Source organism: Salmo trutta, chromosome 31 (genome assembly GCF_901001165.1).
Source record: "Salmo trutta chromosome 31, fSalTru1.1, whole genome shotgun sequence".
In the NCBI taxonomy this organism is placed as follows: domain Eukaryota; kingdom Metazoa; phylum Chordata; class Actinopteri; order Salmoniformes; family Salmonidae; genus Salmo; species Salmo trutta.
This window is the reverse complement of record NC_042987.1, coordinates 39,765,707-39,837,795: the sequence shown is the minus strand read 5'-3', so window position 1 is coordinate 39,837,795 and position 72,089 is coordinate 39,765,707. Positions and strand designations below refer to the sequence as shown.

The following is a 72,089-nucleotide window of genomic DNA, read 5'->3' as shown; positions in this document are numbered from 1 at the left end:
TCTACTACTCACCCTAACCCAGTGGAACTCCCTTCTACTACTCACCCTAACCCAGTGGAACTCCCTTCTACTACTCACCCTAACCCAGTGGAACTCCCTTCTACTCACCCTAACCCAGTGGAACTCCCTTCTACTACTCACCCTAACCCAGTGGAACTCCCTTCTACTCACCCTAACCCAGTGGAACTCCCTTCTACTACTCACCCTAACCCAGTGGAACTCCCTTCTTCTACTCACCCTAACCCAGTGGAACTCCCTTCTACTACTCACCCTAACCCAGTGGAACTCCCTTCTACTACTCACCCTAACCCAGTGGAACTCCCTTCTACTACTCACCCTAACCCAGTGGAACTCCCTTCTACTGATCACCCTAACCCAGTGGAACTCCCTTCTACTACTCACCCTAACCCAGTGGAACTCCCTTCTACTACTCACCCTAACCCAGTGGAACTCCCTTCTACTACTCACCCTAACCCAGTGGAACTCCCTTCTACTACTCACCCTAACCCAGTGGAACTCCCTTCTACTACTCACCCTAACCCAGTGGAACTCCCTTCTACTACTCACCCTAACCCAGTGGAACTCCCTTCTACTACTCACCCTAACCCAGTGGAACTCCCTTCTACTACTCACCCTAACCCAGTGGAACTCCCTTCTACTACTCACCCTAACCCAGTGGAACTCCCTTCTACTACTCACCATAACCCAGTGGAACTCCCTTCTACTACTCACCCTAACCCAGTGGAACTCCCTTCTACTCACCATAACCCAGTGGAACTCCCTTCTACTCACCCTAACCCAGTGGAACTCCCTTCTACTACTCACCATAACCCAGTGGAACTCCCTTCTACTACTCACCCTAACCCAGTGGAACTCCCTTCTACTCACCATAACCCAGTGGAACTCCCTTCTACTCACCCTAACCCAGTGGAACTCCCTTCTACTACTCACCCTAACCCAGTGGAACTCCCTTCTACTACTCACCCTAACCCAGTGGAACTCCCTTCTACTCACCATAACCCAGTGGAACTCCCTTCAACTCGATCCTGGTCCCTCGTCCCTCCTCTCTGCATGGTTTGGGGTTGTGTGTGTGATGCTTCATATTATTACTACATGTGTGTTTGGAATTGTCTGAATGTGAACATGTGTCTGTGAGCATTTGAGTGTGTGTGAGTGTTCAAGTGAATGTGTCGCTGTGTGGGCTTTGAGAGGGATAGAGAGAGAAGGAGAGAAGGAATGAGATGAAGGGAGAGAGAAATAGGAAATGTGTGTAAGTCTGTCTTTCCGCTTTGAGTTTGAGACTGTGTGTATGCATGTTTTAAGAATGTATATGTTTCTGACTGTCTTTCCGCCTGGGAGTGTGCACGGTACATGCACACGTGTGTGTGTGTGTTTGTGTGTGTGTGCGTGTGTGTGTGTCAGAGTGTGTTAAGCCCGTTCTGAGACAGTGGATCTCTCCCTGAGGACTTCTGTTGCTGCTGCTGTTTTTCTTTGATGGAAAGTATTTTATTTTCTCCACATCTGCACAACACATCATCATCATCATCCTCGTGGAGAGGAGGATTCCCCGCTGGAACTTTCCTCAGGACAGACCAACCACCGCACAGCACACAATCTATTTCACTCATTACAGCCCAAACACTAAAAACATACAATTTAATTGACTTACTATCAGCTAGTGGAAAATAAATAACTTTACATTTTCATTATGGCGATTATGTTATCACTCATTTGGTAATAACCTGATACATTCTTTGTGAGCAACTGATTAATTTATCACTTCTTAATATTATGTAAATATATTTATACACATACAAATAATGATATATCCAGTATATATTACAAATGGTAGGCATTATCTGAAAGTCAGAAACAGTCACATTTTGCCTAGTCTGAGTTCTCTTAGATTACTAATTCTATTACAACTCCTACACCATCTGTGTTCTGTGGAATCATTTGCCTAGCTGAGGTGATGTGGACTGTGCGTGCTCTATGACTGATTTATGTGCTGAGATATGTCTGACATCACATTAACATCATGTCCACAAGATGAGCTGGCTGGTAACAGATAGAGCTGTGGTGTGAGAGGAGAGAATAAACCTACTCATTCATCTTTCTCTTTCCCTCCTCCATCTCTGTCTTTTTTTCTTTTCTTTCTTTTCACTCTCTTCCTCCCATCTCTCTTTCCTCCTTCTCTCTCCCATCTCTCTCTTTTGCCCCCTTCTCTCTCTCCCATCTCTCTCTTTCCCCCTTCTCTCTCTCCTATCTCTCTTTCTCTCCTTTCTCCTTTCTCTTTCTCCCATCTCTCTCTTTCTCCCCCCTTCTTGTTCTCCCATCTCTCTCTCCCATCTCTCTTTGTATCCCTTCTCTCCCTCTCTCATCTCTCTCTTCCATTTCTCTCTTTCTCCCCCTTCTCTCTCTCACATCTCTCTCTCCCATCTCTCTCTTTCTCCCCCTTCTCTCTCTCCCATGTCTCTCTTTCCCCCCTTCTCTCTCTCCCATCTCTCTTTTTATCCCTTCTCTCTCTCTCACATCTCTCTCTCCCATCTCTCTCTTTCTCCCCCTTCTCTCTCTCTCACATCTCTCTTTCCCTCCTTTCTCTTTCTCCCATCTCTCTCTTTCTCCCCCCTTCTCTCTCTCCCATCTCTCTCCTTCTCTCCTCTTCTCTCTCTCTTTCTTTCCCCTTGTCTCTCTCCCATCTCTCTCTTCCTGTCACGTCCTGGCCAGTATAAGGGTTAATTAGTATTGTAGTTTGGTCAGGACGTGGCAGAGGGTATTTGTTTTATGTGGTTCAGGGTGGTGTGTTTGGTTAAAGGGTGTTTGATTAAGTATTTCCGGGTTTTTGGTTGATGGTCTATGTTTATGTATTTCTATGTGTAGTCTGGTGAGTGTGTTTCTATGTTGTGTTGATTGGGGTTGGGACTCTCAGTTGAAGGCAGGTGTTGTTTATCTGCCTTTGATTGAGAGTCCCATATATTAGGGTGTGTTTGGGTTTGTTATTTGTGGGTGATTGTTCTGTGTGTAGCCTTGTGCCTTACCAGACTGTTTTTGTTGATCGTTCATTCTTTGTTATTTTGGTGTTCGTTTTGTATTTATTAAAAGCAAGATGAGCATACACATACCTGCTGCGTTTTGGTCCCCCTTCACCGACGACAAGCGTGACACTTCCTCCCTCCTTCTCTTGCTCCCATATCTCTCTTTCTCTCCCCTTGTCTCTCTCCCTTCTCTCTCCTTCTCTCCCCTTCTGTCTCTCCCATCTCTCTTTCTCCTCCTTTCTCTTTTCCTCACCTTTTTTACTCCCTCCACCAGCCCCTTCCTCCCTCCTTTCCTCTCTCTCTCCTTCAATATTTTTCTTTCTCTCTCCTTCCATCTCTATGACTAAGTTATGTGCTGAGATATGTCTGACATCACATTAACATCATGTCCACAAGATGAGCTGGCTGGTAACAGATAGGGCTGGGGTGTGAGAGGAGAGAATAAACCTACTCATCCATCTTTCTCTTTCCCTCCTCTCTTTTTCTTTCCTTTCCTCTTCCCCCCTTCTCTCTCTCTCATCTCTCTTTCTCCCCCCTCATCTCTCTTTCTCCCCCCTCATCTCTCTCTCCCATCTCTTCCTTTCTCTCCCCTTCTCTCTCACCCATCTCTCTCTTCCCCTCCTCTCTCCCATCTCTCTCTTCCCCCCTCTCTCGCTCATCTCTCTCTCTCATATCTTTCTTTCTCCCCCTTCTCTCTCTCCCATCTCTCTTTCTCCGCCCTTCTCTCTTAGTAAAATTATTTAACTTAAACTCGCAATCTGTGGATTCTATTCGATTAGTTAGACTCAAATTATGTCTTTAACATCACAGCATAGTTGAAAGATATATGCGGCATAGAAATCCGAAGATGGTGGCCAGCAGAGATAGGTGGGATGGGCTGAGGGAAACAGAGGGTTGAGATGTGGAACTGGAGACAAGTGGGAGTAGAGTTTCTGGGCAGGGGATAGAATGACAGTCAAAGATAAAAGTAAAAAAAAAAAAGTTGAAATAAAAAAAACAAAACAAAACAAAACATTGAATGACACAGAGGGGATGCCACACATGTGCTTGTATGTGCATACACATGCATACACACAACACACACGGACACACACACACATACACACATTTAAATAGTGCACTCCGACATATCCAGCCAGCCTTGCTGTTATGATTTTTGTTGTCCTTGATGTCTATTTTTTTTTTGAATTGTTGTTTTCTGTTTTTCTCTTTTGTTCATTTTGTTGGTTGTTTGGCGAATTTGGTACGGTGGCTTGGGGAGGGGGTGGGGGGGTGCAGGGAGATGTTTTCTTTTGGAGGGGGACTGTGTGGGGTGTCTCAGATGGTTTAGGGGCAGCTCTTGGGAACTGTTGATCTTGGATGGTTGGTGGCCTGGCGGTTGATAGCTTGGCCCTTCTGGACAACAGGTTGCTGATCCGGCTCCCCGATTTCACTTGGTGGGAGATGTGTTTGACGTGCCACTGGGCGGGGTGATGACCCTGGTTGTTCCTGTGGGTCTCTCTGGATGGGAGCGTGTGCTAGATGACTGAATGTGATGTAAATGTTGAACGGCTTCACTGCAGGTAGATTGTATTTTTTAATATTCTATAAAAATAAATAAATACCCCAAAAGTGTTAAACAAAGAAAAATCTTGGCATTGGTTACTACATGTTTCCATATGTGTGTCGCTGGAGGCTCCGGGCTGAGGAGCGTCGCTGGAGGCTCCGGACTGGAGAGCGTCTCTGTAGGTTCCGGACTGGGGACCTTTGCTGCAGGCTCCGTGCCATGGATCATCACTACTGGTTCCGCACCATGGATCATCACTGGAGGCTTCGTGCCATGGATCATCACTGGAGGCTTCCTATGGGGAGCTGGAACCGGTCTCACCAGACTGGGGAGACGCACTGAGGACCGTGTGCTCAAAGCAGGCACCGGCCGTACTGGGCTATGGAGGCGTACTGGAGGAAGAGTGCGAGGAGCAGGCACAGGACATACTGGGCTATGGTGGCGCACTGGAGGTCTGGCGCTTAGGGCTGGCACAACCCGTCCTGGCTCGATGTTGACTATAGCCCGGCAAGGTACAGGACGAACTGGGCTGTGCTGGTGAATGAGGGGTACCGTGCGTAGAGCAGGTGCAGGATAACCTGGGCCGTAGAGACGCACTGGAGACCAGATACGTTGAGCCGGTGCACTTCTCCCTGTCTGCCGGCCAACTTTAGCACGGCAACGGTGAGGAGCACTGAGCGCACCGGATTGTGAGTACGCACTGGCGACACAGTGCGTATCACCGCATAACACGGTGCTTGCTCGGTCACTCGCTCCCCACGGTAAGCAAGGGGAATTGGCTCAGGTCTCAACCTCACCTTAGCCAATCTACCCGTGTGCCTCCTGTTGCTTGCCTAGCCGTTCCTCCCGGTATCGCCGTTCCGCCTTCGCTGCCTCTATCTCCCATTGCGGACGGCGTTACTCCTCAGGCCTTGTCCAGGGTCCTGCCCCATCTAGGATCTCCTCCCAGGTTCACTCCTCTGAGCCATACTGCTTGGTCCCGCTCCTCCTCCTGGAGAGTGCACGCTGCTTGGTCTTCTTGTGGTGGGTAGTTCTGTCACAGGCGTCAAAGTGAGTAGACCAAGGTGCAGCGTGGAATATGCTCATCTTGCCGTTTAATGTAAAAGAATGAACACTTTACAAATTAAACAAAAAATGACAGCAGTTAGTTCCGTCAGGTACTTACAACTAAACGGAAAACAACTACCCACAAAAAACAAAGGAAAAACAGGCTGCCTAAGTATGGCTTCCAATCAGAGACAACGATAGACACCTGCCTCTGATTGGAAACCATACCCGGCCAAAACATAGAACACAAAACATAGATTGCCCACCCACCTATCACACCCTGGCCTAGCTAAACAGAGAAAACACAGCTCTCCTAGGTCAGAGCGTCACAATGTGTTATTTCATAGTTTTGATGTCTTCACTATTATTCTACAATGTAGAAAATAAAGAAAAACCCTTGAATGAGTAGGTGCGTCCAAACTTTTGACTGGTACTGTACGTGTGTGTGTGTGTGTGTGTGTGTGTGTGTGTGTGTGTGTGTGTGTGTGTGTATGTGTGTGTGTGTGTGTGTGTGTGTGTGTGTGTGTGATGTATAGACATTATTGACAGTATTATGTAGATAAAATAGTGGAACAACATCGTTTTGGAGCCTCTGGGATACGTTGAGAATCGCCTTGAAAGTAGAGGTCGACCGATTAATCGGAATAGCCGATGAATTAGGGCCGATTTCAAGTTTTCATAACAATCGTAATCGGTATTTTTGGCCACCGATTTGCAGATTTTTGTATTTATTTATTTTAATAAAAAAAAATATATATATATATATTATAAATATTTTTTAACTAGGCAAGTCAGTGAAGAACACATTCTTATTTTCTATGACGGCCTAGGAACGGTGGGTTAACTGCCTTGTTCAGGGGCAGAATGACAGATTTTTACCTTGTCAGCTTGGGGATTCAATCTTGCAACCTTACGGTTAACTATTCCAATGCTCTAACCACCTGCTTTACATTGCACTCCACAAGGAGCCTGCCTGTTACGCGATTGCAGTAAGAAGCCAAGGTAAGTTGCTAGCTAGCATTAAACTGATCTTATAAAAAACAATCAATCAATCAATCAATCAATCATAATCACTAGTTAACTACACATGGTTGATGATATTACTAGTTTATCTAGCCTGTCCTGCATTGCATATAAACGATGCGGTGCGAATTTTACGTAATTATGACATAACATTGAAGGTTGTGCAATGAAACAGGAATATTTAGACTTATGGATTCCCGTTTGATAAAATACGGAAAGAATAAACGTGATAGTTTCCAGATTCGACCATATTAATGACCTAAGGCTCGTGTTTCTCTGTGTTTATTATGTTATAATTAAGTCTATGATTTGATAGAGCAGTCTGACTGAGCGGTGGTAGGCACCAGCAGGCTCATAAGCATTCATTCAAAACAGCACTTTTGTGCGTTTTGCCAGCAGCTCATTGCGCTGTTTATGACTTCAAGCCTATCAACTCCCAAGATTAGGCTGGTGTAACCGATATGAAATGGCTAGCTAGTTAGCGGGGTGCGCACTAATAGCATTTCAAACGTCACTCGCTCTGAGACTTGAAGTAGTTTTTCCCCTTGCTCTACATGGGTAACGCTGCTTCAAGGGTGGCTGTTGTCGATGTGTTCCTGGTTCGAGCCCAGGTAGGAGCGAGTAGAGGGACGGAAGCTATACTGTTACACTGGCAATACTAAAGTTCCTATAAGAACATCCAATAGTCAAAGGTATATGAAATACAAATCGTATAGAGAGATAGTCCTATAATTCCTATAATAACTACAACCTAAAACTTCTTACCTGGGAATATTAAAGACTCATGTTAAAAGGAACCACCAGCTTTCATATGTTCTCATGTTCTGAGCAAGGAACTTAAACGTTAGCTTTTTTACATGGCACATATTGCACATTTACTTTCTTCTCCAACACTTTGTTTTTGCATTATTTAAACCAAATTGAACATGTTTCATTATTTATATGTTTCATGATTTTATTGATGTATTATATTAAGTTAAAATAAGTGTTCATTCAGTATTGTTGTAATTGTCATTATTACAAATAAAAAATATAAAAAATCGTCCGATTAATCGGCACCGGATTTTTTTTGGTCCTCCAATAACCGGTATCGGCGTTGAAAAATCATAATCGGTCGACCTCTACTTGAAAGGCACATACATACGATCAAATTCAGGAAAGTCCTGGAAGAATGTGATGAGTTACCATCTCTGATATCCAACAGTTCTTACAGCTAATAATGTAAGAAATAATAACACACAAAACTAAAAACTGCAAAGTTGCTTTAGCTGCCATGTCTGTCTGTCGGCACCATCTTACTAGAGGCTAGAGCTCTGCCAAACCTTTTACAGTTGGCACTATGCATTCAATCAGGTAGTGTTCTCCTGGCATCAGAGAGAGCGAGAGAGAGAGAGACACAGAAAGAGAGAGACAGAGAGAGAGAGAGAGAAGCATTTCACTACACTCGCAATTAAACATCTGCTAACCATGTGTATGTGACCAATAACATTTTATTTGATTTGAGATAGAGATACAGATAGAAACAGACACAGAAACAGAGACAGACACAGACAAAAAGAAATAGACTGAGACAGAGATAGATATAAAATAAAATAGACACAGACACAGAGAGAGACACAGACACAGAGATAAACAGGGAGAGACACAGACACAGAGGCAGAGATAGAAACTGAAATAGACACAGAGACAGAGAGAGACAGACACAGAGACAGAAACAAAAATAGAACAGACACAGAGACAGAGAGACACAGACACAGAGATAGGAACTAAAACAGACACAGACAGTGATAGAAACTAAAACAGACACAGACAGTGATAGAAACAAAAATAGAACAGAGACAGAGAGACACAGACACAGAGATAGGAACTAAAACAGACACAGACAGTGATAGAAACTAAAACAGACACAGACAGTGATAGAAACTAAAATAGAACAGATGCAGAGACAGAGAGAAACTAAAATAGAACAGATACAGAGACAGAGATAAATTAAAATAGACACAGAGACACAGAGACAGAGAGAAATTAAAATAGACACAGACACAGACAGACAGAGACACAGAGACAGAGAGAAATTAAAATAGACACAGACACAGACTGAGACAGACACAGAGAGAGACACAGAGACAGAAATTAAAATAGACACAGACAGAGACACAGAGAGAGACACAGAGACAGAGACAGATATAGAGATAATTCGCGGTCGGTGCAGTTTAACCTGTTATGGATAGGGGGCAGTATTTTCACGGCCGGATAAAAAACGTACCCGATTTAATCTGATCATTACTCCTGCCCAGAAACTAGAATATGCATATAATTATTAGCTTTGGATAGACAACACTCCAAAGTTTCTAAAACTGTTTGAATGGTGTCTGTGAGTATAACAGAACTCATTTGGCAGGCCAAAACCTGAGAAGATTCCAAACAGGAAGTGCCCTCTCTGACCATTTCTTGGCCTTCTTGATCATCTCTAACCAAAACAGGGGATCTCTGCTGTAACGTGACACTTCCTACGGCTCCCATGGGCTCTCAGAAGGCGGCAAAAAGCTGAATGGTGGCTTTGCAGGCCCTGGCTGAAAAACATTAGCGCATTTTGATAGTGGTCGATCAGAGAACAGAGACTGGAGGCGCGTGCACAAGGCGACCCCATGTTTTTATTCTTTCGTCTTTGAACGTAAACAACGACTCCCGGTCGGAATATTATCGCTTTTTTACGAGAAAAATAGCATAAAAATTGATTTTAAACAGCGGTTGACATGCTTCGAAGTACGGTAATGGAATATTTAGATTTTTTTTGTCACGAAACGCGTCGGGCGCGTAACCCTTCGTCACCCTTGGATAGTGTCTTGAACGCACGAACAAAACGCTGCTATTTGGATATAACTATGGATTATTTTGAACCAAACCAACATTTGTTATTGAAGTGGGTGGGTGTCAAAATAGCTAGCCGTGATGGCTGGGCTATCTACTCAGAATATTGCAAAATGTGCTTTCACCGAAAAGCTATTTTAAAATCGGACATAGCGATTGCATAAAGGAGTTCTGTATCTATAATTCTTAAAATAATTGTTATGTTTTTTGTGAACATTTATCGTGAGTAATTTAGTAAATTCACCGGAAGTGTTCGGTGGGAATGCTAGTTCTGAACGTCACATGCTAATGTAAAAAGCTGTTTTTTTATATAAATATGAACTTGATTGAACAAAACATGCATGTATTGTATAACATAATGTCCTAGGCGTGTCATCTGATGAAGATCATCAACGGTTAGTGCTGCATTTAGCTGTGGTTTTGTTTTTTGTGACATTATATGCTAGCTTGAAAAATGGGTGTCTGATTATTTCTGGCTGGGTACTCTGCTGACATAATCTAATGTTTTGCTTTCGCTGTAAAGCCTTTTTGAAATCGGACAGTGTGGTTAGATAAAGGAGAGTCTTGTCTTTAAAATGGTGTAAAATAGTCATATGTTTGAAAAATGGAAGTTTTTGGATTTTTGAGGAATTTGTAATTCGCGCCACGCCTATCATTGGATATTGGAGCAGGTGTTCCAATTTTATGAGCATGGCCTGATTTCTACTGCAGCATATTGGATGACTGTCATTCATATTCCATTCAGCCAGCTCAATGTAATATCGATAGGTTTAGGCTACTACATGATACTCATATTTTCCATATACCCATTATGAGGTTGCTACAACCTAGTCTATGACTGAAAGTTTATAATGTAGGTGCACTCAGGTCAAGAGAAACATTTGAGGTGACAGACAGTGAGACATGAACAGACAGTGACACATTCAATACCACCTTACACACTCTTGCCTGCATCTAGCTGATCTAGGGTGTAATCAGTAGTCCAAGAGTTTCTATTGGACAAATTCATGTATGTTTGTCCTCGTTTCGTTCCGTTTGCTTCCGTTTAAGAAACTTTTTTTTTCTCAATAGAATCGGTGGAATGAATACACCCCTGATCACGCATAAACCAAGATCACTTTCATAGCAGCCACGTTGTATAATTCATTCTACCCTCTACGCACTTTCCTCCTCTCACCTTTTCCCTTCATTTGTGGACTTCAATGAACAGCACATCAGCTGTATGTGACCAGGCGAAAAAACCTTTCCAAGCCAAACCGCTACACACAGCCTACATCGTTGTCACCATATTAGCTAAAGTAATGTCATAGTCAACATAGCTAATAGAACTAACACGTTAGTAAATCCACTACAATAAGTAACGTTACAGTGTACAGTCAGCAAGCAGTTTAGCACTTACACCGGCGGGCCCCGGTGGCAATAAATTAGTAAAAAAAAGCTTACCTTGACTTGGAAGAGTTCCAGTGTTGTGTTGATGGTCATAGCCAGCTAGCTAACTTAGCATCCCTCTGTTTGAGCAGGGTGTTTCCGTAGGCTAAACCTGTTAGCTGCATTTGCTATCTAAATAAGTGAAACTGAAAGTGAACAAAATGACAATCTCTCTCTCTCTTTCTTGCTTCTTCATTTTAGAACATTAATTTGTTCAAAACTGTTCAACTATTGTCTTTCTTGCTCTTTGAGTCAACTACTCACCACATTTTATGCACTGCAGTGCTAGCTAGCTTTAGCTTATGCTTTCAGTACTAGATTCATTTTCTGATCCTTTGATTGGGTGGACAACATGTCAGTTCATGCTGCAAGAGCTCTGATAGGTTGGAGGACGTCCTCCAGAAGTTGTCATAATTACTGTGTAAGTCTATGGAAGTGGGTGAGAATCATGAGCCTCCTAGGATTTGTATTGAAGTCAATGTACCCAGAGGAGGATGGAAGCTCGCTGTCCTCCGCCTACACCACGGTGCTGCTCCACAGAGTGTTGTTGAGGCTACTGTAGACCTTCATTGCAAAAAAGTGTGTTTTAATCCATTATTTGGTGAAATGTGAATATATTTTGTATTGTTTTATCTAAAAGGGATAACTTTTTAAATGTTTCACTATTTGTATTTGTACGAAATTCACTGAGGAGGATGGTCCTCCCCTTCCACCTCTGAGGAGCCTCCACAGACAGACAGACAGACAGACAGACAGACAGACAGACAGAAACAGAGATAGACAGACAGACAGAAACAGAGATAGACAGACAGACAGAAACAGAGACAGACAGACAGAAACAGAGACAGACAGAAACAGAGACAGACAGACAGACAGACAGACAGACAGACAGACAGACAGACAGACAGAGGGACGGAGACAGACAGACAGACAGACAGACAGAGGGACGGAGACAGACAGACAGACAGAGGGACGGAGACAGACAGAGTGAGAGACAGAGATAGACAGACAGAGAAACAGAGACACACAGAGGGACGGAGACAGACAGAGAGACAGACAGAGAGACAGAGATAGACAGACAGAGAAACAGAGATAGACAGAGAGACAGACAGATTGAGAGAGATATGCCTCTAACCCTATTACAGGGGCTGAGTCACTGACTTACTGGTGCTCTTCCATGCTGTCCCTGGGAGGGGTGTGTCACTTGAGTGGGATGAGTCACTGATGTGATCTTCCTGTCTGGGTTGGCGCCCCCCCCTTTGGTTGTGCCGTGGAGGAGATCTTTGTGGGCTATACTCGGCCTTGTCTCAGGATGGTAAGTTGGTGGTTGAAGCTATCCTTCTAGTGGTGTGGGGGCTATGATTTGGCAAAGTGGGTGGGGTAATATCCTGCCAGTTTGGCCCTGTCCGGAGGTCTCGTCGGATGGGGCCACAGTGTCTCCCGACCCCTCCTGTCTCAGCCTCCAGTATTTATGCTGCATTAGTTTATGTGTCGGGGGGCTAGGGTCAGTCTGTTATTTCTGGTGTCACGTCCTGACCAGTAATAGGGGTTATTTGTTATTGTAGTTTGGTCAGGACGTGGCAGAGGGTATTTGTTTTATGTGCTTCGGGGTGGTTGTGTGTTTAGTGGGGTGTTTGATTTATTTTTCCGGGTTTTGGGCAATGTTCTATGTTTATGTATTTCTATGTTTAGTCTAGTCATTTGTATTTCTATGTTTAGGTAATTGGGGGTTGGACTCTCAATTGGAGGCAGGTGTTTCTTGTTGCCTCTGATTGAGGGTCCTATAAATAGGTATGTGTTTGTTTTGGTATTTTGTGGGAGATTATGTGCTGTGTATAGCTTTGTGCCTTACCGGCCTGTTATTCGTCGTTGTGTTTTTTTGGTGTACGTGTTTATTTTGGTTTACCTTCTTTGACCTTAATAAAAAAGAAGATGAGTGCACATATTCCTGCTGCGTTTTGGTCTACTCTATCCTACGACAACCGTGACATCTGGAGTATTTCTCCTGCCTTTTCCGGTGTCCTGTGTGAATCTCGGAGGACATGAGCACTAGGACTATATTTCAGGACTATCTGGCCTGATGACTCCTTGCTGTCCCGAGTTAACCTGGCCATGCTGCTGCTCCAGTTTCAACTATTCTGCCTGCGTCTATGGAACCCTGAACTGTTCCCTGGACGTGCTACCTGTCCCAGACCTGCTGTTTTCAACTCTCTAGAGACAGCAGGAGCTGTAGAGATACTCTGAATGATCGGCTATGAAAAGCCAACTGACATTTACTCCTGAGGTGCTGACCTGTTGCACCCTCAACAACCACTGTGATTATTATTATTTGACCCTGCTGGTCATCTATGAACATTTGAACATCTTGGCCATGTTCTGTTATAATCTCCACCCAGCACAGCCAGAAGAGGACTGGCCACCCCTCATAGCCTGGTTCCTCTCTAGGTTTCTTCCTAGGTTCTGACCTTTTCTAGTGAGCTTTTCCTAGCCACTGTGCTATTACACCTTCATTGCTTGCTGTTTGGGGTTTTAGGCTGGGTTTCTGGGCAGCACTTTGAGATATCAGCTGATTTAAGAAGGGCTTTATAAATACATTTGATATGATTTGATTTGATTCTGGGAAAATTGTAAAACACTAAACAAACAACAACATGAAGAATTATCTATCCAAAATGGAGATGTATGTGTAAACCACTTCACCAATCTTTTTGGCTCTATTACAAGGAATTATCAAAATCCAGAAAAGAGACGTTAAATTCTACAACCACCTAAAAGGAAGTGATTCCCAAACCTTCCATAACAAAGCCATCACCTACAGAGAGATGAACCTGGAGAAGAGTCCCCTAAGTAAGCTGGTCCTGGGGCTCTGTTCCAAACACAAACACATCCCACAGAGCCCCAGGACAGCAACACAATTAGACCCAACCAAATCATGACAAAACAAAAAGCTAGTTACTTGATACATTAGAAAGAATTAACAAAAAATCTGAGCAAACTAGAATGTTATTTGACCCTAAACAGAGAGTACACAGTGGCAGAATACCTGACCACCGTGACTGACCCAAACTTAAGGAAAGCTTTGACTATGTACAGACTCAGTGAGCATAACCTTGCTTTTGAGACAGGCTGCCGTAGACAGACCTGGCTCTCAAGAGAAGACAGGCTATGTGCACACTGCCCACAAAATGAGGTGGAAACTGAGCTGCACTTCCTAACCTCCTGCCAAATGTATGACCATATTAGAGACACATATTTCCCTCAGATTACACAGATCCACAAAGAATTCGAAAACAAACCCGATTTTGATAAACTCCCATATTTACTGGGTGAAATATCACAGTGTTCCATCACAGCAGCAAGATTTGTGACCTGTTGCCACAAGAAAAGGTCAACCAGTGAAGAACAAACACCATTGTAAATACAACCCATATTTATGCTTATTTATTTTCCCTTTTGTACTTTAACCATTTGTACATTGTTACAACACTGTATATATACATAATATGACATTTTTAATGCCTTTATTATTTTGGAACTTTCATGAGTGGAATGTTTACTGTTCATTTTTGTTTATTTCACTTTTGTATATTATCTACTTCACTTGCTTTGGCAATGATAACATGTTTCCCATGCCAATAAAGCCCTTTGGATTGAATTGAGAGAGACAAACAGAGACAGACAGAGACAGAGACAGACAGACAGACAGACAGACAGACAGACAGACAGACAGACAGACAGACAGACAGACAGACAGACAGACAGACAGACAGACAGACAGACAGACAGACAGACAGACAGACAGAGAGAATGACAGAGACAGACAGAGAGACAAAGAGACAGACAGAGAGACAAAGAGACAGACAGAGAGACAAAGAGACAGACAGAGAGACAGACAGACAGACAGGGAGACAGAGACAAACAGAGAGACAGAGACAGACATGAGCCACAGTGGAATGGAAACTCTTTAAAGGGAACCACAGAGACAGAGACAGGAGGCTGACTAGTGACTAGAAACACTGCAGTTGGACAGACTCACAATAAAGGAGTTTCTTTCAAAGAATGAGCATCAATGCATGGTCCTATCTACAGACACAGAGTTCATTAGGGGGGCACTACTGAACAGTCATTCTTCATGGTCTCAATCAGAATAATGCATATATATTTTGTGACGAATGGATGCAGTTCCATTTTACACCTATTGAGGGAGCTAGTGTTCTGTGGAAATATCTGCTGATGGGGATTCTGTCCAGATTAACCAAGAAATTAGGGACTTGTATTCCTCCTAGAAATTTGTCCAATCAGAAACAGAGGCAGAACAACAATATATGTACAGTTTGCTTCCTGTGAATGTTTAGTCCTAAATTGTTGTATTGGCATCAAGCCAACAGTTGTTTATACAGTACCAGTCAAAAGTTTGGACACACCTACTCATTCAAGGGTTTTTCTTTATTTTGACTATTTTCTACATTGTAGAATAATAGTGAAGACATCAAACTATGAAATAACACATATGTAGTCACCCAAAAAGTGTTAAACAAATCAAAAATATTTTATATTTGAGATTCTTCAAAGTAGCCACCCTTTGCCTTGATGACAGCTTTGCACACACTTGGCATTCTCTCAACCAGCTTCATGAGGTAGTCACCTGGAAAACATTTCAATTAACAGGTGTGCCTTGTTAAAAGTTAATTTGTGGAATTGCTTTCCTTCTTAATGTGTTTGAGCCAATCAGTTGTGTTGTGACAAGGAAGGGATGGTGTACGGAATTGTCGCGTCTTTAGAAGACTGTTATTTTATCAAATAAATTCTTCGTAATTATTATTACGTGATTCCACTAATTGTGTAAATGTAATTAACTAGGAAGTCGGGGCACCACGGAAAATGTTCAGATTACAAAGTTATAATTTTCCGAATATAACTCTTCAGATACTTTAATATCTGATCAATTAGTCTTCTATTAATGAATTATTATTATTACCTTCGTCAGTCTCATCTGAACGTCGCAAAATGTTGGTTATCTGCACGAATTCAACCTTTACTATAAATCATCCATCCACCAATTGGCTCAATTATTTATTTACTAACTAATTAAACAATTACACAATATACAATACATAATAACATTATACCGTCCCTAGTGGACTAAACAAAAACAGTTGGGTTATAACACGGTAAATTCAGAGAGAAGAGAAGGGTTTTTTGGGGAGAAAGGCTAAGGAACATTGGTCTTTATAGGACCTGGGAAGCTATTCTCACATAAATACGTATGCCACTAACGATCGCTCATTCGGAAAAGCAATGCATCGTATTTACATGAAACTGGCGATGTGAGGCTCTGGTTTGCCCTGTCTTTTGTTGGAATCTTTCGGGTTGTCGTGTGAGAAGTTCATGTGGTCTGAGAGGGTCATCTCACTCTGGAGATTCATCCACGTCGGTCAGTGTTCACATACTAGATTTGCTACCTTTCCAGCTGCAGTCTGTTAGGCTGTCATCTAGGACTCACTTTTTCTTGAGTGATCAATAGTTCAGAGTTCATACCATTTCACGTGTAGAGCTCCCACATTTCCTGGCCTGTATGGTTGACATTAAAATTAGCCCTTTTAAACGTGAGGACAAATCCTCACGGTATTCAGAACTTGAGAGACTTTTTATTATGTAGAGTGGATATTCACAAACACAGCTCACGCTGGGGTTTGCTTAGTCCAACGTGAATTGGGTCACGGGGGCTCTTATAGAAATGTAGAAAAGGGGTTGGTTCATAATTTCCAACCAATGCCGATTCACTTGGGCGTGGCTACTGACTTAGTTAAACTTTACAGGGGAGACAGTTTTCTCATTTTAAAAGTTAACGTCAGATTACATCATTTTGCAAATAGTTTCATCTTTACTCATTCATTTTATACAAGAATTAGAAGCAAACCTCTTAACTGAGGCACCTGTATAAACAGAGTTAGGGTAATGTGGCTGTATTGTCTTTCATGAGGTCACAAACATGAAACCAAACGGACCAGGTCGTAGCTGGCTTCTCCACCGACCATTTATACATTCTCCAAAATAGGAATATTGTTCCATTCTCAAATTCTGGAACGTAGTAGAATTGGGCGGGAGACTCCCTTTGTCTTGCTGTGAAACTCTCTCTCAATTGCATGGTCAGGGAGAATCTCTGTGGTATTTACGACGTGGTTGTAAGGTTGTAAAACTGCCCCCCCCCCCTCCTAACAGGAGATGGGGGGATGGTTCACATCTCTGCTAGCCAATTCACTGAAACGGCTAGCGTCATGACAGAAGATAGCCCTAATTGGTAAAAGACCAAGTCCATAATATGGCAAGAACATCTCAAATAAGCAAAGAGAAACAACAGTCCATCACTACTTTTAGACATGAAGGTCAGTCAATCCTGAACATTTCAAGAACTTAGAACATTTCAAGTGCAATCGCAGTAACCATCAAGCACTATGATGAAACTGGATCTCATGAGGAAAGGAAGACCCAGAGTTATCACTCCTGTAGAGGATTAAGGTTAAGGTTACCAGCCTCAGAAATAGCAGCCCAAATAAGTGCTCCACAGAGTTCAAGTTACAGACACATCTCAACATCAACTGTTCAGAGGAGACTGCGTGAATCAGGCCTTCATGGTCAAATTTCTGCAAAGAAACCACTACTAAAGGACACCAATAAGAAGAAGAGACTTGCTTGGGCCAAGAAACACAAGCAATGGACATTAGACCAATGGAAATCTGTCCTTTAGTCTGTTGAGTCCAAATTTGAGATTTTTGGTTCCAACCACTGTGTCTTTGTGAGACACAGAGTAGCTGAACAGATGATCACTGCATGTCAGTTTCCCACCGTGAAGCATGGAGGAAGAGGTCTGATGATGTGGGGGTGCTTTGCTGGTGACACTGTCAGTGATTCATTTAGAATTCAAGGCACACTTAACCAGCATGGCTACCACAGCATTCTGCAGCAATACGCCATCCCATCTGGTTTGCGCTTAGTGGAACTATCTTTTGTTTTTCAACAGGACAATAACCGAACACACCTCCAGGCTGTGTAAGGGCTATTTTACCAAGAAGGAGAGTGATAGAGTGCTGCATCAGATTACCTGGCCTCCACAATCACCCGACCTCAACCCAATTGAGATGGTTTGGGATGAGTTGGACCGCAGAGGGAAGGAAAAGCAGCCAACAAGTGCTCAGCATATGTGGGAACTCCTTCAAGACTGTTGGAAAAGCATTCCAGGTGAAGCTGGTTGAGAGAATTCCAAGAGTGGGCAAAGCTGTCATCAAGGCAAAGGATGGCTTGTTTGTTTAACACTTTTTTGGTTACTACATGATTCCATATGTGTTATTTCATAGTTTTGATGTCTTCACTATTATTCTACAATGTAGAAAATAGTCCAAAAAAAGGAAAACCCTTTAATGAGTAGGTGTGTCCAAACTTTTGACTTTTCTACTGTACTCCCTGTTCATCCAAGGGGGTTTCTACTCAGCTAATATACGGCATTATTATCAGATGGTCATACCAAGGATCATTTAGCTATTTGATTTAGAATTTTTGGACCCCTTTAGGTAAAAAAATGATGTTTGTCCTTGTCACAAAAAATGTCGTACTCGTCACAGAAGATGTCGTACTGGAGAGAAGAGGACCAAGACGCAGCAGGAATATGGATACTCATATTTTAATTACATAAAAAAGGAGTAAAGCATCCACTTGACAAAACAATAAGAGATACTCACGACAGTGCAACAGTTCTGCAGGCTATTAAACGCAGTGCAAAAACAACTACCCACAACCCCAAAGAAAAACACACACTCCTATATAGGACTCCCAATCAAAGGCAACTCAACACACCTGCCTTCAATTGGGAGTCCCAATCACCAACACAAACATTCACACACACAAAACTGCCACGTCCTGACCCCAAAACTAATCCAATAGCTCCATCTGCTGGTCAGGACGTGACAGTACCCCCCCCTCAAGGTGCAGACCCCGGAATGCACCTACCAACAGAAAACACCAACAACCAAAAAAATCCCCAACAAAAGCCATTAAACAATAATCCCTAAACAATAAGGGAGGGAAGGGAGGGTGGCTGCCGTCAACGACGCCACTGTGCTACACCCTCCCTCCCCAACCCACCTATCCTGGAGGTGGCTCAGGTGCAGGACGTGCACCTCGCTCCACCCTCGGCGTCGCCCACTTCGTTGGTGCCGATAGCTGCGCCGGGCAGACGGACCACTCGGGCTGGGCCGGAGGACAGGCGGGCCACTCGGGCTGGGCCGCAGGACAGGAGGGCCACTCGGGCTGGGCCGGAGGACAGGAGGGCCACTCGGGCTGGGCCGGAGGACAGGAGGGCCACTCGGGCTGGGCCGGAAGACAGGAGGGCCACTCGGGCTGGGCCGGAGGACAGGAGGGCCACTCGGGCTGGGCCGGAGGACAGGAGGGCCACTCGGGCTGGGCCGGAGGACAGGAGGGCCACTCGGGCTGGGCCGGAGGACAGGAGGGCCACTCGGGCTGGGCCGGAAGACAGGAGGGCCATTCGGGCTGGGCCGGAGGACAGGAGGGCCCCTCGAGCTGGGCCGGAGGGCAGTCGGGCCACTCTGGCAGCTCCGGGCAGTCGGGCCACTCTGGCGGCTCCGGGCAGTCGGGCCACTCTGGCGGCTCCGGGCAGTCGGGCCACTCTGGCGGCTCCGGGCAGTCGGGCCACTCTGGCGGCTCCGGGCAGTCGGGCCACTCTGGCGGCTCCGGGCAGTCGGCCACTCTGGCGGCTCCGGGCAGTCGGGCCACCCTGGCAGCTCCGGGCAGTCGGGCCACCCTGGCGGCTCCGGGCAGTCGGGCCACCCTGGCGGCTCTGGGCAGTCGGGCCACTCTGGCGGCTCCGGGCAGTCGGGCCACTCTGGCATCTCCGGGCAGACGGGCCACTCTGGCATCTCCTGACTAGCGGGCGGCTCCTGACTGGCAGGCAGCTCTGGTGACTTACGACTGGCGGGCAGCTCTGGTGACTTACAACTGGCGGGCAGCTCTGGCAACTCTTGATTGGCGGGCAGCTCTAGTGACTCTTTACTGGTGGGCAGCTCTGGTGACTTACGACTGGCGGGCAGCTCTGGCGACTTACGACTGGTGGGCAGCTCTGGCGACTCTTGACTGGCGGGCAGCTCTGGTGACTCTTGACTGGCGGGCAGCTCTGGTGACTCTTGACTGGCGGGCAGCTCTGGTGACTGTTGACTGGCGGGGCTGACGCACTAGACGCCTGATGCGTGGGGCTGGTACTGGATGTGCCAGCCTGGAGACACGCACCTCAGGGCTAGTGCGAGGAGCTGGCCTGGGGCTCCATCCTTGCCCCGTCAAACAGCCCTTGTGCCCCCCCAAAATGTTTTATTGGGGCTGCCTCTCGGGTTCCCTTAGCTCCCTTAACTTGTCCTCCCAGGTCCATCCTTCCTCCTCGTTCGTCCGCTGCTTGGTCCTTTGGTGGTGTGTAGTTCTGTCACAAAAAATGTCGTACTCGTCACAGAAGATGTCGTACTGGAGAGAAGAGGACCAAGACGCAGCGGGAATATGGATACTCATATTTTAATTACATAAAAAAGGAGTAAAGCATCCACTTGACAAAACAATAAGAGATACTCACGACAGTGCAACAGTTCTGCAGGCTATTAAACACAGTGCAAAAACAACTACCCACAACCCCAAAGAAAAACACACACTCCTATATAGGACTCCCAATCAAAGGCAACTCAACACACCTGCCTTCAATTGGGAGTCCCAATCACCAACACAAACATTCACACACACAAAACTGCCACGTCCTGACCCCAAAACTAATCCAATAGCTCCATCTGCTGGTCAGGACTTGACAGTCCTATATGCCTCCTGAGCCTGTTGGGGAGTTGCAGCGATCAGACAAGATCGAAATTGTGGAGAAAGAAGGGGGTAAAATACAACAAAAAAAATTAAATGGGAACTACTTGTTGAATCTACAGATGTGCCCTCAGAAGGCTTTACAGTTTTACTTGTTAAAGACTGGAGATTTACAATTTATCTCAGTAGAATCTCAGTAGAATCTCAGTGGAAGCCCAGGGCAACATTAATTAGTCAAGATTTTTAGTGCGACTTTGACAAGGGACAAGATCCTACTAGGCCTAATGTGACTGTACTTCGATCATTATAATTAGTCGAAAGGTTGTGTTAAGGCACACCATCTTGAGACATGCCTCTCTCAAGCACTATGTTAGCTTCTTATTGTTGTACTAATAACCTGATGTCATTGTGACCATCCATTTGCCCAAGTCAACTTAGAAGTGTCAACGTTAAGGTGTATAGCTTCAAATACTTCAGCGTCTGTCTCAAATCAAGAATGTTAACCTGCTTCCCTATAAATCACCAAGCATGTTAAAGGACATCCGCTGAAATAGATTAAGCATTGACCATCAAGTCAAGCCTTCACATAACAGATAAAAACAAAACCTAAACCACCACAGAAGTTCAGTTTGCAGTACTTTTTATTGTTTGTTTGTGTTTATAGTAGTTTTTTTTTTACAGCTTGGAGTCCGCATGGATCGCCACCATGGGGTCCTCGTCGGTGTTGCTGATCTTGAAGTGGGCGCGACCATCGTCCCCGACATTGATGGTCTTCCCCGTGCAGCGACCTCCATCCCTCTGGCCAGAAATGACATCACAGTAGGCGCCGCCGGGCATGCCAGTGTTCAGAGTCACATCCAGGTGCCTGATTGGTTGAAACATAGGAAGTAGAGAGCTAAGAGTGAAGTTTATCTGAATTTAATCAATTAACCACTCAGTCAATCAATCAACCAACCAGTCAACTAATCAGTCAGTCAATCAATCAATCGATCGATCACTCTGCCAATCAACCAACCCACCACCCACCCACCGATTTACCAACCAGTCAGCCAACAAATAAACCAAGGTGTTACAGTATAGACATTACCAGTCATCGTTGTTGAAGACAATGAAGCCGCGGTTGCCGCGTCCAAAGGCCACCTGGTTGTTCCCATTATCCCACCAGTTGGAATGGGGCTGTCCGGTCACCACGTTACGGAAGGTAGCCATGTTCCTTCACAGACAGAAGACAAAGAAGGAATTTATTACCATAGTTATTTTTCTTCTGCAGAACAGCCTACCAAAATCGTTCATAGTAGCTACGTTCAGTGGAATGAACTGTGAATTCTATGTGTTTATTTAAATTTGTCTATGATACACTACATGGTCAAAAGTATGTAGACACCCCTTTAAATGAGTGGCTTCGGCCACACCCGTTATTGACAGGTGTATTAACCTCTTGCGAGTACCCTACCAATGGGGGCGCCACAGCGCATTTTGGAAAAAATTCGTTCCCACTTTCAACGGCCTACTAATCAAACTCAGAAGCTAGGACATGCATATACTTATTTTATATGGATAGAAAACACCCTAAAGTTTCTGAAACTGTTTGAATGGTGTCTGTGAGTATAACAGAACTCGTATGGCAGTCAAAACCCCGAGACCGATTGAACTAGGAAGTGGGATTCTGAATTGTGGACTCGACTTCACAGCCTTCCCTATAATTTACAACGTGACAAAATGATAATTGAGCACTTTCCAGTGCTTCCACTAGATGTCCCCAGTCTTTACAAAGTGTTTTGAGGGTTCTACAGTCGAAACTCAGTGAAGGAGACGATGTGGCAATTGGTCACAGTAGTAGGGCCATCAGCATTGTGACGTCGGCGGCCGTGTCTGCCCCCACCTTTGGAAACGTTTTGAAACACAATGAAATCGTCCCACTCGAATCTGATTGGCTCTCTTGTTGAAACAGGCCCTGAAGATTAATGTTATACAACGTTTGACATGTTTGAACGAACCTAACGGAGCGAAAACAGTCATTTTTCGTTAGCCAGCTGCCGCGCACGGATCAACATTTGATTACAGCCTTAGGACGCGCTAACAACAGCAAGCTAATGGAACATAAAGGATGGACTTTTTCGACCGAAAATACATTTGTCATGGACCTGGGAGACCGGGAAGTGCTTTCTGATGAAGACAACTAAAGGTGAGGGATTATTGGCAATATTATACAAGATCAGATGTGATGTGCGATTTTTCAAATATGGCGACGAGCTAGGCTTTCTAGCTCACTTTCTGGGTATCGCATCCCCTTTTATCTCAAAGTGTGATTACCCTGTAAAGTTAATTTAAAATCTGTTATGACGGGTGTTTTCAAGAGATATTCATCTATAAATCTTAGATTGACAATATAAAAAAAAAAATCGTTTTCGAATAGTAATTTATAAAATTCTAGCACTGTTTCCCGGGACGCATTTTATGGGAAAATAGTTAGTCAACGTCAGGTGCCGATGTAAAATGCTGTTTTTATATAGAAATATGACCTTTATTGAACAAAAGATTGCATGCTGTGTGTAACATGATGTCCTAGGTGTGTCATCTGATGAAGTTTGTAAAAGGTTAGTGCTGCATTTAGCTGTTTTTTGGTTATATGTGATGCATGTGCTTGGTTGGAAAATTGATATGATGCAACTTTTACCATGTACTCCTCTAACATAATCTAATATTGTGCTTTTCCTGTAAAACCTATTTGAAATCGGACAACGAGGGTCGATTCAAGAGAGGTGTATCTATAAAACGATATGAGACAGCCCTATATTTGAAAAAAAAAAATATTGAATTTCGTTATGCTAATGTCGCTAGGAGTTTTCGCTGGAAAATGATCCCGCTAACGGGATGATATGCGCAAGAAGTTGTGTATTAAATCGAGCATACAGTCATGCACTCTCCATAGACAAACATTGGCAGCAGAATACTGAAGAGCTAAGTGTCTATCAACATGGCACTGTCATAATATGCCACCTTTTCAACAAGTAAAATTTCTGCCCTGCTAGAACTGCCCTGCTCAGGTGCAAACTGGACCGCCGAGTGTTGAATTGTAAAGAGAGTTACAAATTGTCTGTCCTCGGTTGCAACACTCATTACCGAGTTCCAAACTGCCTCTGGAAGCAACGTCAGCAAGAGAACTGTTCATCGGGAGCTTCATGAAATGGGTTTCCATTGCCGAGCAGCCGCAAACAAGCCTAAGATCACCATGCACAATGCCAAGCATCAGCTGGAGTGGTGTAAAGCTCGCCGCCATTGGACTCTGTAGCCCTGGAAACGCATTCTCTGGAGCGATGAATCACGGTTCACCATCTTGCAGTCCGACGGACAAATCTGGATTTGGCGGATGCCAGGAGAATGCTACCTGCCCCAATGCAGCCGAATGGAATGCTATTGTGGCTGAATGGGGCTAATCCCTATAGCAATGTTCCAATGTCTAGTGGAAAGCCTTCGCAGAAGAGTGGAGTGTCACGTCCTGACCATAGAAAGTTGTTATTTTCTATGGTAGAGTAGATCAGGGCATGACGGGGGTTTTCTAGTTTAGTTTTTCTATGTTGTTATGTTCTAGTTTTGTATTTCTATGTTGGGTTTTGTTTGGGATGATCTCCAATTAGAGGCAGCTGGTTATCGTTGTCTCTAATTGGAGATCATACTTAAGTAGGTGTTTTTCCCACCTGGGTTGGTGGGAGATTGTTTTTGAGTAAGTGTATGTTGTACTTTTCGTCACGGTTTGTTGTTTTGTTTATTCAGATTATTTTGTATGTATTGCATAGTTTCACAGTTCAATAAAATATGTGGAACGATAATCACGCTGCACTTTGGTCTGCTCCTCTCTACGACAAACGTGACATGGAGGCTGTTATAGCAGCAAAGGGGGTACGAACTCTGTATTAATGCCCATGATTTTTTGGTGAGATATTTGACGAGTTGGTGTCCACATACATTTGGCCATGTAGTATAAAGTGCATTCGGAAAGCATTCAGACCCCTTCACTTTTTCCACATTTTGTTACGCTACAGTCTTATTCTAAAATGTATAAAAAAAAAAATCTCATCAATCTATACACAAAACCTAATAGTTATTAGACATTTGTGCAAATGAATTAACAATAAAAAACTGAAATACTACATCTACATAGGTATTTACTCAGTACTTTGTTGAAGCACCTTTGGCAGCGATTACAGCCTTGAGTCTTCTTGGGTATGATGCTACAAGCTTGGCACGCTTGTAATTGGGGAGTTTCTCCCATTCTTTTCTGCAGATCCTCTCATGCTCTGTCAGGTTGGATGGGGAGCGTCGCTGCACAGCTATTTTCAGGATCTCCACAGAGGAACTCTGGAGCTCTGTCAGAGTGACCATCAAGTTCCTTCTCCCCCGATTGCTCAGTTTGGCTGGGTGGCCAGCTCTAGGAAGAGTCTTGGTGTTTCCAAACGTCTTCCGTTTAAGAATGATGGAGGCCACTGTGTTCTTGGGAACCTTCAATATTACAGAAATTGTTTGGTACCCTTCCCCAGGTCTGTGCCTCGACACAATCCTGTCTAGGAGCTCTACAGACAATTCCTTTAACCTCATGGCTTGGTTTTTGCTCTGACATGCACTGTTAACTGTGGGACATTTATATAGACAGGTGTGTACCTTTCCAAATCATGTCCAATCAATTGAATTTACACACAGGTGGACTCCAATCAAGTAGCAGAAACATCTCAAGGATGATCAATGGAAACAGGATGCACCTGAGCTCAATGTCGAGTCTCATAGTAAAGGGTCTGAATACTTATGTAAATACGGTACTTCTGTTTTTTATTTTTAAAAACCTGTTTTCACTTTGTCATCATGTGTAGATTGTGTAGATTGATGATATATATATATATTTTTATTTATATATATATGCATTTTAGAGTAATGCTATAATGTAACAAAATGTGTAAAAAGTTAAGGGGTCTGAATATTTTCCCAATTACACAGTTAGCCCAATTCAGATCTTTTTCCACTAATTCGTCTTTTGAGATACCATGAGCCCGTCCTCCCAAATTAATGTTTTTTAAAAATATATATATTATTTAACCAGGCAAGTCAGTTAAGAACAAATTCTTATGTTCAATGACGGCCTAGGAACAGTGAGTTAACTGCCTTGTTCAGGTGCAGAACAACAGATTTTTTATTTTTTTTACCTTGTCAGCTCTGGTATTTGAACTTGCAACCTTTACGGTTACCAGTCCAACACTCTAACCGCTAGGCTAACTTCCACCCCAATGTGCCACCAACATCCTGTGATGTACACAGGATGTGTTCGCTATAGGACTTACGTAATCTGGCGCCACCTGTGCTCACACACCCATCCGTCTCCACAGGTGTCGTCAGCGTTTACGTGGACATCCTTGGTGGATCCATCTTCGTGACTGGGAGGGCCCTGCCAGTCGTCAGTACGGTTCCAGCGGAAGGATGACATCACACGGGCCACCCCGTAGGGATGGGCAAGCATGTAGGCCACGGCCATCTTGTAAATCCTGTAGGTGAGTCAAAATCGATGAAACATCAAATAATGTTTGTTTTCATAATGGTTATTTTTCCGTTAATCATGCATTGATGTCATTGGGGGGGATCGGTGTGAAAAATAGAAAACGTAATTTTCCTGAAGATAAATTGTGTACTTCTTTAAGCTGTCATAAATTATGTTTACAGTGGTGGAAGAAGTTTAAAAGGAAGGAATTGTAGTGTAAGTACTGTATGTTGTTAAAATGGATATTGGTAAAGTCGTGTAGTGAAAGACTTGGACGTAAGAGAGAGGTGTAGTGAGAGGGTACCTGGCGTCCCAGAAGGTGAGTATGGTGTTTCCACCTCCTCCATGACCTCTCTGGTTGTCATGGTTATCAATAAACACAAGAGCATTGCCGTCGGGCATGAAGCCCCAGCCCTCACCCCAGTTCCTGGAATACACACGTCGAAAGGATTTAGGAAAATGACAAAGTTGACATCAACTGTATCTTTGAAATATTCACAAACACAATGATAAGTGTTTATAAAAGTTATATTATGAGTTTGTAATTGTATTTAATTATGTATTAAATTAGTTTGTAACTTATGATGAAATTAGTTAAAGTGCCACTCTATCTCATTTAACACCGGATTTACTAAAAAAAAGCACATCTAAATAGGTGGTTCAGGTATCCTCATGACATGGCACAAGTGAATGGGGGCTTTCCTCTTTAGTTCTCTATTGCTCCTGTATTTTTCCTCAAGCAAAGGGGGAGGACGATGACATCACGTCAGACCATTAGACCATCAGACCAACTCTGAATGGATGACGTCTTTAAGTAGATTTTTTTTCCCCGCTTAAGTGTGTGGACATCACTGCATTTATACTTCAGATATTGTTTTTCAACAGAAAAAAAAGTTCAGAAATAGCTGGAGTCCATCTTTAATTAGTTGTTTGTTAGTTGAATAAGAGCATCTGCTGAATTACTACAATGAAAATGTACTATGTTAATTCATTGTAATCATATCTTACTTGGTGTAAGACAGCTTTTCGCCGTTCCATTTGCGGAAGACTGTTCCGATTTTGGCTCCATATTTGAACTCAGTGACTCTGCCTAGGGGGAAGTACTCTGAGGTCTGGATGGCCTCACCACCCATGTCGATAACCTAAAGGGAAGCAATAAAGAAAAATGAGCACTGTTGAAGATACACCTTTTACAAATGGAGATGCCAAGACCGAGTAAGAGGATGATAGATGGTTTGTTATGGAACTACATGAGATGTTATGGAACAAAATTGATTGGATTCAGGCCTATATAGCCGTTATATTGTGTGTGTGTAGGAGGGGGGGGCCGAGTGGTATAGTTTTATAGTATATTACTAGAAAAACAAGGAGTTACATTATTACCTCCTGGAATATGAAGGGTCTGGATCCCCCGTTGAACCAGCGGGTGTTGAGGTTGTGGAGACTTCCGTAGATGACAGTAAGGTCGCCGGGCCACATGTGTTTACTGGCGTCCACTCTGAACCCAGCCACTCCCATGTCGATCAGCTTGTTCATGTAGTCGGCCACCTTTCCTCTGGCGTAGTCCTTCTCTAGGGCAAGATCCAGCAGACTCACTAGACGACAATCACGCACCTGGGGATGGGATGAAACGTTGTGTAAGCTGATTACAGACATTTGTCCGTTACCAACCTGAATGAGTGGCAGTGTGAAAGTATCACAATAATACAAAATTGCATTGTATCACACAAGTAAACAGCAAACTTGAATCAATTTAGACTTTAAAAAAAAGTTTGTTTCCCCATTGTTAAAGACTACTCTTTTAAGTGGTCTTAAGAACACCAGTCCTATGGCCATAATCAGCATCTCCACAAAAAGAGAAACATTATTTCAGATCCTCTCTGAAATAAAAATAAAAATATATATATATATATTAAGATCGGCAATAATTATTTAGTGTGTACTGAGTCATACCTGGTTGATATCATTGTAATTCTCGATGTCTCCGCTGGCAGTTTTGCACTTGCCTTCGTTGAAATCAAAGCTACTGAATGGGATGGAAGGGAAGTCCATCTTTTTGGCATTGAAATAGGTTCCACAGGTAGAGTGGGTTCCCTCTCCGCCTCCAGCACCACACATGTGGTTGATAACGGCATCAACGTAGATGTTAACCTGGGAATATTAGGAGAGGGTTAGTGTCATCACAAGAAAGCAGAACAGGACATTGATCTGGAGGAAGGGATTTTAACTGTTGGTAAGTTCTGTCGGTTTGGTAGGGCTGAGAGTTGTTAGAACATCAGTTACACTTGGTTCTGCTGGGTTGGTAGTATGAGTATGATGGTGATTTACATTTTTCTGTGTGTGTTTTGTGGGAGCAGAGTAGGAGATAAATTAGCCTACTTAACTACTAGCGATGGACTTCTATGACGATATGGAGTTTGTCATGTTCACGATCATGTGGGTTGTTTGGTTGTTGTTGTTTACCCCAACGTTGTTGCATCTGGTAATCATGTCTCTGAGCTCGTTCTCATTTCCTGATCTGGAACACAGGTTGTAGCTGATTGGCTGGTACCGCTCCCACCATGGTCTCCACGGGCTGGTCAACAAAATGCTCTCAGCAGGAGGAGAGATCTAAGGGGAAGAGACAACAGCATAGGTACATTTCTAACTCAAACAACACCTCAGAGGGGTGCACCATGAATAAGAATCAGTGGGTTAGCCAGTAAACTTTAAAAAACAACAGTTAACTTAGATATGTGTTTTTGGATGTTGAGTCAATTAGACCATGCCCATTTCAAGCATATATATATATCTCTATATATATATATCTCTATATATACATCTATATACACTGCTCAAAAAATAAAGGGAACACTTAAACAACACAATGTAACTCCAAGTCAATCACACTTCTGTGAAATCAAACTGTCCACTTAGGAAGCAACACTGATTGACAATAAATTTCACATGCTGTTGTGCAAATGGAATAGACAACAGGTGGAAATTATAGGCAATTAGCAAGACACCCCCAATAAAGGAGTGGTTCTGCAGGTGGTGACCACAGACCAGTTCTCAGTTCTTATGCTTCCTGAATGATTTTTTGGTCACTTTTGAATGCTGGCGGTGCTTTCACTCTAGTGGTAGCATGAGACGGAGTCTACAACCCACACAAGTAGCTCAGGTAGTGCAGCTCATCCAGGATGGCACATCAATGCAAGCTGTGGCAAGAAGGTTTGCTGTGTCTGTCAGAGTAGTGTCCAGAGCATGGAGGCGCTACCAGGAGACAGGCCAGTACATCAGGAGACGTGCAGGAGGCCGTAGGAGGGCAACAACCCAGCAGCAGGACCGCTACCTCCGCCTTTGTGCAAGGAGGAGCAGGAGAAGCACTGCCAGAGCCCTGCAAATTGACCTCCAGCAGGCCACAAATGTGCATGTGTCTGCTCAAATGGTCAGAAACAGACTCCATGAGGGTGGTATGAGGGCCCGACGTCCACAGGTGGGAGTTGTGCTTACAGCCCAACACCGTGCAGGACGTTTGGCATTTGCCAGAGAACACGAAGATTGGCAAATTCGCCACTGGCGCCCTGTGCTCTTCACAAATGAAGCAGGTTCACACTGAGCACATGTGACAGACGTGACAGAGTCTGGAGACGCCGTGGAGAACGTTCTGCTGCCTGCAACATCCTCCAGCATGACCGGTTTGGCGGTGGGTCAGTCATGGTGTGGGGTGGCATTTCTTTGGGGGGCCGCACAGCCCTCCATGTGCTCGCCAGAGGTAGCCTGACTGCCATTAGGTACCGAGATGAGATCCTCAGACCCCTTGTGAGACCATATGCTGGTGCGGTTGGCCCTGGGTTCCTCCTAATGCAAGACAATGCTAGACCTCATGTGGCTGGAGTGTGTCAGCAGTTCCTGCAAGAGGAAGGCATTGATGCTACGGACTGGCCCGCCCGTTCCCCAGACATGAATCCAATTGAGCACATCTGGGACATCATGTCTCGCTCCACCCACCAACGCCACATTGCACCACAGACTGTCCAGGAGTTGGCGGATGCTTTAGTCCATGTCTGGGAGGAGATCCCTCAGGAGACCATCCGCCACCTCATCAGGAGCATGCCCAGGCGTTGTAGGGAGGTCATACAGGCACGTGGAGGCCACACACACTACTGAGCCTCATTTTGACTTGTTTTAAGGACATTACATCAAAGTTGGATCAGCCTGTAGTGTGGTTTTCCACTTTAATTTTGAGTGTGACTCCAAATCCAGACCTCCATGGGTTGATAAATTGGATTTCCATTGATTATTTTTGTGTGATTTTGTTGTCAGCACATTCCACTATGTAAAGAAAAAAGTATTTAATAAGATTATTTCTTTCATTCAGATCTAGGATGTGTTGTTTAGGTGTTCCCTTTATTTTTTTGAGCAGTATATATATATATATATATGAAAATTAAGATGTGCATTCCGTATCTATTACTCTATATATATCTGTATCTATTACTCTATACAGTGAGGGAAAAAAGTATTTGACCCCTGCTGATCTTGTACGTTTGCCCACTGACAAAGAAATGATCAGTCTATAATTTTAATTGGAGGTTTGTTTGAACAGTGAGAGACAGAATAACAACAAAAAAAATCCAGAAAATCGCATGTCAAAAATGTTATAAATTGATTTGCATTTTAATAAGGGAAATAAGTATTTGACCCCTCTGCAAAACATGACTTAGTACTTGGTGGCAAAATCCTTGTTGGCAATCACAGAGGTTAGAAGTTTCTTGTAGTGGCCACCAGGTTTGCACACATCTCAGGAGGGATTTTGTCCCACTCCTCTTTGCAGATCTTCTCCAAGTCATAAAGGTTTCGAGGCTGATGATTGGCAACTCGAAACTTCAGCTCCCTCCACAGATTTTCTATGGGATTAAGGTCTGGAGACTGGCTAGGCCACTCCAGGACCTTAATGTGCTTCTTCTTGAGCCACTCCTTTGTTGCCTTGGCCGTGTGTTTTGGGTCATTGTCATGCTGGAATACCCATCCACGACCCATTTTCAATGCCCTGGCTGAGGGAAGGAGGTTCTCACCCAAGATTTGACAGTACATGGCCCCGCCCATCGTCCCTTTGATGCGGTGAAGATGTCCTGTCCCCTTAGCAGAAAAACACCCCCAAGCATAATGTTTCCACCTCCATGTTTGACGGTGGGGATGGTGTTCTTGGGGTCATAGGCAGCATTCCTCCTCCTCCAAACACGGCGAGTTGAGTTTATGCCAAAGAGCTCCATTTTGGTCTCATCTGACCACAACACTTTCACCCAGTTGTCCTCTGAATCATTCAGATGTTCATTGGCAAACTTCAGACGGGCATGTATATGTGCTTTCTTGAGCAGGGGGACCTTGCGGGCGCTGCAGGATTTCAGTCCTTCACGGCGTAGTGTGTTACCAATTGTTTTCTTGGTGACTATGGTCCCAGCTGCCTTGAGATCCTTAAAAGATCCTCCCGTGCAGTTCTGGGCTGATTCCTCACCGTTCTCATGATCATTGCAACTCCACGAGGTGAGATCTTGCATGGAGCCCCAGGCCGAGGGAGATTGACAGTTCTTTTGTGTTTCTTCCATTTGCGAAAAAACACACCAACTGTTGTCACCTTCTCACCAAGCTGCTTGGCGATGGTCTTGTAGCCCATTCCAGCCTTGTGTAGGTCTAAAATCTTGTCCCTGACATCCTTGGAGAGCTCTTTGGTCTTGGCCAAGGTGGAGAGTTTGGAATCTGTTTGATTGATTGCTTCTGTGGACAGGTGTCTTTTATACAGGTAACAAACTGAGATTAGGAGCACTCCCTTTAAGAGTGTGCTCCTAATCTCAGCTCGTTACCTGTATAAAAGACACATGGGAGCCAGAAATCTTTCTGAATGAGAGGGGGTCAAATACTTATTTCCCTCATTAAAATGCAAATCAATTTATAACATTTTTGACATGCATTTTTTTGTTGTTATTCTGTCTCTCACTGTTCAAATAAACCTACCATTAAAATTATAGACTGATCATTTCTTTGTCAGTGGGCAAACGTACAAAATCAGCAGGGGATCAAATACTTTTTCCCCTCACTGTATCTGTATATATTACTCTCTCTCTATATATCTGTATATATTACTCTCTCTCTATATATCTGTATGTATTACTCTATATATATATCTGTATCTATTATTCTATATATACAGTATCTGTATCTATTACTCTATATATATCTGTATCTATTACTCTATATATATCTGTATCTATTACTCTATATATATCTGTATCTATTACTCTATCTATACAGTATCTGTATCTATTACTCAGTATCTGTATCTATTATTCTCTCTCTATATATCTGTATCTATTATTCTATATATACAGTATCTGTATCTATTACTCTATATATATCTGTATCTATTACTCTATATATATCTGTATCTATTACTATCTATATATCTGTATCTATTACTCTATATATACAGTATCTGTATCTATTGCACTATACGTTTCTGTATTTTTTACTCTCTCTCACTCTCTGTATATATTTGTATCTATTACTCTCTCTCTATATAAATATCTGTATATATTACTATCTCTCTATATATCTGTATCTATTACTCTCTCTCTATATAAATATCTGTATATATTACTCTCTCTCTATATATCTGTATCTATTACTCTCTCTCTATATAAATATCTGTATATATTACTATCTCTCTATATATCTGTATCTATTACTCTCTCTCTATATATCTGTATCTATTACTCTCTCTCTCTATATATCTGTATCTATTACTCTCTCTCTATATATCTGTATCTATTACTCTGTATATATATATATGTATCTATTACTCTCTCTCTATATATCTGTCTCTATTACTCTCTCTCTATATATCTGTCTCTATTACTCTGTATATATATATCTGTATGTATTACTCTCTCTATATATATCTGTATCTGTTACTCTGTATATATATATCTGTATGTATTACTCTCTCTATATATATCTGTATCTGTTACTCTGTATATATATATGTCTGTATATATTACTCTCTCTCTCTCTCTCTCTCTCTCTCTCTCTCTCTCTCTCTCTCTCTCTCTCTCTCTCTCTCTCTATAAATATATATATATATATATATGTATGTATTACTCTCTCTCTATATCTGTATCTATTATATATATATATATATATATGTATGTATTACTCTCTCTCTATATCTGTATCTATTATATATATATATATATATATATCTGTCTCTATTACTCTCTCTCTATATATCTGTATCTATTATTCTGTATATATATATGTATGTATTACTCTCTATATATATCTGTATCTATTATTCTGTATATATATATGTCTGTACATATTACTCTCTCTATATATTTCTGTATATATTACTCTGTATATGTATATATATGTCTGTATCTATTACTCTGTATATATATATCTGTATCTATTACTCTGTATATATATTACAGCAACTGTAGTATGTGCTCATAATGTTTGCTAAAATGAAGACACTAACCATATTTCCATCCATCCATTTTCTGCAAGTAAAGTATGTTGGGTAAAAAAAATTGAAGACATGGCTGATGGAAACAGCATAATTGTCTGTAAACTTTCCAAATGTCGACAAAACAAAATGCGCTAGACGAGGTGGGATCTTTTTGTGTCTGTAAAATTAATGATCAGAGAAATGGCTGTGGAAAAGTTTTTATATTTATATAATAACCATCATATTTAAGTAAACTTGGAGTCACGCGCTGATATGGTCTGTGGTCGTCCCCATTACGACTAGGGAAAGCAGGCAGTTTATTAGTCGACAGGTGATATAACTTTACAGGATGGTGAAAGTGCACGGCGACGAGCTTGATGCTCCTTTCCATTGAGTGTCTTATGGTGATCGATGTTTTGCTGCCGTTTGACTCCTTTGTCCACAATAATCTCATCCTGTAGGCTATACCCACACTGGATCTGCCATCTGTTGGGTAGAGCACACGTGCCAATACCAGTGGGCACATTTGCTATAAAACGCAACATTTTTTTGTGACAAAACCATCAGTAGAGATGAACATGCGATGGAAACTCATTTAAATTGTATTTTTTATTCGGTCCAAGTTATTTTTATGTGCGCTACGTAGTCACGCACAGACTTTTATCCGCAACAAGGCAATTTGACGGAAATACATCTCTGGTGGGAAAATGCACATCTTGTTTTTTTTTTAGGATTTTTGAATATTCGCACGAAAATCTGTCGTAAATTGGATGGAAATGTAGTGATACAACATTCATATGATCAAAACTCTTATGGGAAGAGGAAATGTAAGTTATTAGCCATAAGAACAACAACCATGGTGAGTACAGTAGGATAAACCCTGGGCTTGGAGAACAACAACCATGGTGAGTACAGTAGGATAATCCCTGGGCTTGGAGTCTTTCTTGACCAGTTGACCTAAACAGGAAAACACTTCTCCATTCTCCTACAGTACATACCTGAACCCCAGCGTATCCTTTGGGAGCCAGGAACCTCTCACACTCAGCCGCGATGTCGTTCCACTTCCACTCAAACAGGTGGACGATGGCCTGCCTGCCGTGTTTAGCATGAGGGTTGTGGTAAGCCTGGCTCAGCCCCAGCAGGGCCAACAGAACTAGATACTTCATCATGTTGTCTATCCCTGGTCGAGATAGAAAAAAAAAGCTGACGACTAACTGGAGGTTTGACACCCAGTATATATACAGAGCGTAGACGTCTGACCATTCACACTATGGCCAATGATAGGGCGTATTATGTTTCTGTAAAGAATCCACATGTGTTTATCTACAAAGTCAAGGGCAGTGTAAAAGCAGGTGTGTGGTATCAAGTCTTACTCACGATTGAAGTAACCTACAGAGTTTTCCTTCCACAAAAAAATTGAAGAGTGAAAAATACCTCTGGCATACTGAGATCTACTTTACCTGAATTACACTCTAAGAAAAAAATGGGTTCTTTGCTGAGGGATAGGGTTCTACCAAGAACTGGTTTGATCTGAAGAACCCTTTTTGGAAGACAAGGCTTATTTGTAAGGCAAAGGGTTCTACATAGAACCTTTAATATTCTAAGAACTATTTCTGGAAGTTAGGGTTCTTTGATGATTCATTGGAAGGCAATAAGGGTTCTACATAGAACCATATATCATATTTCCCAGCATGCAGGGAGATTCTCAGAAATGTTTGTTTCAAAGTAATATCTGTGGTTTTTCATGTACATTGATTAGTTTATTAATTTTATACTACACAAAGAAAAATAACATTGTTTTCTAAACTAATCCAATCTGTTATTAGTTGGATTTATTGCACCCGTTACTGTAATGGTTGTTCCAGTTTAGATGATTGAGGTAGTTTCAGAAGTCAATCTTCTGTACTCTGGCAGTCATTCTGAACTGCAGGTAATTAACAATTCCACTTGTTGGATATCCTACATTCTGGCTGGATTCCAATAGGAATTACACATCACTTTGCAAGCCAATATAATGTGACTTGCAGGCCTTATGTGGCCTTTAATATTCTAAGAACTATTTCTGGAAGAAAGGGTTCTTTGATGATTCGTTGGAAGGCAAGAAGGGTTCTACATAGAACCATATATCATATTTCCCAGCATGCAGGGAGATTCTCAGAATTGTTTGTTTCACAGTAATATCTGTGTTTTTGCATGTACATTGATTTGTTTATTAAGGTGTTAGGGTATAACTAGGCTCTCTCAAAGAAAGGCCTTAATGATATATGTAATGTATTGTCATAAATAATTCGATTGGAAAAGGCTGGTGGAACAGTTCATAGAATACCCCTCCAAAGATAAAAGGGGTCGTTGGTAGAACCCTTCATAGACGGTTCTAGGAAGAACCTTTAGATGATAACGTGGTTCTTGGTAGAACCCTTCATAGACAGTTCTAGGAAGAACCTTTACATGATAACATGGTTCTTGGTAGAACCCTTCATAGACGGTTCTAGGAATAACCTTTAGATGATAACATGGTTCTTGGTAGAAACTGTCCTGACGTGGCCCTTTCTGGGTGTAGATCGTGGCTGTCCCCCCTTCTCTCTCTCTCCTAAACCAGGATTAGTACCTCAGGTCATAAATGCCGGGTAGAAACTGCCATGCAGTATGGAGGTAGAGAGCCTAGAGAGAACAATGGAAGACTTGGCCAAACTGCTAAACTCCTAATTAAACAACATTCCTACTTTTGGGAATGTGGGAATGGGCTGTGGACACTTAAGGGACAGTTATGATGAGTGTGTTTCATTTGGTGATCTCATGAAGGACAGGAAACACACATAACGGTATCTCTTAAAGTGTACATTTCCCAGCTGTCAGGTTTACATCTAAATATTGTGAAACATATGTGATTAATTAAACATGAAACTATTTGTGAAAAGATGTAATGTGATGTTAACCTTCTAAATGAGAGTATGGGTTTTTCATATAAAGTTAACCAAATCAATGGTCACGCCAACGTGAGCATAGACATTACGTCGGCTTCATGGAACCTCCCTTTTCTAATGAAATGGATAAAACCCACTGCTGATGAAATTCACACCAGACCACGCAAACCCCAGTGTAAGCTAAGGTTGCAAATGGTTGAATTTCTAAGACCAAAACATGCCGGGTGACGCTGGTGTGTGAAGTGGTTTAAACTACAACTCTACCAAAGGACAAGACTATACCACGTGGAGCATTGGCTACACGGATGGAAATGTTTAAACTCTGAGACTATCGATCCCTACAGAATAAGAGCAAATCTTAGACCTATAATTACTAGTCTGCAGCTAGAAATGACATAAGTCTAGAACGAGAATACAGACAACCGCCGAAGCATCTATTCTATGAGAACATTTCTGAATGGAACTCTGAAGTACACATTCTAACCACCTACAACCACGAAAGACTTTGTGACTTCAATGAAAGTTAATCAGAAACTCAGATGAACCCTACCGGACTATCGAAGGATTCCAACAGAGAAGACAACAACGACATACGGGTGTAACTATATATATACATTGCAATTGTTCTCGAATGAGTGGCTGTTCATGTGCAAAGGATTAGCATTTCAATGAATATAATTATAGACTATGTGTGGTGTATCCATTTGTCTTTCCCGCTCTTTCTCAGTCCCACCCCTTTCCTTTTGTCTACCAAGCTGTCATATCGGCTTAATCCACTAGGGACTTTTCTTTGTATCATGGAGCAACCCAATGTACTAATTGTGTGTTTTCATGTATTTCTGTGATTTGATTAGTTAGTAAATAATAAATTAAGGCAATTTGTATATCGCTGATTCATAATTTATGCTAGGGTTCGTGCAGATAATCAAGAATTTTACGACATTTGGAATGAGACTAACAAGGTAATAATAATACATTAATGAGAATGACTAATCGATCACATATTAAAATATCTGAAGAGTAATATTCGGAAAATTATAACTCTGTAAGTCAACATTTTCCATGGTGCCCCGACTTCCTAGTTAATTAAGTTGACATGATTGGTTTAATCACGTAATAACAATTACACATAGAGAATTGATTTGATAAAATCTTCACATAAAATGTCTTCACATTTAATGATAGTAAAGACACGACAAACCCTTCAATGACGGTTCTAGGAAGAACCTTTACACAATAACATGGTTCTTGGTAGAACCCTTCTAGGCAGAACCATATACAGGGAGTTCTTTGAAGAACCCTACATAGAGGGTTCTAGATATAAACCCTCAGCAAAATGACAAAATATGGGACAATACTAGACTGTGTTTCAAGTAGCCGTGCATGAAATATGTTTTGTGTAGCAAAAAAACAAACAAGTAGTAACTGATGATAGTTGTAAGAGTTTTAGTGTGATTTGTATTCATAGCAGGGACACATATGTATTTTCTACACTCTTAGAAAAAAGCTTTAAAAAGTGTTCTTCGGCTGTCCCCGTACTAAGAGAACCCTTTTTGGTTCCAGGTAGAACCCGTTTTGGTTCAAAGTGGAACCCTTTTAGGTTCCATGTACAACCCTCTGTGCAAAGAGTTCTACATGGAACCCAAAATAGTTCTACCCAGAACCAAAACGGGTTCTTCAAAGGGTTCTCTTATGGGGACAGCCGAAGGATCCTTTTAGGTTTTAAATAGCACTTTTTTTTCTAAGAGTAAAGGTCATGAAAGCTATGCACAATATTCTTGCAAAAAAAGGAAACACTGAATAATGTTAGCTGCAACCTTACCTTGTGTATAGCCCCGTTGTGAATCGAGATATATTGTAATGTTTGCTAAATAACCAGTGAATGATGCAACGGTTTGTCAGAGCTAGCATTTGTTTTGCCAAATACAACTATAAAATCAATAGCTGCAATAGATATCTGAGATTGCAACATTTAAACTAGTGGAAAGGAACATCTCGCTGTCAATATCATACAAAAACAAAAAAATAAAATCTAACATGATTATAGTGATTATAAACTATGAACTTTGAAATGTATAGATAAATGTAACTATAGATCATAGAGATGTTATAGACAGACATATTATTAATTCAGTGTTCATAGTGTTTAGAATGGCTTGAAACCACAATCTGTCGTATACCTATTTACAGTGCCAATTAATTTCTGCTGAGTTATTATGACTGTGTGTGTGTGTGTGTGTGTGTGTGTGTGTGTGTGTGTGTGTGTGTGTGTACTGGTTTCCAACAACAATACTATACTCAAGATGGCATGACATTTCTGATAGAAATGTAAAATGTCAGGGGGCTCAATCCAACAGTGAAATTCACCATTACTTTATATTGATTTTTCATTACATACAACTACAGTAGTTGGCGGTGCTTGTATAACCAGGGCTTATTTTCTCTCAGACTGACCTTGACATGTTTTCCTGATCTGCGCTTTATCTGTTTCAGAGAAATTTAGTGTAACTGGAGTGTTGCTTTATCAGGAGTATATAAATAGCTTACAGTAAAAAAAAAATATAATAATAATACTTCTCTCTTTGTGTACAATTCATAAAACTCCAAAAACTAAAGTCATATTATTTTTGTTTGAATATCTAATAAATAGTGTATAAACATTATGGACAGTATGTGGATAGAATATGTAGTATATCTGTAAAATATGTGGATAGAATATGTAGTATATCTGTAGAATATGTGGATAGAATATGTAGTATATCTGTAGAATATGTGGATAGAATATGTAGTATATCTGTAAAATACTTGGATAGAATATGTAGTATATCTGTTGAACATGTGGATAGAATATGTAGTATATCTGTAGAATACTTGGATAGAATATGTAGTATATCTGTAAAATACGTGGATAGAATATGTAGTATATTTGAACAGGGTGGCCTTGACCAGAATACAGTATATGCATATGAAGTGGATAAAACAGTATGTAAACATTATTAAAGTGACCAGTGTTCCATGTTTATGTATATAGGGCAGCAGCCTCTAAGGTGCAGGGTTGAATAACCGGGTGGTAGCCGGTTGGTGACAGTGACCTGAAGTTCAGGGCAGGGTACTGGGTGGGCCTTAAATAGTCACCCCAGCTAGGGGTGACTATTTAACAGTCTAATGGCCTTGAGATATAAACTGTTTTTCAGTCTCTCTGTCCCAGCTTTAATGCACCTGTACCGACCTCGCCTTCTGGATGGGAACGGGGTTAACAGGCTGTGGCTCGGGTGGCTGTTGTCCTTGATGATCTTTTTGGCCTTCCTGTGACATCGGGTGCTGTAGGTATCCTGGAGGGCAGGCAGTGTGCCTCCGATGATGCATTGGGCTGACCAAACCACCCTCTGGAGAGCCCTGCATTTTGCGTAAGGTGCATTTGCCGAAACCAGACGGTGATAGAGCCCGACAGAATGCTCTCAATTGTGCATCTGTAATTGTCTTAGGGGCCAAGAAAAATGTCTTCAGCCACCTGAGGTTGAAATGGCTATAAGAATATTTTGAATATAAATACACAATGCAGAGGATGAGAGGACGAGAATACTAATGGTCAATAGGAACTGGAAATAGTAGTTGGGTTTCAGTTCAACAGCTGTTAAGAATCTGTGGAATTTCACTCCTGAACGCAGAGGTACAGTGGCTTGCGAAAGTATTCACCCCCCTTACAACCTGGAATTAAAATTGAATTGAATTTACACAACATGCCTACCACTTTGAAGACGCAAAATATTTTTTATTGTCAAACAAACAATAAATAAGACAAGAAAACAAAACTTGAGCGTGTATAACTATTCACCCCCCCAAAGTAAATACTTTGTAGAGCCACCTTTTGCAGCAATTACACCTGTAAGTATCTTGGGGTATGTCTCTATAAGCTTGGCACATCTAGCCACTGGGATTTTTGCCCATTCTTCAAGGCAAAACTGCTCAGCTCCTTCAAGTTGGATGGGTTCTGCTGGTATACAGCGATCTTTAAGTCATACCACAGATTCTCCATTGAATTGATGTCTGGGCTTTGACTAGGCCATTCCAAGACACTCAAAATGTTTCCCCTTAAACCACTTGAGTGTTGCTTTAGCAGTATGCTTAGGGTCATTGTCCTACTGGAAGGGGAACCTAATTTAAATCTCATCTGACCAGAGTACCTTCTTCCATATGTTTGGGGAGTCTCCCACATGCCTTTTGGCGAACATCAAACATGTTTGTTTATTTTTTTCTGGCCACTGTTTCGTAAAGCCCAGCTCTGTGGAGTGTATGGCTTAAAATGGTCCTATAGACAGATACTCCAATCTCCACTGTGGAGCTTTGCAGCTCCTTCAGGGTTATCTTTGGTCTCTTTGTTGCCTCTCTGATTAATGCCCTCCTTGCCTGGTCCATGAGTTTTGGTGGGCGGCCCTCTCTTGGCAGGTTTGTTGTGGTGCCATATTCTTTCCATTTTTTAATAATGGATTTGATGGTGCTCCGTGGAATGTTCAAAGTTTCTGATATTTTTTTAATAATAAAACCCTGATCTGTACTTCTCCACAACTTTGTCCCTGACCTGTTTGGAGAGCTCCTTGGTCTTCATAGTGATGCTTGCTTGGTGGTACCCCTTGCTTAGTGGTGTTGCAGACTCTGGGGCCTTTCAGAACAGGTGTATATATACTGATGTCATGTGACAGATCATGTGACACTTAGATTACACACAGGTGGACTTTATTTAACTAATTATGTGACTTCTGAAGGTAATTGGTTGCACCAGATCTTATTTAGGGACTTCATGGCAAAGGGGGTGAATAAATATGCACGCACCACTTTTCAGTTTTTAAATTTGTATTATTGTTTTAAACAAGTAATTTTTTTCATTTCACTTCACCAATTTGGAATATTTTGTATGGTCCATTACATGAAATCCAAATAAAAATCTATTTAAATTACAGGTTGTAATGCAACAAAATAGGAAAAACGCCAAGGGGGACGAATACTTTTGCAAGGTACTGTACTTGTGCTACGTTCTGTACATTGAGTCAGGAGCAGGATATTTGTTATTTGGCCATTGGTTAGTTGTACTGAAAGGACTTCTGATTGGTCAACCACAGGCTAAGGTGGGGGGCTATAAATGGCATCCTGTTCTTTTGTTCAGTGGAGAAAAGCTGAGGACAGGGGGGACAACATATTCCTACCAGCATAAGATCTTGATTTGTCCTTCTCTAATAAACCTATTTTTCTCCCCGTGATTTACTTTGGAGTTTGTGTTATTGAAGAATAACATCAATTGCTATCAAAGCGCTGTTGAATAGGTTATTTTCCTGGCACCTCTCCGCCAGGGCCATCACCTCCTCCCTGTAGGCTGTCTTGTCGTTGTTGATAATCAGGCCTACCACTGTTGTGTCATCTGCAAACTTGATGATTGATTTGGAGACGTGTGTGGACACGCAGTCATGGGTGAACAGGGAGTACAGGAGGGGGCTGAGCATGCACCCTTGTGGGGCGCCTGTGTTGAGAATTAGTGTAGTTGAGGTGTTGTTCATGGTACCTCCATACCTCCATCCTGGTACCTCCATCCTGATACCTCCATCCTGATACCTACATCATGGTACCTCCATCATGGTACCTCCATACCTCCATCCTGGTACCTCCATCCTGATACCTCCATCATGGTACCTCCGTCCTGGTACCTCCATCCTGGTACCTCCATCCTGGTACCTCCATCCTGGTACCTCCATCCTGGTACCTCCGTCCTGGTACCTCCGTCCTGGTACCTCCGTCCTGGTACCTCCGTCATGGTACCTCCATCCTGGTTCCTCCATCCTGGTACCTCCATCCTGATACCTCCGTCCTGGTACCTCCATCCTGGTACCTCCATCCTGGTACCTCCATCCTGGTACCTCCATCCTGATACCTCCATCCTGGTACCTCCATCATGGTGACGCAGTGGACTAATTCCATGGATAGAGAACCGTAGATTATAGGTTCTAATGTGAGTGATGCCGTGTCACAAAAAAATGAAATGTGTTTGCATGATTAATAATGCAAGAAGGAAATGTATTTCCATGTGTCCTATCTGTGCTTTGAGAAAGAAAAAAAATAAGCTAGCAGTGTTATTAAAAGTCTTATTGAAACATTCAGTGAAAGTATTAAGGAAATGATACATGAAAAAAAATCAAAATAACCAATCATTTCCTTTCACAGAAAACAGGAACCATGGCAAACGTTATCAGAACCTCCCTGTAACCTAAATATAACGTTCCCAGAAAAGGCAACATTTTCACTTCTGTTCTGAAAATATTTGAATAAAGTTCAGTTTTACCCGGTCAGGAAATGTTCCCAAAACCAATAATATAGTGTACGTTCCCACAACTTCCAAAGAACCAAATGGTGCTTGCTGGGTGTATACGTGACAGAAATATATTCAATTGCGAATCACTAGCCTTGAACAGTGAAGCACAGAGGTTATATAGTTAGTTTCCCTCCCGTAGTTTTGAAAACTGGTATTTGCTAAAGGCACTTTCCTTGATTATACAGTTCTATCACTTTACTTATTCATGCATCAAACGTTTCCTATATGCCCAGAGGCAGTAGGCTACTATGCATACAGGACTTATTGTAGTGGCAGCAATGTGTGTGTTTTGAAACTGGCTAGTCGCTATTACTATTTTGGTTTTGTAATCATGGCACCCTATTTCCTATGTAGTGCATTACTTTTGACCAGGGGGTAGAGTGTATTAGGGGGTAGGGTGCCATTTGGGATTCATAGAGAAAAAATGTTATATTTCAACCCACCTTTGTCTGGACCACAGTTCCACTCTGCAGAGGTGAACCACGGTCACAGCAGCAGGTGTCTGACAGACAGACAGACAGACAGACCAGACAGGGGCTTCAGAGTGCACTGAACTATCCTCTACCCGTCTACCCATGTATTCTTCCATTGTTTACTGTGTATACCATTCTTCCCCTGTGATCCACTGAGAACAGCTCTTTGCCATCACCGAGAGGCCACATCCGTTTCACCTGAGTGCCGTGTTGGCATCCTCCATTAGGGCATCGGAGGGGTCCCAGGGGGAAAGACAGTCCACCCCTCTTCCTCCCTCCCCCTCTCCCTTTCACTCCTAACTTTCACCCTCCCCTATTCCCACCTACAGTCTATCTTACCCCCTCCTCTTGCTCCCTCTCTCCCCTACTTCGTCCTCCCTCACTCTATTCACCTCTTCCCACCTCTCTGCCCACCTACAGTCCACCACCGTCCCCCTCCCCCACCTCGCACTCTCTGTTCCCTCCTCTCCTCTTCCTCCCCATCTCCCCACCCACTGAGTGGCCCGTCAGAGGCCCTGGGGTCTGGGACATGGACTAGTCGCCAGAGTGCCAGCCAGACACAACGAGAGGTGAGGTGAGACAGCTAGAGGTGACACCTGCCTGCCCGCCTGCCTGCCTGTTGGAACATTCCGCACTCTCTCTTCCTGCTCTCTGTTGTCATGGTAACCCCGGCCCTGAGCGACACACTAAAACACTTTGGGGAGAAAAGAAAGAAATAAAAAATGGTGAAGAGAAGGCGGAAAGCAAACCAGATGCTGGACCCTCTTGAACTGTGATTGAGTCATTTCAAAGTTGTTTTTATGTCGTTTGTATGTCAGAGAAGGACTGCAAGATACACTATATTTATAACAATATGTGGACACCCCTTCAGATGAGTGGATTCGGCAATTTCAGCCACACCCGTTGCTGACAGGTGTATAATATCGATCACACAAGAATGCAATCTCCATAGACAAACAGTAGAATGGCAGTAGAATGGCCTTACTAACGCGCTCAGTGAATTTCAATGTTGCATTGCCATAGGATGCCACCTTTCCAACAAGTCAGTTTGTAAAATGTCTGCCCTGCTAGAGCTGCCCCGGTCAACTATTAGTGCTGTTATTGTGAAGTGGAAACGTTTAGGAGCGACAACGTCTCATAGAATGGAACCGCAGAGTGCTGAAATGGGTACAAATTGTCTGAACTTGGTTGCAACACTCACTACCGGAAGCAACGTCAGCACAAGAACTGTTCGTTGGGAGCTTCATGAAATGGGTTTCCATGGCCGAGCAGCTGCATACAAGCCTTAGATCACCATGCACAATGCCAAGCTTCGGCTGGAGTGGTGTCAAGCTCGCTGCCATTGGACTCTGGAGCAGTGGAAACGCGTTCTCTGGAGTGATGAACCACGCTTCACCATCTGGCAGTCCGACGGACGAATGTCGATTTGGCAGACATGAGGAGAATGTTACCTGCCCCAATGCAGAGTGCCAACTGTAAAGCTGATTTTCATGGCTGTTTTTCATGGTCCGGGTTCGGCCCCTTAGTTCCGGTGAAGGGAAATCTTAACACTACAGCATACAATGACGTTGTAGACGATTCTGTGCTTCCAACGTTGTAGCAACAGTTACCATAACTTACCATGACCTTAACTCTAACCCTAACCTTAACCCTAAACCTAGCTCCTAAACCTAACCACTAACCACTAACCCCTTATCCTAACCCTAATTTTAACCCTCATTGTAACCCTAACCCTATACCTAACCCCTAAGCTTAAAATAGCCTTTGTCCTCATGGGGAAGTGGAAAATGTCCCCACAAGGGAGGATTTTCCTTGTTTTACTCTCCTTGTGGGAACTTTTGTGGATTTTAGGTCCTTACCCAAACACACACGCAGATTTTCCTTACTGATGCTTTGTGACACAGCTGTCAACAGTGTCCCCCATTCTGTTTCATATTTTATACAGTACATGACCAGCCACTGCTCACAAACCGATGAGGACCTGTCTGTCACTTTACCTATGGAACAGATCAGTCAAGAACTCAGGAATAGGATATATAGAACGTATCTCATGTATTCAACAAGACTGTGTTAGCACACAGAGCTAGAGCCTATGCATTAAAGTGGGTGGCTAACAATACAGTAGACTTTGTCAAGTCTTGACTACTCACAGCAGCTTTCTGTTTAAGAAAAATCCTGTCAATTCAGTTACTTGTCACACGGGGGCAGTGTTGAGACAGAAAACCCTGAGAGGTGAGTATAATTGGAGTTGGGGGTAGTGGCTTTCCTGAAACAATCTTCAGGGTTCGGTAGTTTACCTTCTAAATGTAATCTTTTACAGTTATTAATTAACTGTCCAAAATTTCAAATCAGTAATGTAACTTTAGGATTACCCTTGTTTCAGTTTATAAACTAAGGGATTGTGCTGGAGAAATGTAAACATTCTCAAATGTATAGACAGAGCTACAGATGCAAGAACGACAATCCACGATATAAAAATGATAGTTTTAACCATGTTTTATAGTGTTTTAAAAAAAGGATTTACTTTGTTTAATAAACATTGTAGTAAAACAAGTTTATATTCTGGGTTCTGATGGGGTTACGACAATTGAACTAAGCTCATTTACAAGTAATATTGTTGAAGAATCAGTGGGTACATATCATTAGTTTATAAGTAAAAAAAAGAAGTAATGTCCTTGAGAAAACAGAAAGGTGTCACTATGTTGTTGTTTTTCTTCTCGCCAACAACCTTTCTGAATTTAAAAAAGTTTTTAAAAAAGTATCTGTGATCTTATTGGGTCTTCACTGGTCTTTGATTCTGAACATCATGTCAGATTTTAACAAGGTCATCTGTAGTGCGTTCTACGTTAGCCATCTTGTTTTAACAGACTGGTCAGCTGTAGTGTCTTCTACGTTAGCCCTCTTGTTTAACAAGGTCAGCTGTGGTGTGTTCTACGTTACCCATCTTGTTTTAACAGACTGGCCAGCTGTAGTGTCTTCTACGTTAGCCATCTTGTTTTAACAGACTGGTCAGCTGTAGTGTCTTCTACATTAGCCATCTTGACTTCTTGAGTGGCATCACTGATTAGACTACCGGACTAATTTAAATGACAGAGATGAGAGGGGGCTGGAGCGGATGAGCGGATGAGTGGATGCAGACAGAAAAAAGGAAGAGAAGGCTGAAAAGGAAAAGCAGAGAGGTGGTAGTAGTAGCAGTAGTCACCTTGTTACCTGCCTGACTTCACCATGTTGACACTATCTATCTCACCCCTTTGTTCTGCCCTGGTCTGGGGCGGTCTGGTCTGGTCGACCTTTGGTCTGGTTTGGTCTGGGGCGGTCTGGTCTGGTCTACCTTTGTTCTGCCCTGGTCTGGGGCGGTCTGGTCTGGTCTACCTTTGGTCTGTCCTGGTCTGGGGCGGTCTGGTCTGGTCTACCTTTGGTCTGTCCTGGTCTGGGGCGGTCTGGTCTGGTCTACCTTTGGTCTGTCCTGGTCTGGGGCGGTCTGGTCTGGTCTACCTTTGGTCTGGTTTGGTCTGGGGCGGTCTGGTCTGGTCTACCTTTGTTCTGCCCTGGTCTGGGGCGGTCTGGTCTGGTCGACCTTTGGTCTGTCCTGGTCTGGGGCGGTCTGGTCTGGTCTACCTTTGGTCTGTCCTGGTCTGGGGCGGTCTGGTCTGGTCTACCTTTGGTCTGTCCTGGTCTGGGGCGGTCTGGTCTGGTCTACCTTTGTTCTGCCCTGGTCTAGGGCGGTCTGGTCTGGTCTACCTTTGGTCTGCCCTGGTCTGGGGCGGTCTGGTCTGGTCTACCTTTGGTCTGTCCTGGTCTGGGGCGGTTTGGTCTGGTCTACCTTTGGTCTGTCCTGGTCTGGGGCGGTCTGGTCTGGTCTACCTTTGGTCTGTCCTGGTCTGGGGCGGTCTGGTCTGGTCTACCTTTGGTCTGTCCTGGTCTGGGGCGGTCTGGTCTGGTCTACCTTTGTTCTGCCCTGGTCTGGGGCGGTCTGGTCTGGTCTACCTTTGGTCTGCCCTGGTCTGGGGCGGTCTGGTCTGGTCTACCTTTGGTCTGTCCTGGTCTGGGGCGGTTTGGTCTGGTCTACCTTTGGTCTGCCCTGGTCTGGGGCGGTCTGGTCTGGTCTACCTTTGTTCTGCCCTGGTCTGGGGCGGTCTGGTCTGGTCTACCTTTGGTCTGCCCTGGTCTGGGGCGGTCTGGTCTGGTCTACCTTTGTTCTGGTTTGGTCTGGGGCGATCTGGTCTGGTATGCTTTTGGTCTCACAAAAGCGCTGACTAAGGCCGTGAGGCCGATACGTAAAGCCTATTAAAGGTCAGTGATACTATCAAGAGCAGTGTGCGGGTTCCTTCTTCTTTTTTCTCATCTTATCCAACTGTTACCATGCACCTGCAAAAAAGATAGCTCAGATGTGCGAGTGCCTTTACAATTTTGGTCTGGTCTGGTCTACCTTTGGTCTGGTCTAGTCTGCTTTGGTCTGGTCTGCTCTCTGGTCTACCTTTGGTCTGGTCTGGTCTGATCTGGGGCGGTTTAGTCTGGTCTGCTTTGGTCTGGTCTGGTCTACCTTTGGTCTGGTCTAGTCTGCTTTTGTCTGGTCTGGTCTATCTTTGGTCTGGTCTAGTCTGCTTTTGTCTGGTCTGGTCGAGTCTGCCTTTGGTCTGGTCTGATCTGGGGCGGTTTGGTCTGGTCTGCTTTGGTCTGGTCTGCTCTCTGGTCTACCTTTTGGTCTGGTCTGGGGTTTGTTGCATACATAGTCTTGGACAGTGGGTGATCAGGTACTTTTATTTGCAGTGAGGGTTAGGTTGAAGGGTTGAAAGATATATTTGCGGTGGTGTTTCTAGCTTCCTGCGAATGCTAGAGTATCAAAGATGTCATCTATTCCTCTCTGATGCTAAGTTCTAGGCCAAGTCTGTTCATAAAATACAATCACCTTTACTAATAGCAGTGTATTTTATTAGATACCGCTGTGATGTCGTGTGAAATGTTTCCACTCTATTTGTGGTTTTCCATTGTCTACATTACATTCTCATTCTGGAAGTTTCCAGTAAGCCTAGAAGACAGCTTGTGCTTGTGCAGGAACTATGCCTTAGATAGGGTCTAGACCTTGCAAAGCCAAAGAGAGGATTATTTGATTATTTCTAGTATATGTATATTTAATATTGTAGATTTTTCTAAAGGGAAAATATTTTATTGATTGTTGTTGGGGAAACGAAACACCGAATATGTTATGCAAAACATTACTTCAAAATTATAAGATAATAGCTGTGAAATGTACTGTAAGTGAAGCTGCAAGGCTGCTAAGCAACCGATGAGGACCTGCTTGTTACTTTCCCATGGAGCAGACCTGGGGGTTGTGAGGTGTCATCACACAACCCTATAGTCAATTCTTTACAATAATAAACGCATGGCCTGGTTAAGTCATCTGTCATAGATACATAGATACACACCTGCAGGGTGTGTGTGTATGCATTGAGAGAGTAGTCACCTTGTGACTATAGAATACTACAGTACTATGGAATGTTGTAGTATACTGTAGAATACTGCAGTAAATACTACAGCATTATCCACCAAACAACAAAGTATTAAATACTACAGTCCGCAAAAGACTACACTTTTTAACTATAGTAAATACTACAGTATTTAAATTACATATAAAATAAAATGTTATTTGTCACATGCGCCGAATACGTGAAATGCTTTACTTACAAGCCACTAACCAACAAAGCAGTTTAAAGATAAATAAGAGTTAACAAATCTTTACTTTGTCTCTGCCCCTGTCTCTGTCCCTGTCTCTGCCCCTGTCTCTGCCCCTGTCTCTGTCCCTGTCTCTGCCCCTGTCCCTGTCTCTGTCCCTGTCTCTTTCCCCATCTCTGTCCCTGTCTCTTTCCTCATCTCTGTCCCTGTCTCTGCCCCTGTCTCTGCCCCTGTCTCTGCCCCTGTCCCTGTCCCTGTCTCTGTCTCTGTCTCTGTCCCTGTCCCTGTCTCTGCCCCTGTCTCTGCCCCTGTCCCTGTCTCTGCCCCTGTCTCTGCCCCCTACATTAATTTCACATTTCTTCAAACTTCAAAGTGTTTCCTTTCAAATGGTATCAAGAATATGCCTATCCTTGCTTCAGGTACTGAGCCACAGGCAGTTAGATTTGGGTCATTTTATGTGGGGAAAAAAGGAGTGTTAAGGAGTGCGGTTTGGAGGATCATTTTTCGGAGGACGCATGACTCGACATTCGCCTCACCTGAGCCTGTTGGGGAGTTGATGCGATGAGACAAGATCGGTATTGAAATTGGGAGATTAAAAGGGGGTTAAATAAAAAAAAATAGGATAAGGGTTAAGGTAAGGGTTAGGGTTGAGGTAAGGGTAAGGGTTAAGTTTAGGATAAGGGTTAAGGTTAGGGCTAAGGTTAGTAGATAGTTGAAATGTTACTCATAGTCTGTAGAGTATCTACAGATGGACTATCCAAATAAAGTCTTACATAGCATTCTAATGTATACTACTTCAGAATTCTGTTGTAAGTATTTTTTTTTTAATGTGGGATGCCTCGCAGATACAAAGCCATTGTTGATATAATGTAATATAATATGACTGTTTAATTTGAGTGTTGTTTCAGACTGAGGGAAATATAAATCAAGGATTTGAATTAGCTAACCGCGAGGTTATAATTACTTTTTATTATTACGAGCTTGTAATGGTGTCTGAAATAAAGCCAGTATTGGCCTTCAACCGTCTGTATACTCACTGTCAGAAATATGTGCATCCGAAATATACAAGAAAATACCGTTTTTTTCATGACTTCATGTGTAGAAGAACACTCCTATAATGACTTTCACATCCTCCAGCAGATCCTTCCCATCTTTTGGTTATTTCCTGTTATGGCTGTAAACATTCCTATTGTCGACCAATGATATTGTCTTGAACCCTGCCTCTCTGCCCATTCCTCTGTATCCCGTTTGAACAGTTGTTCTGTTTGGCTGAGTTTGTGTTAACTACAGACCCCTCACAAGCTTAGATGACATTGGAGCTGAGCGGTGCAGAGTCAGCCATGATAGATGATCTGAATCAGATGTTTGTTCAGGACCAGACAGGCTGACTGACTGACTGGCTAGTTTTGTTGACTGGCTGACTGACAGGCTTGCTGGCTAGTTTGCTGACTGGCTGGCTGGCTGACAGGCTGACTGAGTGAGTGACTGGCTGGCTGGCTCGAGAGCTTACAGACCTGGCCCTGTGGAGAAAGATGAGATGAGAGGGGGACCAGATGTGGACATTAATTTTGCAGTATGCCCCCAGCCTCCACATACCCTGTTTGTGTGTGTGTCTGGGTGTTGGTGTAGAGTGTAGAATGTGTGTGTGTGTGTGTGTGTGTGTGTGTGTGTGTGTGTGTGTGTGTGTGTGTGTGTGTGTGTGTGTGTGTGTAAGCCACCCCCTCCTCCGCCCCTCCCTCCCATTACCTTGCGTGCAGCACATTACCTCAACTAACTAACGCCTCCCATAATTAATGTGGTGGAAGGAATGCCCATCAAGGATCTTTCTGCAGAGTAGCGTCTCTCAAGGTCAGAGAGGGAGTCTGTCTGGCTGACTGACACTTCTGGTCACACTGCAGGGTCTGGCTGTGAGAGAGTTGTTTTTGTAGACTTGTAGACCCCCGCACATTGACTCGGTACCGGTACCCCCTGTATATAGCCTCCACATTGACTCTGTACCGGTACCCCCTGTATATAGCCTCCACATTGACTCTGTACCGGTACCCCCTGTATATAGCCTCCACATTGACTCTGTATCGGTACCCCCTGTATATAGCCTCCACATTGACTCTGTACCGGTACCCCCTGTATATAGCCTCCACATTGACTCTGTACCGGTACCCCCTGTATATAGCCTCGTTAGTGTTATTTTATTGTGTTACTTTTTTCTTAGATTTTGTTACTTTAGTTTATATAGTAAATATTTTCTTAACTCTATTTCTTGAACTAGGAGCTAGAAGCACAAGCATTTCGCTACACTCGCATTAACATCTGCTAACCATGTGTATGTGACCAATAAAGTTTGATTTGATTTGAAATGCCTTGTTAGTTAAGGGGCTTGTAAGTAAGCATTTCATGGTAAGGTCTACACCTGTTGTATTCAGCGCATGTGACAAATACAAATTGATTTGATTTGATTTAGACTGAGGGAGAACGGCTACGTCCCAAAATGCACCCAATTCCCTATTTAGTGCACTACATTTGGTCTACTTGGTCTACTTCCACAGACAACCGTTACAGTATGAGTCTTTCTATAAACTATGGTACCTGTGAGGATTTCCTACACTGGACAACTTCTTACAGCTGTTGATAAATTATTGATAATAATCAGCATTTCTTTTCTTCATGTCATTACATTAAGATATAAAGGGGGGGGAGGGGGACATAGCTATATTCATTCAAATTCAAGAGTTGATTTAAAACCTATGTTTAACCCTTTAACTTGGTTGATGTCTTGACGGATTTCTCCAAAATCATGTGATATAAAACATTTATTTTCTGTCCTTGCATTTATGGCAGTGTAAGTTGTCATTATATCATATATTAAGCATTAATCCCTGTAAGAATCCTGGATCGAGCTGTAGGACCGTTTTTTTGTATCAAGATCTCAGAAATGCAGTGTAACTACGTAACATTTTGTGTCTCCTATTGTTATAATAGTTTTCATTAACGTGGTTTTTCAATAATTATGCATAATAATTGTTGGATGCGCATTTGGTGTTGAGTTGTTTTAATTACGCTGTAATATTTTCACACATCATCATCTTATCCAGGAAGGAATTTTCTGAACGACAGTCAAGTAATTAACAGCTTTTTGTGATAGAACATGCAAGAACAGTCCAAGTGCTGGATTAAAAAGGTGTTCCCGAGGAATGTCCAGAATATTTTCGATGTCTCATTCGTTATGCTGGTGAAGACAGCTGGGTATGGATCCACGTTGGATGTAATATCCCCTTGTGATATAAAGTTGATCATTGTCTGGTTGATTAACAGTAGGGTCTAGTTAGATATAACAGAGAAATCATCAAGATGATGAGTTCATGTTTTTGCGCCTCGGATTGGACAGAGTTTACTGTGTGCAACAGAGCCCCACAGTGGACGGGTCATAATACCTATAAAACCTAGCGGTTAAACACAATAATTTTCCAGCAGAGGGGGATTTTTAGAAACACTTCAAATGAAGTATGTGTTTGTGGTGTAGTCTTACCTTGGCTTGCCGTTTTAATAACCGTGTCATTCTCTCTCATACAAGGTGAGTTTTATCAATATATCAGCCTCAAATTACTGAGAAAAAAAAAATGTTGAATTCCATTTAGACAGTAGAGACTATAGAGACAATAGAGACTATCACTGTCAGCTACCGTTCACCAGCAACATCAGTGACCTTCTGTGCCCATTGATAAATGAGATGGCGCCGACAGAGATGGTCGCCTCGCTTCGAGTTCTTAGGAAACTACGCTGTATTTTTTTCAGTATATTGTTTTTTTAATGTATTATTTCTTACATTGTTATAACAAGCATTTCGCTACACTCGCATTAACATCTGCTAACCATGTGTATGTGACAAATAACATTTGATTTGATTTGATATGAATGTGTTGTATTGAAACTATTTGAATAAAGTTTTTACCTTCTTTTGTCCCCTTTCTCTGTCTTACAGTTGCTAGCCACTGATTCCTAGTGCTGAGTGATTAGTTCTTTTTTTTAATAAAACATAAATATATTTTACCCTTTTTCTCCCCAATTTCATGGTATCCAATTGGTAGTTACAGTCTTGTCCCATTGCTGCAAGTCCTGTATGGACTCGGGAAAGGCAAAGGTCGAGAGCTGTGCGTCCTCTGAAACACAACCCAACCAAGCCTCACTGCTTCTTGACACAATGCCCGCTTAACCTGGAAGCCAACCGCACCAATACAGTTGAAGTCGGAAGTTTACATACACCTTAGCCAAATAAATTTAAACTCTGTTTTTCTCAATTCCTGACATTTAATCCTAGTAAAATGTCCCTGTCTTAGGTCAGTTAGGATCACCATATTATTTTAAGAATGTCAGAATAATAGTGGAGAGAATGATTTATTTCAGCTTTTATTTCTTTCATCACATTCCCAGTGGGTCAGAAGTTTACATACAATCAATTAGTATTTGGTAGCATTGCCTTTAAATTGTTTAACTTGGGTCAAATGTTTCGGGTAGCCTTCCACAAGCTTCCCACAATAAGTTGGGTACATTTTTGCCCATTCCTCCTGACAGAGCTGGTGTAACTGAGTCAGGTTTGAAGGCCTCCTTGCTCGCATACGCTTTTTCATTTCTGCCGACACATTTTCTATGGGATTGACGTCAGGGCTCTATGATGGCAACTACAATACCTTAAAATAATTGTTATGTATTTTGTGAACGTTAATCGTGTGTAATTTAGTAAATTCACTGGAAGTTTGCAGTGGGTATACTAGTTCTGAGCATCACATGCTAATGTAAAAAGCTGTTTTTTGATATAAATATGAACTTGATTGAACAAAACATGCATGTATTGTATAACATAATGTCCTAGAAGTGTCATCTGATGAAGATCAAAGGTTAGTGCTGCATTTAGCTGTGGTTTTGGTTTTTTATGACATATATGCTTGCTTTGAAAATGGCTGTGTGATTATTTTTGGGAGGGTTACCCTCCTGACATAATCTAATGTTTTGCTTTCGCTGTAAAGCCTTTTTGAAAGTGTGGTTAGATTAACGAGAGTCTTATCTTTAAAATGGTGTAAAATAGTCATATGTTTGAGAAATTGAAGTTATAGCATTTTTGAGGTGTTTGTATTTCGCGCCACGCTATACAATTGGATTTTGGTGAGGCGTTCCGCTAGCGGAACGTCTGTCCCAAACAAGTTTTGAACTTTGTTGTACTTAATTTACTTTGCCACAACTTTTGGAAGTATGCTTGGGGTCATTGTCCATTTGGAAGTCCCATTTGCGACCAAGTTATAACTTCCTGACTGATGTCTTGAGATGTTGCTTCAAAATAACCACATAATTTTCCTGCCTCATGATGCCATCTATTTTGTGAAGTGCACCAATCCCTCCTGCAGCAAAGCACCCCACAACATGATGCTGCCACCCCCGTGCTCCATGGTTGGGATAGTGTTCTTTGGCTTGCAAGCCTCCCCCTTTTCCTCCAAACATAACGATGGTCATTATGGCTAAACAGTTCTATTTTTGTTTTATCAGACCAGAAGACATTTCTCCAAAAAGTACGATCTTTGTCCCCATGTGCAGTTGCAAACCGTAGTCTGGGTTTTTTATGGTGGTTTTGGAGCAGTAGCATCTTCCTTGCTGAGCGGCCTTTCAGGTTATGTTGATATAGGACTCGTTTTACTGTGGATATAGATACTTTTGTACCTGTTTCCTCCAGCATCTTCACAAGGTCCTTTGCTGTTGTTCTGGAATTGATTTGCACTTTTCGCACCAAAGTACATTCATCTCTACATTCATCTCTAGGAGACAGAATGCTTCTCCTTCCTGAGCGGTATGACGGCTGCGCGGTCCCATGGTGTTTATACTTGCGTACTATTGTTTGTACAGATGAACATGGTACCTTCAGACATTTGGAAATGTCTTCCAAGGATGAACCAGACTTGTGGAGGTCTACAATTTTTTTTCTGAGGTCTTGGTTGATTTCTTTTGATTTTCCCATTATGTCAAGCAAAGAGGCACTGAGTCTGAAGGTAGGCCTTGCAATACATCCACAGGTACACCTCCAATTGACTGAAATGATGTCAATTAGCCTATCAGAATCTTCTAAAGCCATAACATCACAGTCAACTTAATGTATGTAAACTTCTGACCCACTGGAATTGTGAGACAGTGAATTATAAGTGAAATTATCTGTCTGTAAACAATTGTTGGAAAAAGTGTCATGCACAAAGTCGTGGTCCTAACCGACTTGCCAAAACTATAGTTTGTTCATTCTTAAAAATAGCAATAATATAAATCACTTACTTTTGAAGATCTTCATCTTTTTGCAATCCAATGGGTCCCTGTTACACAGTGAATGGTCGTTTTGTTCAATAAGGTCTTTCTTTATCCTTTTATGGCTAGGGGTTCCACTAGCGGAACGTTTCCACAACATCCAGTGAAATGGCAGAGTGCAAAATTCCCCCCAAATTATTAGAAATATTTAACTTTAATACATTCACAAGTGCAATACACCAAATTAAAGCTTAACTTCTTGTTAATCTAGCCACCTTGTCAGATTTCAAAAAGGCTTTACGGCGAAAGCAAACCATGCTATTATCTGAGGACAGCGCCCAACATACCAACACATACAATCATAATTCAACCCGCCAGGTGCGACACAAAACTCAGAAATAACGATATAATTCATGCCTTACCTTTGAAGATCTTCTTCTGTTGGCACTCCAATATGTCCCATAAACATTATAAATGGTCCTTTTGTTCGATAAATTCCATCGTTATATCTCCAAAATGTCAATTTATTTAGTGCGTTTTACTCAGAAAAACACTGGTTACCAACTCGCGCAACATGACTACAAAATATCTAATAAGTTACCTGTAATCTTGATCCAAACATTTCAAACAACTTTCCTAATACAACTTTAGGTATTTTTTTTACGTAAATAATCGATAAAATTTAAGACGGCATAAACTGTGTTCAATACAGGACGAAAACAAAGTGGAGTGAGCTTTCAGTTGCGCGCCCCAACTACAACAGTACACTAGACTCGACCTTCGTTCTGAACAGTCATACTTCTTCATTACTCAAAGGAAAAACATCAACCAATTTCTAAAGACTGTTGACATCCAGTGGAAGCGATAGGAACTGCAACCTGGGTCCTAATTTCTTCACTTTCCCCATAGAAAATTCTTGAAAAGTCCAATGACCTCAAAAAAAAATTATTTTATAGACAATATTTTAACAGTTTTAGAAACTTCAGAGTGTTTACAATATCCAATGGTACCAATTATATGCATATCCCAGCTTCTAGGCCTGAGTAACAGGCAGTTTACTTTGGGCATGTTTGTCATCCAAACTTCAAAATGCTGCCCCCTACCCCAGAGAGGTTAACAAGAAATGTGTGGATTGGTTGAAAAACGAGTTTTAATGACTCCAACCTAAGTGTATGTAATTTTCCGACTGTAGTCCTGGCGACCGTGTCAGCGTGCATTGCACCCGGCCCAGCACAGGAGTCATTAGTGCGCAATGGGACAAGAATATCCCTGCCGGCCAGACCCTCCCCTAACCTGGATGACGCTGGGCCAATTGTGCATCGCTCCATGGTTCTCCCAGGTTGCAGCCGGCTGACAGAGCCTAGACTCAAACCAGGATCTCTAGTGGCACAGCTAGCACTGCGATGCAGTGAGTTAGACCACTGTGCCACTCTGGAGGTGTGATTAGTTCTTTCTGAGGTTGGTTCTGTTTCAGATCAATAATTTTTTTTATCAATGTTCTCGGGTTTGTTTTATTTGTTGACTTTATTATTTAATTCCAAGTCCTCATCTCTACAGAGATGCTGCCTGTGCTGCCTGACAAAATCACTATTTTAGCAGTTCTTCAAAGTAAATAAGGCATACTTTTATGACTGCTGAATACCAACTATCAATCACTTAGATCATGTATTTTCAGGTAGAGATACCTCGTGAAGCAACTGCTTCACGGTCAAGGTTTAGCAGGTGCGCAATGGATTATGGTCATTGTAGTTAATTACCATGTTTTCTGCGCTAAACTATGTAGAATATTGGCCTGTTGGAAACTACAACTCCCTACTACATTGCACAGTTCAGGTTTGATCTGATTTATCTCTACAGAAATGGAACATCAAGCTACACATAAAACATAAACAATAAATGGAATTCAAATCATTGAACCAAAGATGGTCAATTAGTAAAAATAACTGAAATGTTGGTTAATGCTCAGCAGTACTGACTACACTTTAGCTAGTTAGTAGATGAGTAGACAAATAAATATTTTGCATTACCTAGCCTAGATAATTGTTTGTACAGTAGGTTCACTTTGGTGTCTATTTCAGACCTTATGGCATTTTGCAAGGATGTCTGGCCATGTGGAGAAATGCAGCTATAATGAGGGGTAACTTACTGGTTTGGTCATGGCCAGCTTGAGGAATAAAGTTTATATATATATATATATATTTATTTTGACGGTGTGTGTAGCTATTATGTAAAATTTGAGCATCTTAGCAATACAATTTGTTTTATGGTTTCTAAACAGCTGTCAACATTCTACAAGGAAAGAGACAGAAATAAGTTAAGGCAAAAACTAAAATTTTCTATGGTTATGGATGCACAAAAAAAATGGGTTTGGATGAAAATAGTAGTTACCTCACCACATTACCCCCAATGGTAGATACCGGTGGTCAAGGTTACCTTTTGGAGTGAAACCAGCTGCAGAGAGATATCAGCGAAGGCAACATGATGCACTTCAGGGACTGCCAGGAATAAGCGCCATTATATCCTGCCTGTTTGGCCCTGTCCGGGGGTATCATCGGATGGGGCCACAGTGTCTTCTGATCCCTCCTGTCTCAGCCTCCAGTATTTATGCTGCAGTAGTTTATGTGTCGGGGGGCTAGGGTCAGTCTGTTACATCTGGAGTATTCTCTTGTCTTATCCGGTGTCCTGTGTGAATGTAAATATGCTCTCTCTAATTCTCTCTTTCTCTCTTTCTTTCTTTCTCTCGGAGGACCTGAGCCCTAGGACCATGCCTCAGGACTACCTGGCATGATGACTCCTTGCTGTCCCCAGTCCACCTGGCCATGCTGCTGCTCCAGTTTCAACTGTTCTGCCTGCGGCTACGGAACCCTGACCTGTTCACCGGACGTGCTTGTTGCACCCTCGACAATTACTATGATTATTATTATTTGACCATGCTGGTCATTTACGAACATTTTAACATCTTGACCATGTTCTGTTATAATATCCACCCGGCACAGCCAGAAGAGGACTGGCCACCCCTCATAGCCTGGTTCCTCTCTAGGTTTCTTCCTAGGTTTTTGGCCTTTCTCAGGAGTTTTTCCTAGGGAGTTTTTCCCAGCCACCGTGCTTCTTTCACATGCATTGCTTGCTGTTTGGGGTTTTAGGCTGGGTTTCTGTACAGCACTTTGAGATTTCAGCTGATGTACGAAGGGCTATATAAATAAATTTGATTTGATTTGATTTGATTTGACATCACGGCTGCGGTGCTTTAATGGACGAAGCAGTGGCAGGACAATGACCACAACCTGACTCAGCTCTTACAAAGAGCAAAGGGAGATTAATCTAAAACTGAATAAAGACAAAGTTAAGCTCAGGCTCATAAGTATTCCATACATGGGACATCTCTTGACAGGCCGAAGGCCTGAAGCCAGACCTCATATAAGTGGAGGCAGTACAACAAATACCGCCACCTTCAGACATAAAAGCAGTGCAGCGACTGCTTGGTTTTGTAAATGTCTTGGCCAAATTATTACCTCATCTGTCTGACGTATGTGAGCCATTGCGTCGGCTGACCAATAAAGATTCTCTGTGGGTGTGGTTTCTCAACATGATGACACATTGGAAAAAATCAAGAAATTGGTAAGCAACCAACGGATACTGAGGTACTATGACCTCTCTGAGGAAGTTACCCTACAATGTGATGCAAGTGACAAAGGCCTAGGGGCAGTGCTCCTGCAGAAGGGGCAGCCCATTGCATTTGCGTCTAGGACATTGACAAATTTGGGCAAGGATATGCCCAAATTGAATAGGAGTGTCTTGTCATATTGTTTGCCTGTGACCATTTTGATCAATACCTTCATGGTAGGGACTTTATCACTGTGCACACTGAGCCGCTTGAGGTTACCTTCAAAAAACCTCTTATCTTCCCCGAAGCTACTTCAAAGGATGATGCTAAAGCTTCAACATTATCAACTACAGGTAGTATTCCAGAAAGGAATAGAGTTTCACATTGCAGATTTCTTGTCTAGAGCAGCACTACCAACAACTGGTCACATGCAATATCGGACAAATGGTTCCTCTCTAGGTTTCTTCCTAGGTTCTGGCCTTTCTAGGGAGTTTTTCCTAGCCACCGTGCTCCTACACCTGCATTGCTTGCTGCTTGGGGTTTTAGGCTGGGTTTATGTACAGCACTTTGTGACATCAGCTGATGTAAGAACGGCTTTATAAATACATTTGATTGATTGATTGATTGATTGATGAGACTGTGTATGCTCTACAGGCTGAGTTGGAAGATGTGAACCATGCTACTGATCAAAACATCTCCCCGCAGACACGGGATGGCATCAAAGCTCAATCAGCAGAGGACAAGACTTCTCGAATGCTTCAGTCTTTTATCCTGAGAGGCTGGCCAGACACAAGAAAGAGTACGCCCGTCCCGGTGAGGGACTACTGGACAGAGACAAACTCACAAATGCAGGAAGAGGTCGTCTACCAAGGTGACAGGGTCGTGTCATCACTTATCTGTTCAGGTCAGGTTACCATGGACCACACTCCTACAGATTATATTTCTCATACCCACCAGAGGGGGATAGATCGACAGGTATGGAGGTGGGAGGTTTTATGACACCTCACACCCATTGTAAATCTTAAGGCAGCAGACAAAATCCCTTTGTCCTCTCACTGTGGAGGAATGGAATGTATGATGGGCCTATGGAGAACATACCTCAGAACAGTAACATGCAATAAATGGACTTTGGGACGATATGTTTCATCAGCCACAATAGTAGTAATGACGATAGATGGAATATGAAAATGAATGTCGTTTTTTGTTATGTTATTAAAACTTAAATGACAACATAACGAAAACATTCCAACTTCAAGAGTTTTCACAATATGTACCTGCTGTTTGCATACTGTACGTTGTGGGGAAAATGTCCAGATCAAAGAGAATGTTTTTGTAAAGATGAAATGTGAAGTTAGTTGTCTAAATTGGATCTGAGTAAAATCCAGACCTCCAGCCTCGTAACTAGGTACGCCCAGAGAACTTGCCCTAAAGGTGGCAACGCTAATTTGTGACCTGAGGATATAAAACATGTGAGTTAAGAATTAACATCATAACTAAGTGACCACGAGCTGCAGCCAAGGTTCGATTAGTTGTAAACCCAAAACACAACACGAGGTTGAAGAAGACAAAGGAACCTTTTAACAATCTATGCTATGGATGAGTAGCTGTGTCTAAGAGGGTGAATTCAAGCAGGACCCCCCGATTATTCTCTCCAAGGAATCGTGTGTCTACACTGTTTTCATTCCCATGCTGGAACCACCTATATGGCTGATTAGCCGTCCTCAGAAGACCCCTCTTTCAGAACGAGGAAACAGACCACTAAGAGAAAGGACACTGACAATGTGTGGACAATCAGAGAGTTACACCCGGTAACAACAGAAGTCAGAACTCGGTCCACGAGGACAGACCCCATCGGAGACCTTCGACACGTAATTACGTCATTATATTCTGACCCATAAGAGCGGCAGTTCGGGGCGAGGTTAGGGTTAAAATAAGCATAGTTTACAAATGTACCCAAGTGTGCTTTTCTCTCATGCACTCCCTCTTTCTCTCTCTTTTGAAATCCCCATCTTGTGTAACACGTGTCATATTCTGTTGGTCCGCTAGGGACCTGTTTCATTGTGTTAAGTTCTAATCAATAGCCCAGACTGTGTGTTTGTGTATCTTATATTATCATTTTAGCTTGTTAGTAAATAAATAATCAACTCAATTGGTGTAGTACAGACTTATTTAGTGAGACTCTTATGCGACGTTCAGAATGAGACTGTAGAGGAAATTAATTAATTAGCAACTGTTGTAAAATTGATATTCTGATATTCTTTGAGATAATTTGGGAAATAGAAGCTCAATAAAGCCAAACTTTTAAAGAGTTAATATTTACCTGATTCATTTAATCACATAATTATAAACAGTTAATCATTCGATGAACAGCAGTCATCACATTAATCAATAAAACGTTACGACAATGGTTGTAACGGTCGTCGTAGTAAGTGGACCAAAGCGCAGCGGGTTGAGTGCTCATTATATATTTATTTAGAACACTGACGAAACAAAACAAGAAAACGTACGAACGAACAGGATTACAGGCTAAACACAGCTATGCAATCACAACTTCCCACAAAACCCAAACAAAACACATCCCTCTATATAGGACCTTCAATCAGAGGCAACGAAGAACAGCTGCCTCCAATTGAAGGCCAAATCAATAAACTAAACATAGAACTAAAAAGACTAGACTAGAACATAGAAATATACTAACATAGAACATAGCCCAAAACCCCCGGAAAACACTAACCAAACACCCCTCTACATAAACACACACCCCGAACCAAATAAAACAAATACCCCCCTGCCACGTCCTGACCAAACTACAATAACAATTAACCCCTTTACTGGTCAGAACGTGACAGTGGTAGTAACAGAAACTCTACGTCCGATGATTCTCTCTTGTACACATGTAGGGCACTCAGTGGTCGAAACCAGTCTCAGGAAAGCCAGAGTCTCAGTATTCTGGACCAACATGCACCCATGAAATGAAACATTTTGTGACTGTGTGCAGCATATATAATGCTATTCTACCTAAGCAGCAAAAGGAAACACTGCAGCCATATGACATACTGGCATGTCCTTGGTCTAAAGTGGGAATGAATCTGTTCACTGGTAAGAACATTCCTTTTCTCATTATAGTGGATTACTATTCTGATTTTTTGGGAGGTGGAGAAAGTGAGTGACACAACAGCGGCTTTCATCATCGACTGTTGTAAGCAGCAGTTTAGTAGATATACCTGACATTAGTGTAGTTACATATAATGGGCCCAAGTTCACGAGTCAAGACTTTGCTTTGTTTGCAAAAGCCTGGGAGTTCCATCAAGTGACCTCCTCACCCTCGCACATTCAGAGTAATGGTAAGGCCGAGTCAGCAGTGAAAATAGCAAAGACTCTCATCACAAAGGCTATGCAGGAAGGCACAGATGTGGCAAGCCATTTTGGCATGGAGAAATACTCCCACTGCCTTAATGTCTAGATGCACTTGCTGTCTGTTGCCAACAACTCCTATGCTCCTCACACCAAAGGTCATTAGGGAAGTTCAGGCACACAAGCATGCACATCAGGACAAGTCAAAACATTACTATGACCAGCATGCAAAAAACACTTCCTGTTATAAAACAAGGCCAAGGTGTCAGAGTGCTCCTGTCACCAGGGATGCCACATGGAGTCTATGCACATGCATAGGGCATATCAGCACAAGGTCAATTGGAAGTGAAGGGGCAAAAGTATGGAAGGAACCAGAGGGACATATGCCCAGTTCAGAAGAGCATAGAGCACAGGAAGGACACCTGGGAATATCCTCTGGAAGGTGTGGGCAGGACACATAATCAAATCCAATCAAATTGTATTAGTCACATGCGCCGAATACAACAGGTGTAGACCTTGAAGTGAAATGCTTACTTACGAGCCCCTAACCAACAATGCAGTTAAAGAAAATATGAATAAGAATAAGAAATATAAGTAACAAGTAATTAAAGAGCAGAAGTAAAACAACAATAGCGAGACTATATACAGTGGGGTACCGAGTCTATGTGGAGGCTATATACAGGGGGTACCGGTACAGAGTCAGTGTGCGGGGGCACCGGTTAGTTGAGGTAGTATGCACATGTAGGTAGAGTTATTAAAGTGACTATGCATAGATGATAACAACAGAGAGTAGCAGCGGTGTAAAGAGGGGGAGATGGGGGGGCAATGCAAATAGTCTGGGTAGCTATTTGACTAGATGTTCAGGAGTCTTATGGCTTGGGGGTAGAAGCTGTTAGAAGCCTCTTGGACCTAGACTTGGCGCTCCGGTACCACTTGACGTGCGATAGCAGAGAGAACAGTCTGGGACTAGGGTAGCTGGAGTCTTTGACAATTTTTAGGGCCTTCCTCTGACACCACCTGTTATAGAGATCCTGGATGGCCGTTCGCACTACCCTCTATAGGGCCTTGCAGTCGGAGGCCGAGCAGTTGCCATACCAGGCAGTGATGCAACCAGTCAGGATGCTCTCGATGGTGCAGCTGTAGAACCATTTGAGGATCTGAGGACCTATGCCAAATCTTTTCAGTCTCCTGAGGGGGAATAGGTTTTGTCGTGCCCTCTTCAAGACTGTCTTGGTGTGCTTGGACCATGTTAGTTTATTGGTGATGTGGACACCAAGGAACTTGAAGCTCTCAACCTGCTCCACTGCAGCCCCATTAAGGAGAATGTAGTCCACAATCATCTCCTTTGTCTTGATCACATTGAGGTAGAGATTGTTGTCCTGGCACCACATGGCCAGGTCTCTGACCTCCTCCCTGTAGGCTGTCTCGTCATTGTCGGTGATCAGGCCTACCGCTGTTGTGTCATCGGCAAACTTAATGATGGTGTTGGAATCGTGTCTGGCCATGAAGTCATGAGAGAACAGGGAGTACAGGAGGGGACTGAGCACGCACCCCTGAGGGGCACTTGTGTTGAGGATCAGCGTGGCGGATGTGTTGTTACCTACCCTTACCACCTGGGGGCGGCCCATCAGGAAGTCCAGGATCCAGTTGCAGTGGGAGGTGTTAAGTCCCAGGGTCCTTAGCTTAGTGATGAGCTTTGTGGGCACTATGGTGTTGAACGCCGAGCTGTAGTCAATGAGTAGCATTCTCACATACTTGTAGCTGTTCCTTTTGTCCAGGTGGGAAAGAGCAGTGTGGAGTGCAATAGAGATTGCATCATCTGTGGATCTGTTGGGGCGGTATGCAAATTGGAGTGGGTCTAGGGTTACTGGGATAATGGTGTTTTGATGTGAACCATGACCAGCCTTTCAAAGCACTTCATGGCTACAGACGTGAGTGGTACAGGTCGGTAGTCAATTAGGCAGGTTACCTTAGTGTTTTTGGGCACAGGGACTATGGTGGTCTGCTTAAAACCTGTTAGGGACAGATGTTCCGCTAGCGGAACGCCTCACCAATATCCAATGGTATAGCGTGGCGCGAATTACAAATACCTAAAAAATGCAACAACTTCAATTTTTCAAACATATGACTATTTTAAACCATTTTAAAGACAAGACTCTCCTTTATCTAACCACATTGTCCGATTTCAAAAAGGCTTTACAACGAAAGCAAAACATCAGATTATGTCAGGAGAGTACCCTCCCAAAAATAATCACACAGCCATTTTCAAAGCAAGCATATATGTCACAAAAAACAAAACCACAGCTAAATGCAGCACTATCCTTTGATGATCTTCACCAGATGACACTCCTAGGACATTATTTTATACAATACATGCATGTTTTGTTCAATCAAGTTCATATTTATATCAAAAAACAGCTTTTTATATTAGCATGTGATGTTCAGAACTAGCATACCCACCGCAAACTTCCGGTGAATTTACTAAATTACTCACGATAAACGTTGACAAAAAACATAACAATTATTTTAAGAATTATAGATACAGAACTCCTTTATGCAGTCGCGGTGTCAGATTTTAAAATAGCTTTTCGGTGAAAACACATTTTGCAATATTCTGAGTAGATTGCCCGGCCATCACGGCTAGCTAATTTGACACCCACCAAGTTTGGCCCTCACCAAACTCAGATTTACTATAACAAAAATTGGATTACTTTTGCTGTTCTTCGTCAGAATGCACTCCCAGGACTTCTACTTCAACAACAAATGTTGTTTTGGTTCGAAATAATCCATAGTCATATCCAAATAGCTCCGTTTTGTTCGTGCGTTCAAGTCACTATGCGAAGGGTGACGCGCCGGCGCATTTCGTGACAAAAAATTCAAAATATTCTATTACCATACTTCGAAGCATGTCAAAAGCTGTTTAAAATACATTTTAATTCTATTTTTCTCGTAAAATAGAAATAATATTCCAACCGGGCGACGTTGTATTCGTTCAAACACTGAAAGAAAAAAATTGAGTCGTCTCGTGCACGCGCGCTCCAGTGTCATTGTTCTCAGAAGGACCACTCACAAAAACTCCTGCTGTTTTTCGCCCAGAGACTGGAGAGCTCTCATTCCACTTTCTGGCGCCTTCTGAGAGCCAATGAAAGCCTTAGAAAATGTCACGTTACAGCAGAGATGCTGTATTTTTGATAGAGATGCCCTAGAAGGAGAACAAATTTGTCAGACAGAGCACTTCCTGTATAGAATCTTCTCAGGTTTTGGCCTGCCATATGAGTTCTGTTACACTCACCGACACCATTCAAACAGTTTTAGAAACTTCAGAGTGTTTTCTATCCAAATCTACTAATTATATGCATATTCTAGTTTCTGGACAGGAGTAGTAACCAGATTAAATCGGGTACGTTTTTTATCCGGCCGTGAAAATACTGCCCCCTATCCCAAACAGGTTAATTAAGACATGTTGGTATTACAGACTAGGTCAGGGCGAGGTTGAAAATGTTGAAAATGTCAGTGAAGACACTTGCCATTTGGTCAGCGCATGCCTGCAGTACATGTCCTGGTAATCCGTCTGGCCAATTTGTAAGTCGCTCTGGATAAGATCGTCTGCTAAATGACTTAAATGTAAATGTAAATGTCTTGTGTCTGTTGACCTGTTTAAAGGTCTTACTCACATCGGCTGCGGAGAGGGTGATCACACAGTCACACAGTGATCACACAGTCAATATATATTGATGTATACAGAGAAAAGAGGCGGCCCAATAATTGAACCCTGTGGAACAGCTGATGAATGTTTCAGTGTTATTTGCCTTGAAGCGAGCATAGAAGTAGTTTAGCTCATCTGGTAGGCTCGTGTCACTGGGCAGCTCTCGGCTGTGCTTCCCTTTGTAGTCTGTAATGGTTTGCAAGCCCTGCCACATCCAACGAGTGTCAGAGCTGATGTAGTACGATTCGATCTTGGTCCTGTATTGATGCTTGGCCTGTTTGATGGTTCGTCGGAGGGCACAGCAGGTTTTCTTTTAAGCTTCCGGGTTAGAGTCCCGCTCCTTGAAAGCGGCAGCTCTAGCATTTAGCTCAGTGCGGATGTTGCCTCTTATCCATGGCTTCTGGTTGGGGTATGCACGTACGGTCACTGTGGGGATGACGTCATCGATGCACTTTATTTATTTATTTATTTATTTTTATTTATTTATTTCACCTTTATTTAACCAGGAGGGCAAGTTGAGAACAAGTTCTCATTTAAAATTGCGACCTGGCCAAGATAAAGCAAAGCAGTTTGACACATACAACAACACAGAGTTATACATGGAGTAAAACAAACCTACAGTCAATAATATAGTAGAAAAATAAGTCTATATACAAAGTGAGCAAACGACGTGAGATAAGGGAGGTAAAGGCAAAAAAGGCCATGGTGGCAAAGTAAATACAATATAGCAAGTAAAACACTGGAATGGTAGATTTGCAGTGGAAGAAAGTGCAAAGTAGAAATATATATAATGGGGTGCAAAGGAGCAAAATAAATAAATAAATAAATAAATACAGTAGGGGAAGAGGCAGTTGTTTGGGCTAAATTATAGATGGGCTATGTACAGGTGCAGTAATCCGTGAGCTGCTCTGACAGCTGGTGCTTAAAGCTAGTGAGGGAGATAAGTGTTTCCAGTTTCAGAGATTTTTGTAGTTCGTTCCAGTCATTGGCAGCGGAGAACTGGAAGGAGAGGCGGCTGAAGGAGGAATTGGCTTTGGGGGTGACCAGAGAGATATACCTGCTGGAGCGCGTGCTACAGGTGGGTGCTGCTATGGTGAACAGCGAGCTGAGATAAGGGGGAACTTTACCTAGCAGGGTCTTGTAGATGACCTGGAGCCAGTGGGTTTGGCGACGAGTATGAAGCGAGGGCCAGCCAACGAGAGCGTACAGGTCGCAGTGGTGGGTAGCATATGGGGCTTTGGTGACAAAACTAGAAAAATGCTTATTGAAATTCTCAATTATAGTGGATTTATTGGTGGTGACAGAGTTTCCTATCCTCAGTGCAGTGGGCAGCTGGGAGGAGGTGTTCTTATTCTCCAAGGACTTTACAGTGTCCAGGAATTTTTTTGAGTTTGTGTTGCAGGAAGTAAATTTCTGCTTGAAAAAGCTAGCCTTTGCTTTTCTAACTGCCTGTGTATATTGGTTTCTAACTTCCCTGAAAAGTTGCATATCACGGGGGCTGTTCAATGCTAATGCAGAATGCCATAGGATGTTTTTGTCTTGGTTAAGGGCAGTCAGGTCTGGAGAAAACCAAGGGCTATATCTGTTCCTGGTTCTACATTTCTTGAATGGGGCATGCTTATTTAAGATGGTGAGGAAGGCATTTAAAAAAAATAACCAGGCATCCTCTACTGAAGGGATGAGGTCAATATCCTTCCCGGATGCTTCAACTGACCACTTTTATTGATCTAGTCACTGGTGCTTCCTGCTTAAATTTTTGCTTGTAAGCGTGAATCAGGAGGATTTTAGCCAAATGGAGGGGACAGCTTTGTCTGCATCTCTGTGTGTGGAGAAAAGGTGGTCCAGAGATTTTTTCCCTCTGGCTCCTTGTGGGCAGCAGGGTAGCCTAGTGGTTAGAGTGTTGGACTTGTAACCAAAAGGTTGCAAAATCAAATCCTTGAGTTGACAAGGTGAAAATCTGTTGTTCTGCCCCTGAACAAGGCAGTTAAACCCACTGTTTCTAGGCTGTCATTGAAAATAAGAATTTGTTTTTAACTGACTTGCCTAGTTGAATAAAGGTAAAATAAATAAAAATTACATGCTGATAAAAATGTAAGATTCCCTGCATTAAAGTCCCCGGCTACAAGGAGCGACGCCTCTCGGTGAACGTTTTCTTGTTTGCATACAGCTCATTCAATGCTGTCTTAGTGCCATGCTGTCTTAGTTCATAGCTGTTTTCATAACGTATTAGGCCAGTAACCAAAAGGGTTCTATTTCAATACCGGTACCGTCTGTATATAGCCTCACTATTGTTATTTTTTATGTTACTTTCTTTACTTTAGTTTTTTTAGTAAATATGTTCTTCACTGTTCCTAAAACTACATTGTTGGTTAAGGGCTTGTAAACAAACATTTTACAGTAAGATCTACACCTGCTTTTCTCGGAGCTGTGGTAGCGTACTATATAAGACACTAGGTGTGTGTTTGGACTATGATGAAGGAGTACTCTCTTTTATCAATGTAAAAGACAATAAACATATTGTCACTGGAGGGAGTAAAGGTAATAGTATAATGTATAATGTAACAGTATTGCTTCTGTCCCTCTCCTCACCCATACCTGGGCTCAAACCAGGGACCCTCTGCACACATAGACAACAGCCACCCTCGAAGCATCGTTACCCATCGCTCCACAAAAGCCGCGGCCCTTGTAGAGCAAGGGGAACAACTACTTCAAGGTCTCAGAGCGAGTGACGTCACCGATTGAAACGCTATTAGCGCGCACCCCGCTAACTAGCTAGCCATTTCACATCGGTTACACTCACCCGCCTTTTGACCTCCTCCTTTTCCGCAGCAACCAGTGATCCGGGTCAACAGCATCAATAGGGGAGGTGTTTCCTCTTTTTAACCCAGGTAAAGAGGACCAAAGCCCCTATGAAGATATTAGATGTCAGCCACTATAAAAAAAAGACACTGTAAAACTGTTTCTGAAAGAGAGAGAGCAATGTCGCTCCACCTTTGGTTTTGGAACACCATTATTTTTTTTCTTACTGAGATTTACTGTCAGGGCCCAGGTCTGACAGAATCTGTGCAGAAGATGTAGGTGCTGATGTAGGCCCTCCTTGGTTGGTGACAGAAGCACCAGCAAAAAAAGCTGCATCCCTGTCTTTCTGGACAAATAGATATAGGCTGTAGGCCTTCCTCTCTGGACAGATCTAGGCTGTAACAACACAAACCTCCCTCCCCTGTTATAATGAACCATTTTACACGCACACACACTTTTGCGTCTCTCCCCCACTGTGCAGTCTGCATGACCCTGATGCCAGCGACTCAAACACAATGTCAGATCTAAATGAGTCCAAAAATAAAAAAGCACCCCCGACAACCCACGATGCATTGCTGCCACACAGCCTTAATTGCCCCCCATTGTATTTTTTTACCGCCATGTGACATGTCCAGAGTTAGCTTTACCAGACCTGGGGACAATAAGAGGCCACTATAAAACATTTTTATCACACAACACAATGTCTACAGTTTTGAAGGAGCATGCAATTGGCATGGTGACTGCATGAATGTCCATCAGAGGTGTTGCGATACAATTGAATGTTAATTTCTGTATCATAAGGTGCCTCCAATGTCGTTTTAGAGAATTTGGCAGTATATCCAACAGGCCTCACAACCGCAGACCGCAGGGGGGATAGTGCTGAGGAGTATTTTTGTCTCTGAATAAGGCCCTTTTGTGGGGGAAAAACGAATTCTGATTGGCTGGGCCTGGCTCCCCAGTGGGTGGGCTTGGCTCCCAGGTGGGTAGGATATATAAACAGGTGCATTATCAGTGTCTGATTAGGATCTCGTGACCTGTATTACCTGAGTGAAGGATTATGCTTATCAAACTCTCCGACGTTCACATACACATAATAACACCGGACATTGTTCAAAAAAACATGGGCACCTGTGGCTTCCTGGACGCAGTCGGTGGAGCAGCAGGAGGCTATACGGCAGGCAACAGTTGGACAGCCCACCAACCCTCAACTGGCACACCACGAGGAGAGGGGAGTTGACGGACTACAATTTTGTAGGGCAGTGGTCAAGCGATTTATTCTGTCTCTGGGAAACTAAAATGGTGTCCTCGGATCACTGTCGTTTGGCTAAAGGTGTTGTCTGGTGTTGTCTGTAAAGTGGGGCAGAGATAACGAAGAGGAGGGCATCAAGGCATTTAAATGGCTACAGGGCCAGATGTGCAGAAGTCAGGAGTCACAAGGTCTGGGACCCTGGGTTTATCACCAGATGGTCTGGTAGGCACCACATCAGTGGTGGAGGTCAAGTCTCCCTATGGTGCAAGGGACCTTACCTTTGAGGAGGCAGTGAAGTCAAAGGATTTCTACACTGAACAAAAATATAAACGCAACATGCAACAATTTCAAAGATTTTACTGAGTTACAGTTTAAATTAGGAAATCAATCAATTGAAATGAAATCATTAGGCCCTAATATATTGATTTCATGTGACATCTGTTGGTCACAGATACCTTTAAAAAAAAAGTAGGGTCAGTATCTGTCGTGACCACCATTTGCCTCATGCAGCACGGCACATCTCCTTCGCACAGCGCTGATCAGGCTGTTGATTGTGGCCTGTGGAATGTTTTCCCACTCCTTTTCAATGGCTGTGCAAAGTTGCTGGATATTGGCAAGAACTGGAACATGCTGTTGTACACGTCAATCCAGAGCATCCCAAACATGCTCAATGGGTGACATGGAAGAACTGGGACATTTTCATCTTCCAGGAATTGTGTCTAGATCCTTGCGACAAGGGGTCGTTCATTATCATGCTGAAACATGAGATGATGGCGGCGGATGAAGGAGGCAACAATGGGCCTCAGGATCTCGTCACTGTATCTCTGTCCATTAAAATTGCCGTTGATAAAATGCAATTGTGTTCGTTGTCCGTAGTTTATGCCTGCCCGTACCATAACCCCACCGCCACCACGGGGCACTCTGTTTACAACCTTGACATAAGCAATCCGTTCGCCCACAAGACTGCCATCTGAGCGGGTCCAGTTGAAAACGGGATTCATCCGTGAAGAGCACACTTCTCCAACATGCTAGTGGTATTGAAGGTCAACATTTGCCCACTGAAGTCGATTACAATGCCAAACTGCAGTCAGGTCAAGACCCTGGTGAGGAGGACGAGCACTCAGATGAGCTTCCCTGAGACTGTTCCTGACAGTTTGTGCAGAAATTCTTCAGTTATGCGAACCCACAGTTCCATCAGCTGTCAGGGTGGCAGGTCTCAGACGATCCCGCAGAAGCCGGAAGTGGAGGTCCTGGGCTGGCGTGGTTACACGTGGCCTGCGGTTATGAGGTCAGTTGGACTAACTGCCAAATTCTCTAAAACGACATTGGAGACGGCTTATGGTAGAGAAATGAACAATCAATTCACTGGCAACAGCTCTAGCGGACATTCCTGCAGTCAGCATGCCAATTGCACATGCCCTCAAAACTTTAGACATCGGTGGCATTCTGTTGTGTGACAAAACTGCACATTTTCTGAGTGGCCTTTTATTGTCCCCAGCACAAGGTGCACCTGTGTAATGATCATGCTGTTTAATCAGCTTCTTGATATGCCACACGTGTCAGGTGGATGGATTATCTTGGCAAAGGAGAAATGCTCACTAACAGGGATGTACACACATTTGTGCAAAACATTTGAGAGAAATACGTTTTATGTGCTTAAACATGGGACCAACACTTTACATGTTGCGTTTATATTTTTGTTCAGTATAGATCCAGGAGGAGGAAGGTTCTTACCGCCTCCGTGAAAACCATTCATACTGACACCAGGTCCAGTTTTACATCACTTGAAGCGACAATTGCTTCTTCATTGTGTGGACCACCAAAGCCTCTATCACCAAACCCATCCAGTGTGAGG

General features: G+C 42.7%; 1 protein-coding gene across 1 annotated transcript; it reads right to left on the bottom strand.

Annotated features, from left to right (window-relative positions):
- Nucleotides 1-21,431: 21,431 nt before the first annotated feature.
- On the bottom strand, nt 21,432-38,653 carry LOC115170190 (pancreatic alpha-amylase). The gene is made up of 10 exons (XM_029726558.1): nt 38,565-38,653; nt 34,817-34,998; nt 28,796-28,942; nt 28,286-28,483; nt 27,716-27,946; nt 27,341-27,474; nt 26,637-26,759; nt 26,139-26,339; nt 21,896-22,021; nt 21,432-21,673 (listed from the first exon to the last, which is right to left on the bottom strand). Exons 2-10 carry the CDS (start codon nt 34,985-34,987, stop codon nt 21,484-21,486), a joined length of 1,521 nt encoding a protein of 506 aa, XP_029582418.1. The 5' UTR covers nt 34,988-34,998; nt 38,565-38,653; the 3' UTR covers nt 21,432-21,483.
- Nucleotides 38,654-72,089: the final 33,436 nt, after the last annotated feature.

Bases quoted from the DNA above. Each gene is read 5' to 3' on its own strand.
- LOC115170190 (XM_029726558.1), bottom strand. From the start codon at position 34,987: ATGATGAAGTATCTAGTTCTGTTGGCCCTGCTGGGGCTGAGCCAGGCT. The intron at 28,484-28,795 runs GTAAACAACAAC...TAATATTCCCAG, and splicing joins CCAGATGCAACAACGTTGGG to GTTAACATCTACGTTGATGC. The intron at 27,475-27,715 runs GTAATAATGTAA...GCTTCCCTTTAG, and splicing joins GACCCTTCATATTCCAGGAG to GTTATCGACATGGGTGGTGA.